Raw genomic sequence first — 72,089 nt, 5'->3', positions numbered from 1 at the left:
TGTCATCAGTAACAGTCGAGTCACTTTCTCTGTCTATTTCTTTGTCATCAGTAACAGTCGAGTCACTTTCTCTGTCTATATATTTGTCATCAGTAACAGTCGAGTCACTTTCTGAATCTATTTCTTTGTCCTCAGTAACAGTAGAGTCACTTTCCCAATCTATTTCTTTGTCGTCAGTAACAGACGAGTCACTTTCCCTGTCTATTACTTTATCATCAGTAACAGACATGTCAATTTCTCTGTCTATTTCTGTATCATCAGTAACAGTCGAGTCACTTTCCCCGTCTCTGTCTTTGTCATGTAACAGTCGAGTCACTTCCCAGTCTATTTCTTTGTCATCAGTAACAGTCGAGTCACTTTCCCAGTCTATTTCTTTGTCATCAGTAACAGTCGAGTCACTTTCCCCGTCTATTTCTTTGTCATCAGTAACAGTCGAGTCACTTTCCCCGTCTATTTCTTTGTCATCACTAACAGTCGAGTCACTTTCCTCGTCTATTTCTGTGTCATCAGTAACAGTCGAGTCACTTTCCCCGTCTATTTCTTTGTCATCAGTAACAGTCGAGTCACTTTCCCTGTCTATTTCTTTGTCATCAGGAACAGTCGAGCCACTTCCCCCGTCTATTTCTTTGTCATCAGTAACAGTCGAGTCACTTTCCCCGTCTATTTCTTTGTCATCAGTTACATTCGAGTCACTTTCCCAGTGTATGTCTTTGTCATCAGTAACAGTCGAGTCACTTTCCCCGTCTATTTCTTTGTCATCAGTAACAGTCGAGTCACTTTTCCAGTCTATTTCTTTGTCATCAGTAACAGTCGAGTCACTTTCCCCGTCTATTTCTTTGTCATCAGTAACAGTCGAGTCACTTTCCCCGTCTATTTCTTTGTCATCAGTAACAGTCGAGTCACTTTCCCAGTCTATTTCTTTGTCATCAGTAACAGTCGAGTCACTTTCCCCGTCTATTTCTTTGTCATCAGTAACAGTCGAGTCACTTTCCCCGTCACTTTCCCATTATCTTTGTCATCAGTAACAGTCGAGTCACTTTCCCCGTCTCTGTCTTTGTCATCAGTAACAGTCGAGTCACTTTTTCTGTCTATTTCTTTGTCATCAGTAACAGTCGAGTCACTTTCCCCATCTATGTCTTTGTCATCAGTAACAGTCGAGTCACTTTCCGAGTCTATTTGTTTGTCATCAGTAACAGTGGAGTCACTTTCCCAGTCTATGTCTTTGTCATCAGTAACAGTCGAGTCACTTTCCCCGTCTATTTCTTTGTCATCAGTAACAGTCGAGTCACTTTCCGAGTGTATTCAGTAACAGTCGAGTCACTTTCCCTGTCTATTTCTGTGTCATCAGTAACAGTCGAGTCACTTTCCCCGTCTCTGTCTTTGTCATCAGTAACAGTCGAGTCACTTTCCCAGTCTATGTCTTTGTCTTCAGTAACAGTCGAGTCACTTTCCCCGTCTATTTCTTTGTCATCAGTAACAGTCGAGTCAATTTCCCTGTCTATTTCTGTTTCATCAGTAACAGTCGAGTCACTTTCCTTTGTCATCAGTAACAGTCTATTTCTTTGTCATCACTTTCCCCGTAACAGTCGAGTCACTTTCCCTATTTCTTTGTCATCAGTAACAGTCGAGTCTTTGTTACGTCTTTGTCAGGAACAGTCGAGCCACTTTCTCTGTCTATATTTTTGTCATCAGGAACAGTCGAGTCAGTTTCCCCGTCTATTTCATTGTCATCAGTAACAGTCGAGTCACTTTCTCCGTCTATATCTTTGTCATCAGTAACAGTCTAGTCACTTTCCCCGTCTATTTCTTTGTCATCAATTACATTCGAGTCACTTTACCAGTCTATGTCTTTTCCATCAATAACAGTCGAGTCACTTTCCTGGTCTTTTTCTATGTCATCAGTAACAGTCGAGTCACTTTCCCCGTCTCTGTCTTTGTCATCAGTAACAGTCGAGTCACTTTCCCAGTCTATTTCTTTGTCATCAGTAACAGTGGAGTCACTTTCCCAGTCTATGTCTTTGTCATCAGTAACAGTCGAGTCACTTTCCTCGTCTATTTCTGTGTCATCAGTAACAGTCGAGTCACTTTCCCAGTCTATTTCTTTGTCATCAGTAACAGTCGAGTCACTTTCCCCGTCTATTTCTTTGTCATCAGAAACAGTCGAGTCACTTTCCCTGTCTATTTCTTTGTCATTGTCATCAGTCAACAGTCGAGTCACTTTCCCAGTAACAGTCTATTTCTTTGTCATCAGTAACAGTCGAGTCACTTTCTCTGTCTATTTCTTTGTCATCAGTAACAGTCGAGTCACTTTCTCTGTCTCTGTCTTTGTCATCAGTAACAGTCGAGTCACTTTCTCTGTCTATTTCTTTGTCATCAGTAACAGTCGAGTCACTTTCCCAGTCTATTTCTTTGTCATCAGTAACAGTCGAGTCACTTTCCCCGTCTATTTCTGTGTCATCAGTAACAGTCGAGTCACTTTCCCCGTCTCTGTCTTTGTCATGTAACAGTCGAGTCACTTTCCCAGTCTATTTCTTTGTCATCACTAACAGTCGAGTCACTTTCCCAGTCTATTTATTTGTCATCAGTAACAATCGAGTCACTTTCTCTGTCTATATCTTTGTCATCAGTAACAGTCGAGTCACTTTCTCTGTCTATTTCATTGTCATCAGTAATAGTCGAGTCACTCTCCCAGTCTATTTCTTTGTCATCAGTTACATTCGAGTCACTTTTCCAGTCTATGTCTTTGTCATCAGTAACAGTCGAGTCACTTTCCCAGTCTATGTCTTTGTCTTCAGTAACAGTCGAGTCACTTTCCCCGTCTATTTATTTGTCATCAGTAATTGTCGAGTCACTTTCTCTGTCTATTTCTTTGTCATCAGTAACAGTCAGTCATTTTCCCTGAGTCACTTTCATCAGTAACAGTCTATTTCTTTGTCATCAGTAACAGTCGAGTCACTTTCTCTGTCTATTTCTTTGTCATCAGTAACAGTCGAGTAATTTCCCCTTCTATTTCTTTGTCATCAGTAACAGACGAGTCACTTTCCCCGTCTATTTCTTTGTCATCAGTAACAGTCGAGTCATTTTCCCTTCTATTTCTTTGTCATTAGTAACAGTCGAGTCACTTTCCCATTTCTTTGTCATCAGTAACAGTCATCAGTAACAGTCGAGTCACTTTCCCAGTCTATTTCTTTGTCATCAGTAACAGTCGAGTCACTTTCCCCGTCTATTTCTTTGTCATCAGTTACATTCGAGTCACTTTCCCTGTCTATGTCTTTGTCATCAGTAACAGTCGAGTCACTTTTTCTGTCTATTTCTTTGTCATCAGTCGAATAATTAAATGTCACTGTGAGTACAATCAGACTACTGCAACACGGTAAGTCAAACCAAAACCCAATGTAGGCCAGACATCAGGGCAATATAGTTCCTCACAAAGATTTGTTAATGATTAGAACAGGTTACTCAAGTCACATCAGAGAACCTGAGCCATTTGATAAGTTAACTGAACACTTGGAAATAAAAAACATCAAATTTTAGCCTAGCTGATTCTTACGCTTACCGGAAGCGGAACAAGTACAAGAGATAGGTCAGAAGTCTCGAAAGGTTGATAATGAATACCCGAAGATCATGTAATACATAACAGGTAAACGCCCGAGGATAACTTACTAAAGTCTCGATGGTAACCAAGTTGAAATTTTCCAGCCTCGCTTTGATAAACAGGAATTAATCTTATCCTAAACGTCTTGTCTTTCTCTTATCTCATCGCATCCTTATTGTCTATGAAATAAATTGCAAACATTTCATCATTCAATATTTGATTTCGAGTCATCAAAATGCCGCGCACTTGATGATTTCAAATGCATGTACAGTTTACAGTGTACCATTAATTGATTGTGTGAGGCGACTAATGTGAATTATCAGGACACGTGGAGAGTGTTAATTAATTTTCCATTAAATTGACTTTCCCATTTACTACTCCTTTTCCGCTCCACGTGTTTTTTGCTTCGAACTTTTGCTTCATGTTTGATACCACGTGACTCTGTGTGACCTTAATTAGATTGACGGATTGTTAAGACTTAATCATATAAATTATCTATGCAGATTTGAAAGTGTCGTGCTGAGATCTCTAAAGGTTTTACAATATCATACACCTACATTAGTAATGATGTTATGAAATATGAAATTAATGAAAATTTTTCTCAAAGTTTTACAGTTTGGATTTTGTCAAATATCTCATAAAACCGTCAAACGCCAAAAAAATTCTTCCATTTATTGAACTTTTATCACGGGATCATTAAAATGAGAAAACGTTAAAAACATCTCTGTCAATTTAGATTTGTAAATTTTGTTAAACTTTTAAAAAAACTATTTTCTTCATCACTGAGTAAATTAGTCATCAATGTATTGTGTTTGTGCGAGTTTTCGTGTTTCTGTGTAATACTCGCACAATTAATGTCTGAACATCCCAGCTACGTTTCAAAATTCATTCTGAGTCATTGATGAAAAGGCAGAACATTCAGTCAAAACACATGTTAAGGCTTCCAACTAGATACATTTTCTACGTAGAAACATTGATAAAACCGGTTTTTACACTTAGATATTATATTTCACGAAAAGTACAAAAACTGCACTTCCATATAAGGTTATATGAAAACCGACACATTTTTATGGGTTGACTGTAATACATATATACGTTGCTGACATAATTTATACATTCCTGTTTTTTTATAAAACCTAAAATCAAATCTGCATCAAAGAATTGCAATCTGACATCCTACTGAGGCAATGGACACTGAGTCTGGGTGTAGTTTACAGGGAAAATGACCGCTCAGATGTGTATATATTGATGTCACTAAGAAGTGATCCCAATTAGAAAGGAGACGGCTCATTTCACAGCTAAATATCATTTATAGTGGCGCGCTGTACATATAACATATCTCGTTTTCAAAACATGTCAAATTTAATGAATGAATGACTATATATACCTATATTTGAACATGAATGAGATGGTTTTGCATGTTAACTACCTTATGTATCTGTGCTAATGGCTATGTATGACATATGTGGCTTTTGTGACATGTAGATAAATTGATCAGTTATTAAAGGTTCAATACCTACGATATATGTTGATAGAAAGACAACTGTCCATCATTTTTGATTCGGAATATGTAAATCCGGAAGCCTGCACCTGTGTCACCTTTCTAGTTTAGATTTCGCTGGGCACAGTAGTCATTACGGAGGCTCTTCAGAATATATTTGTTGTACATTCCAAGCCTCATGGCCACTACACTGCAAATGAAGATGCCATGTTCGGTACACAGGCTTGACTTGTAGAAGGACTTGTATTTTCGAATCGCTGTAAAATCGGACTTTTGTTTTTTGTGGATATGTTTTCGTTGATTTAGTGTTCATTTTTTATCTAGGAATTTATTCGTCCACAAAACGATACATAGATACAAGGTGACATGAATTTTAAGTACTAGTGACTATTGTGATCAAGATTTATCTACGAAATCAAGCGCCAATTATATTTTAGCAACCTTGAATTTACAGTATTGCCGAGTTAAGATTTCCAGGATAATTTAAGACTTGACCTGATGACACCCAGACAGAAGTGTGCGTGCAAATTGTAATTTCTGACTGACCAACTCACTTATTTATTTCTACATGAAAAGTGTTACACCGGTATTTTGACATTGTCTGCTTACGTCGCCTTGTTTGAACGATCTGTCTTGTTGAGAAAGCAAATAACCTATTTGATAAGCACGACTTTATACTACGTAAGATATTGTGACAGTTAAGCCTAATGATGTACCTTGTTGTAAGATGGAGACATTTCGAATGTGTGCTAGCCGAATGTAATGTATTTTGGGATTAAAATAATGTATGCTAATTTCCTACGATTCGGGAAGTTAATTAAAGCTGTGTCCTATTTTAAGCTTTGAAACCTATCTTCATAAAGTATTATGAATATCTTTTTGAGATTCCTTGTTTTCTCACCGCCGGAAGACTTGTTTTGTATTTGTTTTGATTTGTTGAGCAGACTGTCTTCAGTTATGTTTGACTTAAAGCAAATAAAAACCATTTTAGGTTGTTTTTTATGCATTTTTGCCGTGTTTACCTGTGAACAGCCAGGATAATTTTGAAACGAGACGACTGAACCTGGGATCTATATATTTCCTCTTTTCTTAAAGTCCTTTATCCTATCTAATATATCCCTGGTACTATCTCAATTTTGACCGGATGGAGTGTTTCGCTGGAGGCCTCCGGCTATATACTTCAGTGTGATAGCACTTTAAAGTCAGCTTCAATTTCTTACCTAGCATACAAAGATAATTCGTCCGTAAGCTCTTGGTATGACCTTAAACGTTTACAAAATTAAAAAAAACAGACCCTTTATATAAAGTAGTATCTACTCTACTGACTACCGAACAACAGTAATATGATTCAAATTCCCTGTCTAAGGACACAATCCTGACACGACAGACCCATCCGTGTCTCAGCCTCCGGAGAAGGAGTCTAACTATACACGTGCGATCTCCCACTGAGGCTGCGCAGTCCGATGTTACTGTGCTACAGTGCATAACAACCCAAGGTAACAATTTCATCTTAAATCATGCCGTAAGTCGACGCCAACAGAATGTGGTTTTCTTTACTTTGCTGAAATTCTGAATTTTGTCATTGAATTGTGTACGACAATGTTGTCATAAGTATATCTTGACCACAAACATTGTTCTGTAGATTATCAAGCCCAGATATATTTCACATATGTTAATTGACTGGTCTAGATAAACAGTAAATAATAGAGTACAGTGATAGTTTAGAAGAAAAAGAGGTCAAGGATGTTGTTAGTATTCCAAGCAGGTATCAGTCCCCTGTTTATCTGTATAATTCATATATCTAACTATATACATCGTAATTGTGGGATACGGACAGGCTATTTATAACCGAATTTATTTTTATGATATACTGAAATGTGATCAATGCAGCAAAGAAACGGAATGTCAGATAAAAGAATATGTCAGATTACACGGAGTAACCGGCTGTTTCGGATAAACGAGGGATCAAATTACACGGCAACGATGTACTGTCAGTTCAGCAAAGATGTCGGATTACTTATGTTTAATAAGTACCACTAGTGCACTTGAAATTGTTATCCAGAACATCCATTGTAGTACAAACGTTAATGCAATGTGTATATACGTGGTGGAGCAGGTGCGCTCTCACCTTTTCAGGTATTCGCTCACCCTTTCAAGTGCTATCGGAGAATCGAACCCATGTCGATTATGAGAGACGGGATGGGCTTGAAAAATCTTAACTTAGGAAAGGTTATTCTCCGTCATATGACTATTTCTCATTTAATCACCATTGTTTTTTTTTTTCAAAATAATTTAAGAAATATTTTATTCGAAAATTCATGCTGGTTTCATTAAGACACTTTCCAGACCGGGTCCTGGATCCAGTCTTGTCAATCGTATGCAGTCAAAAATCGACATTTATGTTTTTATTTTGACAGATATAAATATTTTAATCCCTGTTTTCAAAACAAATGTTTCAAACCACGTGTTCATTGCACAATAAATCAATTCCTAATCAGTGTACTGAGTCATAGGTGTCTGGAGGGACTAGATCCCCGAAACACTGGTCGTATACGGGGCTTTAATACAATATCGCGTCATAGCCGAATATCTGCTCCAAGGGAGCAGATTGGAAATTACGAAATCACAAGTTGTATGCTTGATTCTACCATTATTTTAATGTGTAATGATGTTAAGGGTCGCTGATGGCCTTTTATCATTACACGTCAGGACCATTTTTTTGCAAATTTTTGATTAATTTAAAAAGAAGAAGCTAAAATCGATATGATATGCGGCCCACAACAGCCTTCTGTTACTCATTGTGAAAACGTCCCATGTCGGCCCGCTGAAAGGGTATGAATCATCATTCAATATCTATAAACCAAAATTTATATCACTCACTTTTTATCACAAACAAACTAGGATACAAGATGTCAATTTCAGCTTTTTTATAGCGTACTATTATTGAATTTAGTTTAGATTTTAGATACTTATAATGTTTTTATTGCCAGTGCACACTCATAACTACGGTGCAGCAACTTGTTTAAGCACTTAAAATATTTGAAACTGTTTCGAATGACCTACAATTAACATCAAGTTTAAGAAAAGTATTTCTGCATGGTTGATAGATATATCTTTATAATCCCGAGAACTACAGCAATGGCTGAGACGTGATCTTTGTATACCTTCCATAGGGATGATATAGACAAATAAATTTTGACTCAATGTTAAAATCACCGTTTGCTTGAGTAAAACAATTTCATGAGAAAATGATACCTCCATGTTACCTGGCTTTAAAACTGTCACTACTGAATTGTGAGCAGTTCGCACAAGCCTTTAACGACCAAACTGTTTATTTTCACGGGAAATGTCATTTGACAGGCTTTGTGTATTTAAAGAAGTCGCGATAGTTCATCCGGTAATATTACTGGCCTACGTAACCTCGCGCCAAGCTCCGAGGTGCGTGGTTCGACACTCCCTACCCTTCTTGTGTTTCTTAGATAGCTGGGAAACGAACCGGTCTGTGCTGACGTGGTTGTGTCTTTAGACAAGACGTTTTACCTAAGTTGTCCTGAATCCAATTCGACGGACCTTCCGTATGTTATACAGTTAGGTAACCACCAGCTACTACAAGGAGACCCCGGCTCAAAACGACACTTGCTGTTGACGGCGCGATAAACCAAGCAAACAAACACTCTACACTGTTATGGATACACACTATCTGTATCCATAACTACACACCACGAAGGGCCTGTTTTTATTCGACAGCGAATCTCTATCCGTAACTACACACCACGAAGGGCCTGTTTTTATTCGACAGCGAATCTCTATCCGTATCTACACACCACGAAGGGCCTGTTTTTATTCGACAGCGAATCTCTATCCGTAACTACACACCACGAAGGGCCTGTTTTTATTCGACAGCGAATCTCTATCCGTAACTACACACCACGAAGGGCCTGTTTTTATTCGACAGCGAATCTCTATCCGTAACTACACACCACGAAGGGCCTGTTTTTATTCGACAGCGAATCTCTATCCGTAACTACACACCACGAAGGGCCTGTTTTTATTCGACAGCGAATCTCTATCCGTAACTACACACCACGAAGGGCCTGTTTTTATTCGACAGCGAATCTCTATCCGTAACTACACACCACGAAGGGCCTGTTTTTATTCGACAGCGAATCTCTATCCGTAACTACACACCACGAAGGGCCTGTTTTTATTCGACAGCGAATCTCTATCCGTAACTACACACCACGAAGGGCCTGTTTTTATTCGACAGCGAATCTCTGTCCGTAACTACACACCACGAAGGGCCTGTTTTTATTCGACAGCGAATCTCTGTCCGTAACTACACACCACGAAGGGCCTGTTTTTATTCGACAGCGAATCTCTATCCGTAACTACACACCACGAGGGGCCTGTTTTTATTCGACAGCGAATCTCTATCCGTATCTACACACCACGAAGGTATACATGTTTTATTCGACAGCGAATCTGTATCCGTATCTACACACCATGAAGGTATACATGTTTTATTCGCTCAGTTGAGAGTCATAAAAATTCTCATTACAGGATTTTGATGTAAACATTTCTCATAAATGTATGTCATGTCATACACAGGTATGAGCGAGAAATTGTAGTGTCATCATTTGCCCGGTGTAGATGTCCTTGCCATCCTTATTTAGACACCGTAAGTACATAAGTATGTAGACGAACGTAGGAGTGTGCTGATTATGGTACTGACCACTCTAAATATAGCACCTCACATTCTCAAACGACCTCCTGCTGGACATCTGAGACGCCAATGGTCCGCCGGGGATAAGTGTTTATTAGAAATTGCAAAAGCGACGTCACAGCTATTCGTGTATCACGTTAATTGAAATGTGTTAGAATAGAAGTTGGGGAACATATTTCTGAGATTCCTGTTTAATTGGTTCATACTGTTACTTCTTTGTTATCGTGACAATATAGACTACTTAAAACCTAAAACGAAGTTCCAGTATTAGGATAATCACATCCCTATTTCCGGCAGTGCAGATATACTGCGATAGATAAACACTATTTGATGTCTATAGTATCAGTAATGAGGCATGGAATCTTCCATACAAATCAGAAACGGCATGTTACCGCTGTTGTGTCCTTTTAGGACTTGTCATTAGTGCTTACACCAGTATGAAACCACTGTATTGTACTGTATGAACCGGCTGTATGGTGGTACTGTATGAAACATCGGTATAGTGGTACGGTATGAAACATCTGTATAGTGGTACTGTGTGAAACAGCTGTATAGTGGTACTGTATGAAACAGCTGTATAGTGGTACTGTATGAAACAGCCGTATAGTGGTATATATGAAACAGTTGTATAGTGGTACTGTATGAAACATCTGTATAGTTTTAGTGTATGAAACAGCTGTATAGCGGTACTGTATGAAAAAGCTGTATAGTTGTACTGTATGAAACAGCTGTATAGTGGTACTGTATGAAACAGCTGTATAGTGGTACTGTAGGAAACAGCTGTATAGTTGTACTGTATGAAACAGCTGTATAGTGGTACTGTATGAAACAGCTGTATAGTGGTACTGTATGAAACAGCTGTATAGCGGTACTGTATGAAACAGCCGTATAGTGGTACTGTATGAAACAGCTGTATAGCGGTACTGTATGAAACAGCCGTATAGTGGTATATATGAAACAGTTGTATAGTGGTACTGTATGAAAAAGCTGTAAAGCGGTACAGTATGAAAAAGTTGTATAGTGGTACTTTATGAAAAAGCTGTATAGTTGTACTGTATGAAACAGCTGTATAGTGGTACGGTATGAAACAGCTGTATAGTGGTACTGTATGAAAAAGCTGTAGAGTGGTACTGTATGAAACAGCTGTATAGTGGTACTGTATGAAACAGATGTATAGTGGTACTGTATGAAACAGATGTATAGTGGTACTGTATGAAACAGCTGTAAAGCGGTACAGTATGAAACAGCTGTATAGTGGTACTTTATGAAAAAGCTGTATAGTGGTACTGTATGAAACAGCTGTAGAGTGGTACTGTATGAAACAGCTGTATGGTGGTACGGTATGAAACAGCTGTATAGTGGTACTGTATGAAACAGCTGTATAGTGGTACAGTATGAAACAGCTGTATAGTGGTACAGTATGAAACAGCTGTATAGTGGTACTGTAGGAAACAGCTGTATAGTGGTACTGTATGAAACAGCTGTATGGTGGTACTTTATGAAACAGCTGTATAGTTGTACTGTATGAAACAGCTGTATAGTGGTACAGTATGAAACAGTTGTATAGTGGTACTGTATGAAAAAGCTGTAAAGCGGTACAGTATGAAAAAGCTGTATAGTGGTACTGTATGAAACAGCTGTATAGTGGTACTGTATGAAACAGATGTATAGCGGTACTGTATGAAACAGCTGTATAGTGGTACTGTATGAAAAAGCTGTAAAGCGGTACAGTATGAAACAGCTGTATAGTCGTTCTTTATGAAAAAGCTGTATAGTTGTACTGTATGAAACAGATGTATAGCGGTACTTTATGAAACAGCTGTATAGTGGTACTGTATGAAAATGCTGTAAAGCGGTACAGTATGAAACAGCTGTATAGTGGTTCTGTAGGAAACAGCTGTATAGTTGTACTGTATTAAACAGCTGTATAGTGGTACTGTATGAAACAGCTGTATAGTTATACTGTATGAAACAGCTGTATAGTAGTACAGTATGAAAAAGCTGTATAGTGGTACTGTATGAAACAGCTGTATAGCGGTACTGTATCAAACAGCTGTATAGTTGTACTGTATGAAACAGATGTATAGTGGTACTGTATGAAACAGATGTATAGTGGTACTGTATGAAATAGCTGTAAAGCGGTACAGTATGAAACAGTTGTATAGTGGTACTTGATGAAAAAGCTGTATAGTGGTACTGTATGAAACAGCTGTAGAGTGGTACTGTATGAAACAGCTGTATGGTGGTACGGTATGAAACAGCTGTATAGGGTACTGTATGAAACAGCTGTATAGTGGTTCTGTAGGAAACAGCTGTATAGTTGTACTGTATTAAACAGCTGTATAGTGGTACTGTATGAAACAGCTGTATAGTTATACTGTATGAAACAGCTGTATAGTAGTACAGTATGAAAAAGCTGTATAGTGGTACTGTATGAAACAGCTGTATAGCGGTACTGTATCAAACAGCTGTATAGTGGTACAGTATGAAACAGCTGTATAGTGGTACTGTATGAAACAGCTGTATAGTGGTACTGTATGAAACAGCTGTATGGTGGTACTTTATGAAACAGCTGTATAGTTGTACTGTATGAAACAGCTGTATAGCGGTACTGTATCAAACAGCTGTATAGTGGTACAGTATGAAACAGCTGTATAGTGGTACTGTATGAAACAGCTGTATAGTGGTACTGTAGGAAACAGCTGTATAGTGGTACTGTATGAAACAGCTTTATGGTGGTACTTTATGAAATAGCTGTATAGTGGTACAGTATGAAAAAGCTGTATAGTGGTACTGTATGAAAAAGCTGTAAAGCGGTACAGTATGAAAAAGCTGTATAGTGGTACTGTAGGAAACAGCTGTATAGTGGTACTGTATGAAACAGCTGTATAGCGGTACTGTATCAAACAGCTGTATAGTGGTACAGTATGAAACAGCTGTATAGTGGTACTGTATGAAACAGCTGTATAGTGGTACTGTATGAAACAGCTGTATGGTGGTACTTTATGAAACAGCTGTATAGTGGTACTGTATGAAACAGCTGTATAGCGGTACTGTATCAAACAGCTGTATAGTGGTACAGTATGAAACAGCTGTATAGTGGTACTGTATGAAACAGCTGTATAGTGGTACTGTAGGAAACAGCTGTATAGTGGTACTGTATGAAACAGCTGTATGGTGGTACTTTATGAAACAGCTGTATAGTGGTACAGTATGAAAAAGCTGTATAGTGGTACTGTATGAAAAAGCTGTAAAGCGGTACAGTATGAAAAAGCTGTATAGTGGTACTGTATGAAACAGCTGTATAGTGGTACTGTATGAAACAGGTGTATAGCGGTACTGTATGAAACAGCTGTATAGTGGTACTGTATGAAAATGCTGTAAAGCGGTACAGTATGAAACAGCTGTATAGTCGTTCTTTATGAAAAAGCTGTATAGTTGTACTGTATGAAACAGATGTATAGCGGTACTGTATGAAACAGCTGTATAGTGGTACTGTATGAAACAGCTGTATAGTGGTACTGTAGGAAACAGCTGTATAGTGGTACTGTATGAAACAGCTGTATAGTGGTACTGTATGAAAAAGCTGTAAAGCGGTACAGTATGAAACAGCTGTATAATCGTTCTTTATGAAAAAGCTGTATAGTTGTACTGTATGAAACAGCTGTATAGCGGTACTGTACTGTATAGCGGTACTGTATGAAACAGCTGTATAGCGGTACTGTATGAAACAGCTGTATAGTGGTACTGTATGAAACAGCGGTATAGTGGTACTGTATGAAACAGCTGTATAGTGGTACTGTATGAAACATCTGTATAGTGGTACTGTATGAAACAGCTGTAGAGTGGTACTGTATGAAACAGCTGTATAGTGGTCTTGATACTGACCTACACCTACTCACTTTTATACTCTTAAAATTAAAATAAAATCCGGATAAAAAATTCTATGTAACAAAATAAAACATACTTCCAATGGGATCAGTCATTTGTAATGGATGACGAAGGTTTGGAAGGAAATCAAGGAGGGGATATATAGCCTTGTCAATGTTTCATCTGCTACTGTAGACACTAGAGACAAGAAATTGTATGATTGTTATGTTTTTGATTGTACTATAGTAGAGAAATCAGCGATGGTTTTATATATAAAGTGATAATACAGCAAGCCAAGAAATATGAATATCATCTCCCAGGATCCTTATCATATCAACACCGATATACAGGATGTTGTAGTGGACCTGAGGTTAATGTAGGGTGATGAAATAGACACCTCACTTGTATATATATCCCGTCACTTTATTGGTTTGCCAGTGATACCCGTAATACCAAAATTTACCCTGTCAGACGTCCTGTTATAGGAACATCCGTAATACTTTGACACTTTAGCATTAACTATTTCCGGTATACAAACAAACGGCTCAAGTCTCTGTATTCACACTCTCTCCTATCAAGAGTCCCTATTTCAGACACCGCTGGCCGCTTCACGGCCTACAGTGAAATAGTTATTTTAATTACGGTGTCCCTAATATATTTTTTTTTTGTTTACATTTTGACACACAAATGAAGTTCAGTATATAAACTATAAAATATAGGTATTTTCTCGAGACTTATTGCTTGGTCGGCGTCGTAAACCACTTCGCAAAGGCTATTCAAGAACTATTCACAAGGCAAACGTGAAAAAAACCCGTTCCTAGCAACACATCTTTAAAATGCACGTTGATAAAAGTAAAAGGAATTTTATGGTCGCTATGAAGCTAAGGGTGGTCGGGTGGCGCAGTGGTAACGCACTCGCCTTTCACATAGCCTTCCGGGGTTAGACTCCTTGAACGGACGTGAAAAGGTAAGGGTCACCTGCCCGACCACGTGCGTTTTCCCCAGGTACTTCGGTTTCCTCCTACAATAAGACCCCTCGCGCGCTTACATCCGGGCCAACAAGAGTGATTAGTATAAGCTGACATAACGTGTTTCGTAATTGTTTTAAAATAAATAAAGTGTATAGTTTATATATCAAGCTTAGCTATCATTTGGAATAATTCCATTTCAATTTGCGAAATGAGATTAAATAATTTTGATACTCTTTTGAAGGTCTCATGTTTGCGTTTCTAGGAACTTGATTATCATTTGAGAACGTTACATTACTCGAATAAGTTTTGATTTACAAGACGCATAACCTTCCGGATCATCTTGTTTTATCGTCCTTGTATTTTCTCTGTGTCTCCGTGTAAATATTTCCTTTGTTTGTAATTTGTTCGTAATCGATACCAACTCAACCCCGTTTATTTCCTTGGTATAAGGGTGGATGCCAATAATGTATTCTCATTGGTGTAGATGATTTTCATTTTAATACTTCTTTTGCCATGGCGTTTGAAAAATCATAAAATATCTTAACTGTACTACTCAAATTACGCTCGATATACATTGTATAAGATATGCCTTAAACGTACTGTAGAAATAGTGATTATTCGTTGAACTGTTTTAGATAATCTGCGGTTGGTAGTCTGTAAATAAAGTTGTCCCCCAATACACTTACTTGTATTAAAGTTATCTTTTACAATAAATTAAATACTTTGATTATGTACTATACACAGTGATGTAATTTACTGTGCCGTTCTGTTTGATGATGAAAACAAAGCTAAACTTTTCCCCAAACATTGCCTATAATTGTGTTAAATCACGTGGTCTACCTACGCTTTATTTAAAGAGCAACATAGAATGAAAGTTTCAACTAAATTGTATGTATAGTGTTTTCTTCACAAAGCTCAATTTAAGCATAGTATTTTGCATGTGTATGCAAATTCTTTTTAGTTTGTCGCACGGAAAGAAAAGAATTAAGAAATATGCTTAAATGATTTTCTGCTCGTGAAAACTCTTCTGTCACGTGATGCGGAGATTTGTCGTCTAAAACGCTGACCGAGACATATATTTTTTGTTACATGTAGCTATATAGCCGTTGTTTATAAGTAAGGTTACTATACGACAACGCCCTTCGCTCAACAGTCCAATCAACCAAGCATCCAACCGGTAGCTTGTGTAAGGTTTTAACAGTCCTTAAAGACGAGCAAGTATTCGGTATTACATCAGACAGAATCAACTGTCCAAATACTGGAACATTTATCGTAGACTGGGTCATCCCGAATATTTTGATTAACTGTTTGCATGTCTTGTTGTTAGTTTATCAAGAAATGCAATTTGCACTGATATTTGATAATGTGACGAACATAATACAAAAAGGCAAAACTCCATGATTCTGTATAGATCTGTCGTAAAAAACAGTTTGCACAAAAAGTTATAAAGTTGTTGTCGAAATATTAGAATTATCAAACGATTATTTGACCTTTGATACGAGCTGGTCAGAAATGCCCTAATCAAGAGGCTTACTAAAACAATAGATTCCCATATTCCTTGCACATCTGCGATTGATCCCGCCAAATGCTTTTGTTGTGTTTTGCTATTTTTAGTTGGATTTCTAACAATCTAAATCGGATTATATAAAATAAATTGACTCATTGGTTCATGCAGATTTTTGTACCTTTTGGTTTATGACAAAGATATTGTTTCCAGAGGGAGTGAATGCCATTCTTGCTCTGACATTCAATAAAGAAGATCAACTGTGTAAAGAGAACTTTAATCCTTTTTGTTTCATTTTGTTATTTTTTGGTTTATCATTCCCTTTTTGGGCTTTTTTATTTTCTCCCATCACTTTTTTTCTGACATATTGCTTTTATAAATCTTTAGCTGAATCATATTGAAGAAAACGCTATTCAGTTATGTGTGTTATCTCCTATTTCTGAAAAACTTGATAAACATAATCTATGAAATCATTATACAAGCCGACTTATAGGGTAAACGGACATGAGCTCACAACCATTCCGTTATGGTACTGACTATAATTCATTGTAATAGGGTCGCCATAGTGTTGCGCGTTATACAGGAGGACGGACCGTTGTCGGCTTAAAATCATTAAACAGGGTTTATACTAATAACCCGCGGTAAACACGTTCCACTAAAACTACCAAGTCATGCTGACCAGGAAAACCGGCTGCACACGGGTGTTTGTAATGACCAAAGAAAAGACTGGACAATGTCCGGAGAACGAGACACACGACCACTGTCAGTAGACTTTGTCTGTTCTGACCACCACTGCTGAGCTACAAGTAGTTTTTTCTTTCATCATGGCATTTTAAGCCGCCAGTGACGTAGTTTTGTTTCGCGGACATAGTATTGTCAATTGTTCAACAACACTTTACAAGTTTACCGTTATGATAAAGGCTTCTACATTTTATACCAGTTACCTATAATTCAAAATAAATGCACCTTCTATTGTTTTGTGGTCTATAAGTATCAAAACGTCATAATTCAAACCTTAATATATTTGTATGTATTCTTCGTCAGATTCGTCAAGTTTGTATCAAAATATTTTTTTAACTTAAGACATATATGTATTAACGTTCAACACATAAAGACATTTTATCCAATTTCATTAACTTCTATAGGATGTTGTCAGTATAAATACACAATATTCCTCATTGTTCTCTATCACCGCTTTCACCATTAACGGATAATGCTGCTTTATAATAGAAATAGTCAAAGAAATCAAAACAGTATTGCATTAATTGATTGTGATAAAGTATTTTTGTATATGAAGTTATATACAACCTCAAAAATGTAAAAAAATAGTCCAAAAACGCTATGTTTTAATGAACGTCATCTAGAGAGGCGAGTCTTTTAACGGAAGGTTTAGCAGTGCGTTAGAGTAAACAGCTGTTGTTTATTTCGTTTGTACATGTTATTATTTTTATAACAGAATAATTGTTGCTTTTTAACTACTCAACATTTATTTCAGTAATATCTTCGTTCGTAATTATGAAAAACACTGCCGAACTCGTTAACACACTAATTAAGTTCTCTCGTACAAGATTGTTTTAAAGAGAGGTAGCATGAGTGAAATACTTTTCACTACGCAGATTTGTTTTTGCTCTTGTATAACCATCCTCGATACTCAAGGGGTTACGATCACTTCATCCTCGATACACCTGGGGTTACGATCACTACATCCTCGATACTTCAGGGGTTATGATCACTACATCCTCGATACACCTGGGGTTACGATCACTACATCCTCGATACTTCAGGGGTTACGATCACTACATCCTCGATTCTCTAGGGGTTACGATCACTACATCCTCGATTCTCTAGGGGTTACGATCACTACATCCTCGATTCTCTAGGGGTTACGATCACTTTCGATCTCTGCACCCCTGGAACAAGTCATGGGAAAATTAAAGATTCCATGTGCGACACATTGTGGACAAGACGAAAAGACTGGTTCGATCCTTTGATGTATATCAAAAGAATCTCGAGGTCGCCTAACGGTATTCTGTGATGGCTTTGAAGTTGGATGTCGCTCCTTTGTAATCTTGAAAAGGAGCGTATCAGTCTATGATTGGCAATTTTTTCCCTTGAACCTATATAATTACTTCGCTTGTGCCTTCATTTTTGCCATAACATGTTCCAGGGTTGCAGAGAGCGAAATTGATCGTAATTCCTTAATGATCGAGGATGTAGTGATCATAACCCCTGGAATTTAGATGATGGTGAATATATGTTGATATAGCTCTGGACGTTTTTAGTACAATACATGATAAACAAATGGAAGACTGTGTTGGTGTGCTTTAATCCTCGAGGTTTGACTCAGACGTAAGAACATGACGAAATAAACTGATTTCAGCACCGAGTGCACCTCCCGTCTAGGTTTCGACTTTTCTTCCCCCGACCTATTTAGATTTTCTTTAGTCGCTTCTTATATTTCAAACTTTAAGCTCTTAGCATCACTGACGAGTCCTAGAAGGACGAAACAGTTGTATGATGTAGCATCACTGACGAGTCCTAGAAGGACGAAACAGTTGTGTGATGCAGCATCACTGACGAGTCCTAGAAGGACGAAACAGCTGTGTGATGCAGCATCACTGACGAGTCCTAGAAGGACGAAACAGCTGTGTGATGCAGCATCACTGACGAGTCCTAGAAGGACGAAACAGTTGTGTGATGCAGCATCACTGACGAGTCCTAGAAGGACGAAACAGCTGTATGATGCAGCATCACTGACGTGTCCTAGAAGGACGAAACAGCTGTATGATGTAGCATCACTGACGAGTCCTAGAAGGACGAAACAGCTGTATGATGCAGCATCACTGACGAGTCCTAGAAGGACGAAACATCTGTGTGATGCAGCATCACTGACGAGTCCTAGAAGGACGAAACAGCTGTGTGATGCAGCATCACTGACGAGTCCTAGAAGGACGAAACAGCTGTGTGATGTAGCATCACTGACGAGTCCTAGAAGGACGAAACAGCTGTGTGATGCAGCATCACTGACGAGTCCTAGAAGGACGAAACAGCTGTGTGATGCAGCATCACTGACGAGTCCTAGAAGGACGAAACATCTGTATGATGCAGCATCACTGACGAGTCCTAGAAGGACGAAACAGCTGTATGATGCAGCATCACTGACGAGTCCTAGAAGGACGAAACATCTGTATGATGCAGCATCACTGACGAGTCCTAGAAGGACGAAACAGCTGTGTGATGCAGCATCACTGACGAGTCCTAGAAGGACGAAACAGCTGTGTGATGCAGCATCACTGACGAGTCCTAGAAGGACGAAACAGCTGTGTGATGCAGCATCACTGACGAGTCCTAGAAGGACGAAACAGCTGTGTGATGCAGCATCACTGACGAGTCCTAGAAGGACGAAACAGCTGTGTGATGCAGCATCACTGACGAGTCCTAGAAGGACGAAACAGCTGTGTGATGTAGCATCACCGACGAGTCCTAGAAGGACGAAACAGCTGTGTGATGTAGCATCACTGACGAGTCCTAGAAGGACGAAACAGCTGTATGATGTAGCATCACTGACGAGTCCTAGAAGGACGAAACATCTGTATGATGCAGCATCACTGACGAGTCCTAGAAGGACGAAACAGCTGTATGATGCAGCATCACTGACGAGTCCTAGAAGGACGAAACCTCTGTATGATGTAGCATCACTGACGAGTCCTAGAAGGACGAAACAGCTGTATGATGCAGCATCACTGACGAGTCCTAGAAGGACGAAACAGCTGTATGATGCAGCATCACTGACGAGTCCTAGAAGGACGAAACATCTGTATGATGCAGTTTAAATTCATCTTTTGGCTCGACTGTATTTTTCCCAATTGCATAAAATGGCGCTATTAATTAGTGTACCTGCATGCAATTTCTACAACATGCAATACTAAAAATGGAAACATTTCTTTATTTATTTAGGAGGTTAGTGCACCTGTCCCTCTGACAATTATTTGTCCAATAATTATACTTTAAATCAATAATCACTCGTAAATGTATGGTTAATTTTAACGAGAACATCATTATTCGCCTTCGTTCTGATATGTGTGTGTGATCAAAAGAGCTTGCTATTGACAATAATATCCTATCTCCTTTACAACTGGATGAGTCGACAGCAGACTGACATAGTAACAGGTTGTTCATTTTGTTCACAGCAATTTGTTTATTTTAATTGGATATTTTATATGCAATGTAAAAACGCACATTTCTACGTTCGTATTTACAAAGGAAGTAGGTATATCAGTAAATTCTTTCTGGAATACGTAAGAGAGTTTAACTGTTAACAGACACATGACCTTCTGTACGTGTAAACATGCAATATCGTCATTTGTGAGCTATCTATACAAGTAAAATCCGCGTCATTACATCGTCTCCTCCTTAACAGATGTGTGCTCAATCTCTCTGCCCCCGCAGTTAATGTTGAACAAGTTCGGGATTTGTATGTCCGCATTCCGTGTCGAATTCTATGTTTTTCTATTAAACGATATATTTAACATCCCCCAACGCCCATTAGAGTACGCGGAAACTATCAAACGTTGAATGCTAATGTTCTTATATCACTTCAAGAACAAACATGTTCCCCTCTAAATCATGTCACATACATTGATCATGACCTTGCCTAATTGTGACCAAATTTCTCTGAATTGCTATACAATTTCTGCTTTTAGGGAAAGTACACAGGGAAGGAAGTGTTGCAATAGACACTGGTGGTAAGCTTAATTCCAAGAAATTAACCCAGCAAGCCACATTACATGTTTTTGTTTTCTTGACGTTCACCAATTTGACGTTAACTTTGCCCTGTCAGTTGTTGCGACTGTTGGGTCCTTGCAGGACCATGCATTCTGCAGTTTTACTTTGTTGTGCGGCTAATCTTATCTAATTACAATAGTTTAACGTTCGGCATGGTGATCTCATTGAAAAATATTCTATTTATTGCGATATAGCGCCGGGCATTTCGCTGCTCAATAATTTACGTATTGGTTCCGTTATTGTAAAGTTTGTTCTTAACATAACATTACTTGCTTGGATTGGCCGAGACTTATATTGCGGGTGTCGCCAACAGGACGGAAAACTGGTACTGTTCAAGAGTCTCCGTGTAAATGTTTCTTTTAATCATATCTTGCCCTGGGTTTATTGATTTAAGTTTGAATAATGCTTTTGCTCTCATGTTGATATTTTTGGACGTAAAGACGATATTTACTGGTATGACAGAGAGCCACCTCGAAGTTTCTGCTGTGACTTTGTATGGTGTTCAAGCTATTCTTCCTATCTTAATTGCTGTTGTCAGTGCCTAAAGCGGCTTGCTGTTGTAGATTATATGTTACATCTTTTACCAGTTGCTTTATGTCCCGCTGTGATACTACTGTTTTCAGTTCTTGTATGTCCCGCTGTGATACTACTGTTTTCAGTTTTTGTATGTCCCGCTGTGATACTACTGTTTTCAGTTCTTGTATGTCCCGCTGTGATACTACTGTTTTCAGTTTTTGTATGTCCCGCTGTGATACTACTGTTTTCAGTTTTTGTATGTCCCGCTGTGATACTACTGTTTTCAGTTCTCTGTTTTCAGTTTTTGTATGTCCCGCTGTGATACTAATGTTTTCAGTTTTTGTATGTCCCGCTGTGATACTACTGTTTTCAGTTTTTGTATGTCCCGCTGTGATACTACTGTTTTCAGTTCTCTGTTTTCAGTTTTTGTATGTCCCGCTGTGATACTACTGTTTTCAGTTTTTGTATGTCCCGCTGTGATACTACTGTTTTTAGTTCTCTGTTTTCAGTTTTTGTATGTCCCGCTGTGATACTACTGTTTTTAGTTCTCTGTTTTCAGTTTTTGTATGTCCCGCTGTGATACTACCGTTTTCAGTTCTCTTTTATGTTCCGCTGTGATAATACTGTTTTCAGTTCTCTGTTATGTCCCGCTGTGATACTACTGTTTTCAGTTTTTGTATGTCCCGCTGTGATACTACTGTTTTCAGTTTTGTATGTCCCGCTGTGATACTACTGTTTTCAGTTCTTGTATGTCCCGCTGTGAAACTACTTTTTTCAGTTCTTGTATGTCCCGCTGTGATACTACTGTTTTCAGTTCTTGTATGTCCCGCTGTGATACTACTGTTTTCAGTTTTTGTATATCCCGCTGTGATACTACTGTTTTCAGTTCTCTGTTTTCAGTTTTTGTATGTCCCGCTGTGATACTACTGTTTTCAGTTCTTGTATGTCCCGCTGTGATACTACTGTTTTTAGTTCTCTGTTTTCAGTTTTTGTATGTCCCGCTGTGATACTACTGTTTTTAGTTCTCTGTTTTCAGTTTTTGTATGTCCCGCTGTGATACTACTGTTTTCAGTTGTTTTCAGTTCTCTTTTATGTTCCGCTGTGATAATACTGTTTTCAGTTCTCTGTTATGTCCCGCTGTGATACTACTGTTTTCAGTTTTTGTATGTCCCGTTGTGATACTACTGTTTTCAGTTTTTGTATGTCCCGCTGTGATACTACTGTTTTCAGTTCTTGTATGTCCCGCTGTGATACTACTGTTTTCAGTTCTTGTATGTCCCGCTGTGATACTACTGTTTTCAGTTCTCTGTTATGTCCCGCTGTGAAACTACTTTTTTCAGTTCTTGTATGTCCCGCAGTGATACTACTGTTTTCAGTTCTTGTATGTCCCGCTGTGATACTACTGTTTTCAGTTCTCTGTTATGTCCCGCTGTGATACTACTGTTTTCAGTTTTTGTATGTCCCGCTGTGATACTACTGTTTTCAGTTTTTGTATGTCCCGCTGTGATACTACTGTTTTCAGTTCTCTGTTTTCAGTTTTTGTATGTCCCGCTGTGATACTACTGTTTTCAGTTTTTGTGTGTCCCGCTGTGATACTACTGTTTTCAGTTTTTGTATGTCCCGCTGTGATACTACTGTTTTCAGTTTTTGTATGTCCCGCTGTGATACTACTGTTTTCAGTTTTTGTATGTCCCGCTGTGATACTACTGTTTTCAGTTATCTGTTTTCAGTTTTTGTATGTCCCGCTGTGATACTAATGTTTTCAGTTTTTGTATGTCCCGCTGTGATACTACTGTTTTTAGTTCTCTGTTTTCAGTTTTTGTATGTCCCGCTGTGATACTACTGTATTCGGTTTTTGTATGTCCCGCTGTGATACTACTGTTTTCAGTTTTTGTATGTCCCGTTGTGATACTACTGTTTTCAGTTTTCTATATCTAAACATGATGCTGATGCGTTTTCAGCTCATATTTTTATATATGAAAATGACGCCTGATTTGTCGTTTTTCAGTTATTTTTTCTCTTTGTTTTTTTTTTCGCTGTTTGCTGCACTTAGTTTCTGTAGTTGCCTATATGCGTGAGTGCTGAGTTACTATTGTGCCTGTGGTATCCAAATTATGGTATTTTTTCTCATTCGCTAATATTTTCATCAGACATTTTGTATATGCATCACTAGAATACGGGTATGAAAATAATGTGTATCCTCGTCACAGAGCCTACATACATTAAAGTTAATGTGTGTGTCGGCATACCGTGTCGTACTGGCCATAAAGTATTCACATCTCTCGTCCATTACGCCCACGACGGAGTGTGGACACTTGAAAACATGAGGCTTTTTATCATGATCTTCGGTCCACTCCCACAAAATACGATTTTCTTAAATATTTAAGGTTGTTCCTGTCCACCCGGTCCTCTCCGAACTCATTCGTTGAGAAATCACGCTCAGGACACAAAAATATTGAATGTCAAACCCCTAAGACGATTTTCTCCACAAAGACTGACAATGTCCTAATGCTACGGTCAAATCTTGTAAATCTGCATTGAAATTACATCATTTAAAACAATTTTGTAAGCCACTTTCTAACAGGCCTCTGATTTCTAGCAGTTCAGTGTCAATTAACAACTATACAGAAAATTTCTAAATTCAATTTCCTAAAAAGGGAACATCAAGTTTGTTCCTTGTTTCATTTATAGAAAAAAACCGAATTAGTAGTTCCCAGTTGATTACACGCGGTTTTTTGTATGTACGGTGATAGATCTGTGATCCAAGCTCTAATGTTTATAGTATATCATTTCTAGAACAGTGTCTTCTCTCTGTGGTTGCTATGTTTTGGAACTGTGTTTATTGTATGTCATGTAAGAACCAATGATGAACCCTTAATGAACATACCAATCATATTAAAGTAAATGATCTAAGATGTTTTTCCTACATTTGCTGAATTTTTCCCGTAATTGTTATATTCTTGGAGGTTATCCGTTGTTCATACAGTAAGATACTGTTATAAGGACTTATATATCGAAACAGAAAAATTCAGAACATATCTGACTTCTGTTAACTGATGAGATCGTGATTTGATTGGGGCCAATACATCACTTCATATCAATCGCACGTTTCAATATCTCCGCATAATTGACGGGTCCTAGAATGACGAAATAGTTGTAGGACGTGGTTTTTATTCCAAATTTGTATACCATTGGGTGTTTCATATATGTTTCTTTTGAAAAATTCTTTTGGTGCTCGACTGGTAGAAAGGAATGGAAATCCTGTTGGTACAACCACACACCTCCACTCTCCAAACGGCAATCATGGTACCAACTGGAAATGCCAATGATAAGAATTCCAGTTGTTGTGTATGGATATTACATCTTACATTAACATATGAAAGTTTTAATAAAATGATAAACAGAAGCAGAATGTTTATAAATGAATAAAGTACGATTATGTTTAACGTTTTCATCACAAACATCACACGGTGAGTTGTTGAGCAATTACGGCGGGTGTAGCCTTTAGGACAGATAGTTAACATGTAAAATATCTGTTATTGTCGTAGTCCGGTAATATATCAAACTATGTAGCTATCAAATTTAAATCTAAAGGGTAACAGCCGTGGAAATAAGATCCAACTAGGGTCAACAGTTATCGTTTAAGAAAAACTATACTCAGTATCATTAACATCATTTAAATAATGTTATTGTTACGATTGAATAAAAAACTAACAGCCATCTTATTGTGTTTTCGTATAGAATGAACTCATTATCATATCATGTTACTGTGTTGTTCTGATAATGAGGTTCACAAATTTCCTTCGCGACTCATTACGTTTCAAATTTACATGAATAGAAAAAGTTGAGGATATTCTATAAAATCTTTACAACTTAATTAATTTCTTTATGTTATGGGAAGTACATCGAGGATAGGACGTATGTTATGGGAAGTACATCAGTGATAGGAAGTATGTTATGGGAAGTACAGCTATGATAGGAAGTATGTTATGGGAAGTACATCAATGATAGAAGTATGTTATGGGAAGTACAGCTATGATAGGAAGTATGTTATGGGAAGTACATCAGTGATAGGAAGTATGTTATGGGAAGTACATCAGTGATAGGAAGTATGTTATGGGAAGTACAGCTATAATAGGAAGTATATTATGGGAAGTACATCGAGGATAGGAAGTATGTTATGGGAAGTACATCAGTGATAGGAAGTATGCTGTGGGAAGTACATGAATGATAGGAAGTATGTTATGGGAAGTACATCAGTGATAGGAAGTATGTTATGGGAAGTACATCAGTGATAGAAGTATGTTATGGGAAGTACATCAATGAAGTAGTTATGGGAAGTACATCAGTATGTTATGGGAAGTACATCAATGATAGGAAGTATGTTATGGGAAGTACATCAATGATAGGAAGTATGTTATGGGAAGTACATCAATGAGAGGAAGTATGTTATGGGAAGTACATCAATGAGAGGAAGTATGTTATGGGAAGTACATCAATGATAGGAAGTATGTTATGGGAAGTACATCAATGATAGGAAGTATGTTATGGGAAGTACATGAATGATAGAAGTATGTTATGGGAAGTACATCAGTGATAGGAAGTATGTTATGGGAAGTACATCAATGATAGGAAGTATGTTATGGGAAGTACATCAGTGATAGAAGTATGTTATGGGAAGTACATCAATGATAGAAGTATGTTATGGGAAGTACATCAATGATAGGAAGTATGTTATGGGAAGTACATCAGTGATAGGAAGTATGTTATGAGAAGTACATCAATGATAGGAAGTATGTTATGGGAAGTACAGCTATGATAGAAAGTATGTTATGGGAAGTACATCAATGATAGAAGTATGTTATGGGAGGTACATCAATGATAGAAGTATGTTATGGGAAGTACATCAGTGATAGAAGTATGTTATGGGAAGTACAGCTGTGATAGAAGTATGTTATGGGAAGTACATCAATGATAGAAGTATGTTATGGGAATTACATCAATGATAGGAAGTATGTTATGGGAAGTACATGAATGATAGGAAGTATGTTATTGGAAGTACACGTCAGTGTTATGGGAAGTACATGAATGATATGAAGTATGTTATGGGAAGTACATCAATGATAGAAGTATGTTATGGGAAGTACATCAGTGATAGGAAGTATGTTATGGGAAGTACATCAGTGATAGAAGTATGTTTTGGGAAATACATCAATGATAGGAAGTATGTTATGGGAAGTACAGCAAGGATAGGAAGTATGTTATGGGAAGTACACCAATGATAGAAGTATGTTATGGGAAGTACATCAGTGATAGAAGTATGTTTTGGGAAGTACAGCTATGATAGAAGTATGTTATGGGAAGTACATCAATGATAGAAGTATGTTATGGGAAGTACATCAATGATAGGAAGTATGTTATGGGAAGTACATCAGTGATAGAAGTATGTTATGGGAAGTACAGCTATGATAGAAGTATGTTATGGGAAGTACATCAGTGATAGAAGTATGTTATGGGAAGTACATGAATGATAGAAGTATGTTATTGGAAGTACATCAGTGATAGGAATTATGTTATGGGAAGTACATCAATGATAGGAAGTATGTTATGGGAAGTACATCAATGATAGGAAGTATGTTATGGGAAGTACATCAGTGATAGAAAGTATGTTATGGGAAGTACATCAATGATAGAAGTATGTTATGGGAGGTACATCAATGATAGAAGTATGTTATGGGAAGTACAGCTATGATAGGAAGTATGTTATGGGAAGTACAGCTATGATAGAAGTATGTTATGGGAAGTACATCAATGATAGGAAGTGTGTTATTGGAAGTACATCAGTGATAGGAATTATGTTATGGGAAGTACATCAATGATATGAAGTATGTTATGGGAAGTACAGCTATGATAGAAGTATGTTATGGGAAGTACATGAATGATAGAAGTGATAGAAGTATGTGATAGAAGTATGTTATGGAGTGATAGGAATGTTATGGGAATATCAATGATATATATGTTATGGGAACAAAAAATTATTATTAGAAAGATGAAAATATTCACATCCACGGACTATTATAACGTTATACTATTATAACAGTAAAGATCCTTTGCATCCTCGACGACACCTGCTATCTATGTCAATCCAAGAAATATCACGTTCTCAAATGGGGTATTGGTGAACTGAAACGAAACTAGGTACATTTACGAGATATCTCTAGTATATTGTGAACAAGAAAAGTATTATTAGATATAATTATGACAATAACAATACCATTTTTTCGTATTTAATCTAAAATTATTGAAAAGGCCATAAAAATGCAAATAAATACACGAATGGACGGAAAAAACGTAGAAACAGCAACTCTAAATAGAATACATCATGAATCGTTATCAAGATCATATGGACGCTTGGATTGGGATAAGGATAGTGATTTAGTGGTAGAGACTTTCCCTTACAGAGTCCTCATTACACATTTACACGGCGGGGCCGCTGAAGCAGAAGATGCTTATTCTGCCGGAACACTTGTTCTTATTCCCGTGGTACTTTTTCAGGGAACTCCGTGTATGAAACTTTCTTTTGTTGATATTTTGCCCTGTTTTCATATATTTAGTAACTGAATTATGGTTCCTTTAACAAATTTATGAAGGATGAAAACTGTTTCAATGATTGTGTTTCCGGTTGATGATATATTTCTACTTTATGGTAAACGACTTTTGACTTGGCCATCAACATCAAAAGCTACACGTGAACCTCTCTTGGTTGGTTGACTTATTTTTTAATCTATACCAGGTAAAATATATACTATTTCTTGATATGAAGCTGGACGTGTTTGATGCTCGTTAGTTTGTCTATTGGTTCCGTTGTACTATATGAAGCTGGACGTGTTTGATGCTCGTTAGTTTGTCTGTTGGTTCCGTTGTACGATATGAAGCTGGACGTGTTTGATGCTCGTTAGTTTGTCTGTTGGTTCCGTTGTACGATATGAAGCTGGATGTGTTTGGTGCTCGTTAGTTTGCCTGATGGTTCCGTTGTACGATATGAAGCTGGACGTGTTTGATGCTCGTTAGTTTGCCTGTTGGTTCCGTTGTACGATATGAAGCTGGACGTGTTTGATGCTTGTTAATTTATCTGGTGGTTCCGTTGTACGATATGAAGCTGGACGTGTTTGATGCTCGTTAGTTTGTCTGTTGGTTCCGTTGTACGATATGAAGCTGGACGTATTTGATGCTCGTTAGTTTGTCTGTTGGTTCCGTTGTACGATATGAAGCTGGGAGAGTTTGATGCTCGTTAGTTTGTCTGTTGGTTCCGTTGTACGATATGAAGCTGGAAGTATTTGATGCTCGTTAGTTTGTCTGTTGGTTCCGTTGTACGATATGAAGCTGGACGTGTTTGATGCTCGTTAGTTTGTCTGTTGGTTCCGTTGTACGATATGAAGCTGGACGTGTTTGATGCTCGTTAGTTTGCCTTTTGTTTCGTTGTACGATATGAAGCTGGACGTATTTGATGCTCGTTAGTTTGTCTGTTGGTTCCGTTGTGTGATATGAAGCTGGACGTGTTTGATGCTCGTTAGTTTGTCTGTTGGTTCCGTTGTACAATATGAAGCTGGACGTGTTTGATGCTCGTCAGTTTGTCTGTTAGTTCCATTGTACAATATGAAGCTGGACGTGTTTGATGCTCGTTAGTTTGTCTGTTGGTTCCGTTGTACGATATGAAGCTGGACGTATTTGATGCTCGTTAGTTTGTATGTTGGTTCCATTGTGTGATATGAAGCTGGACGTGTTTGATGCTCGTTAGTTTGTCTGTTGGTTCCGTTGTACGATATGAAGCTGGACGTGTTTGATGCTCGTTAGTTTGTCTGTTGGTTCCGTTGTACAATATGAAGCTGGACGTGTTTGATGCTCGTTAGTTTGTCTGTTGGTTCCGTTGTACGATATGAAGCTGGACGTATTTGATGCTCGTTAGTTTGTCTGTTGGTTCCGTTGTACGATATAAAGCTGGACGTGTTTGATGCTCGTTAGTTTGCCTGTTGGTTCCGTTGTACAATATCAAGCTGGACGTATTTGATGCTCGTTAGTTTACCTGTTGGTTCCGTTGTACGATATCAAGCTGGACGTGTTTGATGCTCGTTAGTTTACCTGTTGGTTCCGTTGTACGATATAAAGCTGGACGTATTTGATGCTCGTTAGTTTGTCTGTTGGTTCCGTTGTACGATATGAAGGTGGACGTGTTTGATGCTCGTTAGTTTGTCTGTTGGTTCCGTTGTACGATATGAAGCTGGACGTGTTTGATGCTCGTTAGTTTGTCTGTTGGTTCCGTTGTACGATATAAAGCTGGACGTGTTTGATGCTCGTTAGTTTGTCTTTTGTTTCGTTGTACGATATAAAGCTGGACGTGTTTGATGCTCGTTAGTATGTCTGTTGGTTCCGTTGTACGATATGAAGCTGGACGTGTTTGATGCTCGTTAGTTTGTCTGTTGGTTCCGTTGTACGATATGAAGCTGGGCGTATTTGATGCTCGTTAGTTTGTCTGTTGGTTTCGTTGTACGATATGAAGCTGGGCGTATTTGATGCTCGTTAGTTTGTCTGTTGGTTTCGTTGTACGATATGAAGCTGGGCGTATTTGATGCTCGTTAGTTTGTCTGTTGGTTCCGTTGTACGATATGAAGCTGGGCGTATTTGATGCTCGTTAGTTTGTCTGTTGGTTTCGTTGTACGATATGAAGCTGGACGTGTTTGATGCTCGTTAGTTTGTCTTTTGTTTCGTGGTTGTATATTTTGTTCTCATTTGAGAACGTCATTCTTACTCAGATTGACCAAAGTTTACATGGCGGGTGTCGTCGATGAAGCAGAAGACGCTTGCTTGCTCTTTCACATTGGTATTATTTTACTCGTATTTATTATGTTTTAGTTTTCCGTGTAAATCTTTCTTTTGTTTAAGTTAAGGTTTCTGACGAAAATCAAGTTCGGATTATGATTATGTTCCCTTGATTTTTTTAACAGGGAGCGTTTCATAACAGATGACAAAGACAAGTCCAGTCGTTCAATTTCATTTTGACATTATGTTGATGAACTGTTGTCTATATTATCATTACTTTTCTAACCATATCCATCTGCCTACCAGAAATGATAATATAGCTTTTCCACTACACCTACTTACTTATATCTTTTATATGGCGGATGTCGTCGATGGAACAGGGGGCGCTTACTCTGCCGGACCTCCTGGTCTTATTCGCCTTTTTCAGGACTGTCTATTAAGATGTTTTGGTCTAGATTTAATGAATTTGAGTTTGGATTATAACTATGTTGATATGTTGTTATATTTTTGTTTTTGCAACTAGCAGGATACATTTCCACCAAGTTGTAATATAAGTGTGGTGATTTCGGTTTCCCTCTTCGGAATTTGGTCCCATTTCTAGATAGGCAAAACCATGTTTCATCTTCTTCATAAGTCTACGTTGGTGATGTATTTGGGTGTATGTAAAATCATTTTCCCTAGTATTATCATTTCTCTCAATAACACATTTCGACAGCTGACAGATAACACTACAGCATAGGGTTTCGGATGATGAATGTTGATGAAACCTGTCAGGATGTTCAAACTTTGCCATCAGGAACTCGTTAGGAAATATAATATTGTCTGCAAGACGTTAAAACTTAATTCTCAAATGAAAACGCGACATTTATTTTAATAGACCTCGATTTCAGCTAGTCTTGTCCACGGAACAGAAGACGAGACTCCTTCCAAAACGCATACCTTTTTCTCCATGTCCTTTTCTACTGTCTTCGTGTAAATGCGCGCTTTTATTTTGCCTTCGTCTCATGCGTTCTTTTGTTGAAATTGAAGGAAACTAGCTTGGCGGTCTTCATAACTCAGTATATAGTTGTTTTAGCTGTTTTCAGAATTTCTCTCCTTGTGAGATTTTATTTTGGAGTAATGTACATGTATTAAGATATTAAGAAATATATTTAATAGAAGTGTTTTCAAAACGAGCTATAACATGCATCAATGGTCTTTCCGGTGCCTCTTTACATGAGATCTTCTTGCCTTTCCCAATTTATGATAAAGTGTCATTATTATGAAAATGTACAGTAACTTCAACTAAAGCTAAGTCGGTTATATCTCATAGATTCAGTATTTCGCCGGTCAAAATGTAACATGTCAGTAGAAAATGGTTTGTATAGAATGGAATACGATATTCTGTAAAACAACAACGCATGGACATTTCATCGGTTCGAATTAATTTTTCATCAAAAACATTGGAAATTTTTGCCCAAGAAAAGAATTACATCTCTTTAAAAATGTCGCATTTTACGTTAAACGGGCGTAGTAATCAGGATGTAGTTAGATCTCATGGTGCAAAAAGTGTGCTGATTTAAGTTCACTTTTTCAAGGGGTTTTCTCGGAAGGTTAATTAGTGATTTGTAGAAATGTTCGAGACCAGCGCCTCTGGGTACAACCGCCATTAAGCGGCACAGAGCGACAGGTGCTGAAGTGGCTGTTCAATTGGGCGTAAAATTATAACTTAGGCCATGTGTGTTCCCATTAAACAGATAATATCTCCTCCCTTTGTTGGTAAGAAGATTCACGGATCGTATAGAGACAGGGTATCGGTTCCTCAGGCTCTGTTGTCGCTGAGGCAATAGACTGTGGGCTTCACTGACGTTTTAATAACAACTCCTCGAAAATACAATGGAATCAGTTAGGCTGTGCTTTTGCAAGAAATAAAGATGCATTCGTAAGGGGTAAAATAATGCGGTCCTTTGTTTTTTGTACAGATTGTATTTCCGAATAGTGTTACTGTGAGGTAATATGATGAACTGAACCATATGTTACATAAAATTTAATTATCTGTTATCAGGTCGAGAGGAAATGTCGAGTTTCCAGTGAATAATGTAATCTTATAAATCTTTAAGTGAGCACATCTGCAAAGTTCCTAAATGTGTTGGTAAGAATATGGAGACGTATACTGCTTTGTGCAGGCCAAAGATGTGCTGTAATATAATTGTGTTTACAGAATGTAAACCATGGTTGTGCTGACGTATATGTCTTCAAACTGTTCCAAATGGTTTAAGAAACATATGATTATATATCAGTGCGATATTCAAATATTTTTTCTGCATTCACTCCGAACTTGCGGTACGCAGGGACCTCAGTACAAACTACAAACAAATAACAATGATTCAATTTTCATAGAATTATGTTTTTTGTTTATTGTGTCTATCTGTACTCGCATTGTATGAGAAACAATGCGTCACATAGCTATTCACAATGATGTCATCATATGTGCACAAATATCAATGACGTCATAAGAGATGTACACAATTTTCAATGACGTTAAGATACACTCACAAATATCGATGCGTATTATTTTGGTTTTTACACATGAAATACAAGCCAACATCAAATGAAAATACGACGGTGTTGACGTTAATCGGGCTGCAGTGGTTCTAATGGTGTAGAATACACGTTTAAAACATATATCACATTCATTGTATTTCAATAAGGTTACACCACAGTCAATCATGACAATACTAATGGTCAAAGAATAAAGTTAATGAAGTTTCGTTATATCAACATGAAATGATTTTTGAAATTGAATAAAAATTCGACTTGAATGGAATGCTGTCAATACAGAACCCTGTTTGTACTGCAGTCTTTAGAACTGCCGTTTCTAATGTAAAAAGAAAATCTTTTGGTGATTGATTTTAAAAGAAATAACAGAAATTATCATTGTATCTTAGTACTTATAGCCGGAGAGGCAGTTATAATCTTCATTGGGAGGATTACCGAATTCCGGAGATTTCAAGTATAATCATACTTAGGAGTGAACATGAACCTCAAAAAACCTAATAGTTACTAGAGTGGTTGTAATATAACATTCCAAGTAGCAATGGTTATTAAGGGTCGACTGGCCTTGTAGACTTAGGATACTAATACTTGAAATGGTAAATCGTGTTGTTTGTGATATAAGTGATAACATATCTATACACGTAAGCAAGGAAAACTAATAATTCGACGAGAACGAGACAGAACATTGGTTGAGACATTGGTTTTGATTTTTATTTAATGGGAATGCCTTACAAATCCTTCTGGTTTAGTTTTGAAGTTAAGCATTCGCTATGTATCGAGTTCTGTATAGTTTTTCATTGTTTCAGAATCTTATAAATTGAATGTTTAATCTTCACTACTTTGTTCCCTTTACTCTTGAGAATAACTCTCTTATTGTCGCTAACGTGATATTACAACACTGATGTTTAAAGAAAATATGTCTTTACATGCATAGAGACGGGGGGAAGTCATCCATTAGGATTATGAAACAAAAATCGCTCTGATCGACAATATTTATAGTTTGATAATTTGCTAACAACCTCTAACACAGAGACACAATATTTACTGCGTCCAAATATGCTAATTCTAACAGCAAGTGACTTATTCTGAAATGCAAATTTCATTACCATTTTACTTTTTATGCCTCTCTACACTAGACACCATAGCAAGTGACTTATTCTGAAATGCAAATTTCATTACCATTTTACTTTTAATGCCTCTCTACACTAGACACCATTTAAATATACTTTGACGTCATAATTGTGGGAGACGACGGTACAAATTTCAAATGTTGTGACGTCAATACATTTAATGCTATATTGTGTATGGTTCGACGTCACGGATACGTGCATGCAAATAGTAATAAGTTGAATATTCTATACTTAAGTGGAATTTTGTAATTGATTCCAAATTTTAGTTGTACATACATATGTGTTTATCACTCTTAGGCTTAAATTATTTGTTAACAGTTGCGTCCTTAATTTTGTTTTCAAAAGCATATCAATGATGAAGGAGGAATGTTAAATTTGATAGATTAAATAACCAATCTGTCCCTTTGAATATGCTTTAACATAAACCATGATAATTGATAAGAAATACTAAAAAACAATAATTTTCGCGATACATATGTTCACAATTTAAATGATGTGACTGATTCGTAATTGAATATGTTGTCCATCGATTTTATATTGAACAAATAGTACATATATTTGAAAAGAAATCAAATATTAAGTGGTTCGGATTTCACGCGTGGACCTAAGTATATGCGAAAATTATATGAATTTTAATGATAAGGAGGTGATGTTACTGGTCACATTAAGTAGCGTGATCTTGATGGGTTACCAATACATAAGGATATGACCATATTCCACAAATAGTTCATACAAACAGTTTGTTCAGTTTAAGTACCTTTCTTCTGGTTTGATAGGCATACCGACAATTGAAATCATACGCTTCTAAATGTGGAGAAGGGACAAACAGAATATAACTCTAATTAATATGTCCTTTCCAAAGATAAATTACCGAGGGTTTTAATGCATTGAGTCGAACAAAATGAAACATTTAAGATATATGACGAACATCAACATGATGAAATGGGATTCATAACAAACGAGTCTCAAAATAAACAATGTTAAAAAGACAATGTTGATCACAGATATCGGGGGAAAACTTATGCACCTTTCTGGAATTTTCCAATTCCACAGGCCTACAGTTAATAAATGCAACTATCTTGTCATTTTATAGGCCAGGACACGCGGATCTCGTTCTCCAGAAATGGAGAGGCGATTGTCGTTCGTTGAATGCACCACAGGAAACGTAAATTCTGAACACTGCACATGCTTGGGAATGTTTTTGCTGTCGCTTCCCATTCGTCAATAGATATGACATACGTAAAGAGGACTATATCGAACAATGTATTTACATGTACAAAAGAACGTGTTGTTCCTAAGTCGTTATAGTTTCCCCATAAGTATTTAGTAACTCGTAAACACATATATGGTCGTGCAATTTCGTAAAACTCTGGGGTCCGGAAGGTCGTCGACCAATACACACAAAATGATCTGGGAGACTTTGGTGCGCGCGCGCTCAACAAATCCAGTACTATTATTAGCCATTAAACAACGATTGACGACACGACAAGTGTTTCCTATAAATATAATTCTATAAATAGAAGTTCCTCCTAGAGTGCACACAAATTGTTCATAACTCCGGACTATTACTCTTCAAATATTTTTTATTGTTTTTATTTTTCCTTCTTTCTCCTCTTCTCTTCTTTGATCGGTGCCGTCGCCGTTTCCGACGTGTCCCCTTTGTCCGAGATTTTGATTCATTGTCTTGTTTTGAATATGGTACACAGCTACAATTTTTCACTACTTTAATTCTATAAGTTCGATACGTGTCAGGTGGGCACAGTAACATAACTCTCTGTCGCCGCGTTTTGGTCGCCTTACACTTCCAGTGTTTTACATACTGGGAATGCCAGTACTTTAGATATTCGCCCCACCAAGGTCGATTGTCTTGTCTTGCGGGGTGGCATCGCCCCGCACACACTCTCTCTATCAAAGGTTCTTTAGATGTGCACTTCCCGTCATACAATAATCGCTTCGACGTCAACATCTTGCATTTGATTGTGACCTCATCTGAAAAGACAGAAAGTTATTTAAAACGATAATCCAACTTTAAATAATGATTTGTAAAACAGTAAGAAGGAATCACACAATTCAAATCGAAATCATTTAGACATTGAAGGAACAATGTCGAAAAACAATATCAAGGGTGTTGCAAACCGTCAATAGAATATCAGTGTCTAGAATGCGTTGAAATGTTATGTAGCGATGCAACAAATGAGTCCACACAGGGACGATAACTGTTTAGCATTACAAGGACTAGTATAATAAAATCATAGTGATGAAAAGCTTACTCGCTGTTAATCATAAAAGCTTCTGCAACAGAACATTATTATTCTCAATAAAGTTACATCTACCCTACATTGCCCTTAAAGCGTACAAGCATTGCCTTAACAAGTACACGGTCACATACATAACGTCACACTGCTGGAAACAACAAATGAGTCATATCTAGAGATTTGGGCAACACTCCATATCTCTCTTCAATATATTATACAATATAGCTCATCTCCGGGAACAGAATGCACGCAACTTGTTTTATGAAGTGTTTAAATGAACGTTCAAAATATATATCTATTACATAAGTATGGCCATTGTTTTTTAACTAAATATACACACAAATGTAGGTCATAGAGAAGTGTTATCGGTTGGTGCTCTAATGGCGGCTCAGGTAAGAACACAAAAACTGAAAAAAAGAAAAGTGCTGAATTGACATATACGTCTCTGTCAAAGACCAAACAGCTCACCTTACGATTTCGTCTATATAAACACAAGCGTCCTTGTCAATACAACCAAGTCTTAAGATCCGTACTAGAAAATATACGTAACGAAAGAAGAAACATTTATCGGGTCACTGATTTCAATTGACCCACGTCACATATCAAAACACTTCAAAAATACATGCCTAAAAAATAAAAAGGCTGTATTTCATGAATGACTTTTTGAAGATAAGAGAAGGCAGTATAGGACTTTTATGTCTGGATTTTAATCTAAAGTGAGCCAAGGCGACTTATTTTATTGAGTTAAAGTTTATATTGCTATAAACATACGAAGGTGTAGTAGCACATTTATAAACAGCGATTGTCACAGGTGATTTACCATCCGTCCCGTTCCAGATATCTCAGATGGTTTGAGTATTTGTTAATATTCTTGTGTTAAAACCATTGTATAAGGCATATTCTTTGTCCCTAAAATGTTTTAAGAACATCGAGATAATGAGAAAGCTTATTATACATTGTAGTTATGGACATTATATAGTGTGCAATTCTATTTACAAGTTTGACAGTTGCAAAGATTAGATGCAAGGATTTTCTAGTAACAAGGATAAGGGTCAACAGTTCAAACATGTCCAAGTAAGGTAAGGAAACTTGATCGGTATCGTAACAAAAATATTTAAGCTTAAGTTTGAGGGCAAAATGCACTAAACCAACAATTGAACTTCAAATTGAAAAAGTGAAGATCCAGGAAGTAGCCTTTTTGCAAAACATACGAAATTCTATCGCGTCACTTGACCTTTTTTGCGCAAATTATCACAGGTAATTTTTTAAAATATCTTTTTTTGCATTTAACTACTGACTTTTTCGATTCAATATTTTTATGTTTACCATCTGTAATACATCAAATTATCTTCATGAACGTTTACAGCTATACTCAAAATGTTTCTACGGACAAGTTTGGAGATGGAAGGTAACGTTTTAAAACACTGAATTTGTAGTCTACTGTCACATACACCTCCTTAACACAGGAGATATGTTTTATGACTTGATAATATAACCCTAATGGAAGCAACTTAGATTTAATTGGTCATTAGCTATAGCCCTTAACATAATATTTTAAAAAGTTCATGTTGAGGAAAATTATACGGAAGTGTCATGGCCGTCAGAATGGTCTCAGTGGGAAATTTTCTATTTCTTTGAGTGATTTGAAGTTGAACATGTTTGATTATTAGTTTGCGTGCTTCATCCATTGTTATATACATTGTTCTTATTTGATAACGTGACGTTACTTGCTTGGATTGACCAAGGTTTGCATGCCGGGTGTTGACGATAAAGCAGAAGACGCGAACTTTTCCAGAACACCTGGTCTATTTTCAAGAATCTTCATGTACATCTTTCTTTTGTTCATATTTTGTCCTAGTGTTATTGAATTTAAGTTTGCATTATGATAGTGTTGACATGTTTTACTGTCGTGTTGTATAAACACTTTCATAACTATTACTACATGTAAAATGCTTATTTACAGCCCCAAACGCACCCCTCTGTAGCCCCAGAAGTACCTTTCCGATATGTTACATACGTATGTTAATCACGCAACAGTGACCATAGTCCGTAATGGCGAACTCTTTTGATGGAATCGACTTTACAACCGCTCCGCGTGTTAGCGTAAAAAATTAATGTACCATGTCCCTCGCCAAACGTTGAACTCCTCATTCATAAAATGAAGGCATGTGTATATATATTATGGGGGCATTTATAACGTTGTCCAAATGTTTCATTCATGTGAACGACACTGTATAAAGGATGACACGGGGCCTGGAAACAGGCGTAATTAAGCTAAAAACTGTATCCAATATCTTCATTTTTTGTCGAATAAAATATCAAACGGGAAGAAAAATAGACACAGAAATAAATCGTATTGAGGCAAAGAATAAATCTAACACGAATTTCTGTTTCATTGGCACTTTGCCAATTTGACTTTTTCTATTAGATTTTTTTTCGAAGATTTTGACGAATGGGCTAATAAATGGAAATACAATGATCAGATGCCGTTATCAGCCTTCAAAACTAACTCCATTATTACTTCCAAATTTGAGAAATCTCCTTCTAGTGTAGATGCTTATAAAGTTGAACGCTAGTACTCATGCCCTATCGTACCAGTTTAAATTCGTTATATTACATAACATTTAAGTTTATTGTTTATATAATGCTACTGACATGCATTACAACTGACGTTATCGCCAATCCTCGCTCAATTTGGTATTTAAACAAAGGTGATCTTGTTTTTTTTCTTTCCGAGTCTTTCGATTTTTTAACATTAAATCTCCATTAATAAGCCTTATCGACACATTAAATAGAATCCTAATTAATGCTATCAGTAAATATGTGTTTTAATGTGGTTATTTGAAGCTCTCACAATAATGTAAATAATAAATATTGTGTTTTTATTGCAAAATGAAATTAGATATTTTATTACACGTCTAGAACTTCCGTCAATATTTCACCTATTTAAATGTACGTAAGTTCAGGTTAAATAGATTGATCGTTTTGGTAATGAATAATTCAAATTGCAAATATAAAAACAAATTAACCTAGATATCATAACGTGCAGATTCCTGTAAGATACAAACTGAACGTGCGTCTACATGTTGACGACGGTCTGATGTATTCACTCTATATATATTTTTGTTAATTGGTCTCAGTGAACCAAAATGTTGGAGGTAATTGAAGTATGATAATGAAAGCTCATTCGTTATTGATGAAGAGGATGGAAAAAACATTTAAAAATGTCAAATATCATAAAAATCTAGTAATTATGATTTTATCCATTACGTTAGTAGATTATAAAGTAGTTACATAATAATGTTATCAGAGAGACATTGCAGACAAAAAGATACCTTCCTCAACGGTTGTCAGTTAAGTGGCAACCATACATATTAAAAACTAATAAAATATATGGTCTTTATGATCAAGGTATAATAATAGAGGGCTCGAAATCAATGAAGTGTTAGGAGCGGAAGATTCAAGCTCCTCAGTGATGATACAAACGTGTAAATCATCAAACAGGCAATTCAGAAGGTCTGAAGTACGTTAGCAGCAAAACGAAATGTTTGTCGTTACCAACGAGGAAAGAGGCAACTCAGAAGGTCTAAATCACCAAAAAGGCAACAAGGAATAACGATATTACTCCAGTGGCGATACAGAAGGTGTTAATTATAACATAATAGTTAGATGTCCTCCACCAGATTCCTAATGATAGCTCAGGAAGTGTAAACATGTATTTCAATTAACGAGAACAATACCAATATAATTCATTCGTGCTTTTATCAGAAACGTTTGAATAAAGAATATAGTGACGATAAATTGGAAAGAGATCCATGCACGAGCAGACTTTAACTTTAGGAAATGTTTAGAAACAAGCCCGAATCGCTTTTATCGTTACTTACATTCGGGAACACATTGTTTTCTAGTTAGACGCCAAACTAAGATTGATTGACAGTGTCTTACAGAAACAGAAACTGCTCTCAATTAGATTCAAACAAAGTCGTTAAAACAAATGATGATAACAGAAATGTTAATTCACAACTGTACGACAGTGATAACTAATAGGATCTGAAGTGTTACTTCAGTAAATCTTTAAATTAGGTCAAATTGATATCATTTGTATATAACTAGGGCGTCCGCTTCAGAAAACAACACAAGTGTTTATACAGACCCACAATAAAACTACCTGGTTTCCACTCAGGCTACCCTAGATTACCTTGTGTATTTACGGACGCAGAGATAAAAACAAACTACAAGATCCCAATCTTGTCGCGTACATGTTTTAAAACGATGACGTCATCCATCCTTATCTGAGACAGAAATTTAGGAGACACCTGTCACAGGTGCGGATCCACGTGGACACAGCGAACCGCTTTCTGGTTATTTTTGGAAGACATTTTATAGCTTAAATAATTTATTATTTAACTGTAGTAAGATATTTAAAATTACCAAATCGTTTTAAAAACTCTATTTGATTTTGTGTCCAGAACACGACACTCACTCATCCATATAGGATTGTGTCGGGCACGCCTCCCAGTGAGTGAGACTGCGTGTATTTGTACCGAGTGGTAAACACAGATTTATGAATGGGGTTTGTAAGTTGGGATTTGTACGTACATATATATATATATACAGTTAAACATCGGTGTGTTGACACGATGTTAGACAGATTTCCTCCCCACCTTACAGGTCTTTTACCTGGGACAGGTAAGGAAACCATTCAGGTACAAATCTGCTTTTTCTTTGCTTTATGACGCATCGCAGTGATACTCGAATCAAACACTCTCTAATTATTAAAATGTATAAAAATAATCAGAAATAAAAACCTATTACCAGATTTATGTTAAAAACTAAAAGACATATTAATCATTATAATAATCTTAATCAATTTCTAAGCTAAATTAAATTTCATTGGTTTAGTTTTCAACATTTCAAAGTACATGCGCTTTTGGTAATACACAATACTTTATTACATGATAAATAAGCTATTTATATGTTCGAAATTATCTGAAGACAAGCTTGATAGGACGTCAGTTAGGAAGCCATAAGTTTTGTCAGCACTAAGATACAGAGATATGAGTGAAACTTGATACCAAAAGACAACAACAGAAAAAATCAGATGGAAATGGGGTTGAAATATGGAGACAGCTTTCTGAAACAGTTAATCCATCATCAACTGTATCAGTATGAACAATTCTCAGAGCTAGTTTTGTTGAAATGAGAAAGAGAACCTGCGAGAAATAAGATGAGGTCACAACACTTCCTCTAATGCTTTCCGAGCATGTCATACTTATGTATCAAATTAAGTTGAATAGCTCCAAACCAGTAAATAACCACGGATACGAGATACGAATTTATTGGGCCCTGGCATCACTGACAAGTCCTAAAAAGGATTTCATTGTTAGACTATACTGTATCTCATTTCAATGTTGTAGTGAACGGTGTCTTTTGCACAATCTTTTCCAGATATGGACCTTACATGATGACGGATACCTAAGAATACAAGAAAGCAATGTCTGCTTTACTTAAATCTCGTATCCAATTCTCTCTTCACCAAGCGATACAAGGCAAACTCTGGTTATGAAGTGATTTAGTCGACACAGCAGGACATGTATGTTTCGTGATATCAGAAATCTGCAAAGGTTTGAGTTTTACACGGGGAATACAGCATAAGCTGTTTCATATTTTATAATGTAATCAATATCGTTTACCGGTACACAATGTCATGGAAAGAGGACAAAGCCTGAATCTTAGTTCAAGAACGACAAGAAACACAAGGAAAAAACCAGTATAATCATAATTCAAACTCAAATCAATAACAGTTGGGTAAAATATGAACCAAAGAAAGATTTTCACGGAGACTCATGAAAAAGGTCAAGGAGACCAGGTGTCCCGGAAAAGCAAGCATCTTCTGCTTCAACAACACACGCGATGTAATCATTGGTCAATTCCAGTAATTAATGTCACGTTCTCAAGATATACAAGAGAACTTACGGGCAAACTAACGAGCATCAAACACGTCCAACATCACATTAAGAAATATACTTGTTCTCTAGGAAACCACTACGACAACCATAAACCATAAACCATAAAGACAAAGATTCAAAGTCACACCGACATTAACAGATGGTATAGGTCCTTTCAGTCGCTTCAAATGGACAACAACACTCAACTCGTGATCTGGGTTTGGATATTCCCATGAACTTCAGAGAAAGTTTAACATACTTTTTAGGACATTAAAACAAAACATGTTTCCCTAACCTGTTTTTCATATATACTTAGTAAGATGTTGGTCAGTTTGACCCACGGGTACTGACCACGAAGTCAAATACTCCGAGGTGGCTATCGAGTCCGTTGATATTTACATTTGTCTATTTAATCTGCAAACACATTGTTCTAGATCTACAACGGGTGCCGTCACAAATCTCCCGGTCAGCTTACAATTCGTTTCAAATTGGCGTCGATATCAATCTTATATCCAGCAGATAATTCAAGGAAAAGTCAACTTCCTTATTCTTCGTTATACATTGTAAGTAAATGATTACAAGAAAATAATGTTTGGAAGTCTACAGTCGAGATGAATTGATTTTACAAACTTCATCCAGGTTGATATGTCTAGAGACGTCAGCATGCTTTGATTGACAGCAGATATTAGCCTATGTGCCGCTATCGCTCCCGTTATCCGCTTTCTTAGGGACTTATCACACATGAGATCCGGGCTATCATTCCGCGGCTCAGTACACATATCGCCGTTGGTGTATATTATGAACACGTGGGGCAACGCAAATTTGACAACTAATTAACTGTCAACTATCCGATCCATTCATGACCAGATTAGCACTTCGCTCACCTGAATGCTGGCGTAACACACTGGCTAGTCTCAGGGATGGAGCAGTCAATTCGCATTGAATATGTTATCACTTCATGACCTTATAACGAATAACAGATACGAACTGACACCATTCATACCCCTATACACGTTTGAATATGCAAACATATTTATCAAGATTTACAAATGACAGAAAACATTCTCGAAGTATATTTTTTCTATTAACCTGCAATCGAAGCAATCATTACGGTTTAAGCTTTTCTGTTTCCTCTACAAATCCGTTCCAAAATAATCATTCAAGCTTCATGAAAAACACAAGTTTATTAGAATACTCGTGGTTGTCAAAACATCATTGCTTATTCCTATCAAAACGAACTGATGAAATATAGGTATATTCGAATTCTGAACTTGAGGTGCTTACGGTAAATGCTAAGGTGCTTACAGTGAATATTGAGGTGCTTACGGTAAATGCTAAGGTGCTTACAGTGAATATTGAGGTGCTTACGGTAAATGCTAAGGTGCTTACAGTGAATATTGAGGTGCTTACGGTAAATGCTAAGGTGCTTACAGTGAATATTGAGGTGCTTACAGTAAATGCTAAGGTGCTTACAGTGAATATTGAGGTGCTTACGGTAAATGCTAAGGTGCTTACAGTGAATAATGAGGTGCTTACGGTAAATGCTAAGGTGCTTACAGTGAATATTGAGGTGCTTACGGTAAATGCTAAGGTGCTTACAGTGAATATTGAGGTGCTTACAGTAAATGCTAAGGTGCTTACAGTGAATATTGAGGTGCTTACGGTAAATGCTAAGGTGCTTACAGTGAATATTGAGGTGCTTACGGTGAATATTGAGGTGCTTACGGTAAATGCTAAGGTGCTTACAGTGAATATTGAGGTGCTTACGGTGAATGCTAAGGTGCTTACAGTGAATATTGAGGTGCTTACGGTAAATGCTAAGGTGCTTACAGTGAATATTGAGGTGCTTACGGTAAATGCTAAGGTGCTTACAGTGAATATTGAGGTGCTTACGGTAAATGCTAAGGTGCTTACAGTGAATATTGAGGTGCTTACGGTAAATGCTAAGGTGCTTACTGTGAATATTGAGGTGCTTACGGTAAATGCTAAGGTGCTTACAGTGAATATTGAGGTGCTTACGGTAAATGCTAAGGTGCTTACTGTGAATATTGAGGTGCTTACGGTGAATGCTAAGGTGCTTACTGTGAATATTGAGGTACTTACGGTGAATATTGAGGTGCTTACTGTGAATATCGAGGTACTTACCGTGAATATTGAGTTAATTACGGTGAATATTGAGGTACTTACGGTGAACGCTCATGTTTTAGTACAAAACGCTCGTGTGAATTTGAAAACAAAATTGGCCATACATTTGATGATATATTTATATATACTTTTGTGATAAACAAACGCATATAAAAGAGAAATTAACTTATAATTCATTTTAAAAGCAGTTATATGTTACAACAATTGATAGATAGGACTTATATTCGTATATGTAAAAATATTTTTGAACATCTTTCTGTTTTTTTATTATATATCAATTATATTGTAGAGTATCTCAAGTATTCTTTAACCTTAAAAAAACATCTGAAGCAATAAAGAAGCGCATTCAAGGTCATCATATGGAATTTGTTTTCAGATGAACTTAACGGTGTTAACTTTCTTCTCTAAGGGTAGATATTCTTATATCCGAGTAAAGCTCCAGGATTTTTTTATGTTCATTTGAATCAACAATGAACAATTGGTGTATGCAGGTATAACTCATTCAATACACAGAAAAAATCCGACTAATTATCATTTTGATATGCCTTAAATTTGGTCTGGATTAAGTTAGACTATTTTCTATCTTCGGTGGTGTTAGAGGTAGATATTTATTTCCGGTTTATATGAGTTAGAATTCGACCCTTCCTTCCGGTTTGTACAAAAAGCTGTTTGAATTTGGTGTGTATGTCTGATTGTTAGACTTTGTGATATATTTCTGGTAGCTAGAGGCTATCATCCGTTTTCAGATTTCACGTGGTAATACTTTTTTGTGAATTAAGTATCTGGTTGTATCTATTCGTCCTTATAGTATGGTAATACCGCATTAATATACTTGAGGAATTTCATACCACTGGGGCTGACACTTTCGAGTGGTTTTGACACGTGCCAGATTGTGTGTACATTCCACAAGCAATAAACTTGACCACTTCATCCAGATGACCACGTACACTTGACCCTTCGCGACCAAAACCCGTGTCAGATCCAAGTAATCTCAATAAAACTCAACATAAAGTAGCTATTTTGTGGTTTGGATTCTCAGTAATCGAAACTGATAGCTGTTTGTTTATATCGCATACATGTTTTTCGGTTGCACTGTTTTGAATCTTCGTATTATTTAAACGTGTCATATGAAAATATCAAGAAAGAAAAAATCTATAAAATTAGGAAACAAAATGAAAAATAAAATGAAAAATTCTGTAAATATTGCAAAAGTCAAGACACTGATGCTCGAGTTCGAATCCAAAAGAAACGCCACAACATAACGTAACAAACAACAAAGAACTTCTGTGTCTCAGGCTAGTCGAAATTAGAAAAAAATGTGCCGTCATTGTCATTTGAGTTTAATACAGTCGGTTGGTTGAAATGTTTATCTTCTTCCTCTATTCATTTCGGAGTGAATGTAGTATTTTGTCTATAAATACACCAATCTTCGTTATCTCGACATTCATTTGGTTAAGTTTCAAAGGTTGAATAAGTTTAGTTATAAACCCATTTTGAACTCTGTGATCATGATAATATTATTTTGTCTATTTTTCCGTATGTGCGGTTGCGTTTATCGTATCGTGACTGTCCAAGGTCACAAGAGGAGTGGTCCCATTATAGAAACTGATGATAACCTCGTTGTACATTGTCTGGGAGGCCCGTCGCATGAGTTAAAAAATCATCAGAAAAATTAGTCAACTTGTTGAAGGAGTGACCGCGGAAGAAATGTTCTTTTAATCTCAGCTTCCCAAGAACCGTAACCCACAACGCGGAAGGAATGAAATACACTTCGGATGTTCACCCGATAACATATTCGTCACGAACACTAACTAGTGAATTGGGACCGATTATCGCATGCTATAGCGAATTTTATAGTCAATGTCATATTAGGTACAACACAAATCAAATTTGACTTCTCGTAAAAATGATCAAAGTAAATAATGTGTTATCACGAGATATAAAAACAGGTGTAATTTTTGTTACAACAATTGGAGTATTTGTACAGAATTCGGTTTGTGTAGTTTGCGGTTTCAGTGAAACAGCGTGTGGCGACCACAAAAGGGTGAATTCTTGACACCAATCGTCCTTATCATTCTACTCAGGGTGTTTTTGCGGATATATACAGGTAATTACGTCGTTCTCCTGACATTTATAACAGGCTCTGTTATAGATTAATCTTGTGATCTGAACGATCGTATACATGTGGTATTAAACTCCTGGCTTAATCCGAGTTAAAATGAAGAGTTAATGTTGCTAAATTTACAAGTTAAAGAGAAAAGCAAATTCAGGGATATTATGAAAACTCACCTATACAGAAATTGCTAGACTACAGATTGACATAGGGTGAGCTATATCATAAGATATTGCATATTGTAATACTGTGTTGCATATTTATATGCAGAACTAGACAGTTTTGAGTCGGCATAACCACAGGAACATGTTTCAAATTGATACACCACAACAGCTGATATATTTTTAAATGATTTGCTAATGTGAAATCATTACACAGGACTACTGAGAAACCAAACAGGTGTAAACACACAAACAAGACAGTCGATCTAACGAGTACATCACAAAACCACAGTATCGAGACATGTCTGAATGGATATCTTATCAAACATCAGTTTGAAATGCATCGGTAAATACAAATACCATGTATCTATTTTTGGAAATAGTCACTTTTAAACTCTAATTAAAGTCAATTTACGTACTTTATATTACCAACAGAAATTGTTTATGATAAGGCACGGTAGTTGTTATATTTCTCGACCGGGGATGGCCATTGTGGTTATCTATGCCACCATAGATCGGTCTGCCATGGTTTAATGTCAGTGTGGGTGTTGATGAATGTAGCCTTTGTTTATCGACAATTAATATTGGGAGGTTCACAGAAGGGAGTTTAGACAAATATGTAGCATTACTGTAGCAACATTCGGTGGTTTTTTCCTTATAAGGTTTATGATAATAAAAGTATGTCAACTTTGAATAACATTTCTTATTATTGAGAAAATGCACTTGATAACCTTTGTAACTGTGGAGTACACGACGCGAATGAAACATGTTAACGCCCATTACGGTACAGATTGTATGACCTGAACATAGACACTGATGTGACAACACCACTCACTGGGGCGACAAAAACTTAACTCAGTAAAGTTTTATTTAAATATCAAAAGTGCACACATCTTTTTTAAAATTCTGGCTTGTGGGCTAATACATGATTACACAATTTGTTAATGTAACAATCTATTAAAACTGTGGTCAAGTCTATGGTAAACTGATACGCACATTTGTCAAAGTAACAACATAACCAAACCATTGCGAATTTAATGTCAGATTAATTTACATACCTGTCATATTTGAAAATTTCTTAACTTAGGTTAGTTACAAAAAAGCATTTGAATATACATCATGTTAATTATCTTGTTACTTGACTTAAGTTAGCTACAAATAAGAATTTGTTTATAACATGTAAATTATCATTTTTAACACGTATTTGTACCGGTTGGCTTCTGTGAAACAAAATCTTTTAAGACGACAGATGCATAATAATATTGTTTTTCATGATAATACATCAGTCATACTCAACATCGTGCTATTTTAGCTACTGCTGTGTATTGGTAGTGTTAATCGTTTAAAAAAATGATTGGTTCTACAAATGGAAATCATAAAGAAGGAACACCTTTAGTGTATAAGTTAGGAATTCATGAATGTAAAACAATTATCTATATCTAAAAGCAGGGAAAGTATTAATATATTCTGGATTTAGCTGAAATTGAATACTAATATCCATATTTGCAATACTATTTGTTCTAATACAATATTTCTAATGGTAAGATAAAAAGGTTTTGCCTTCGAAATGTACTTAAATGCTGTTACCAACACCGAAATTCAAAATGGTGCTGAATTTGAAGTGTAATATTAACAGAAAAGTCCAACTAGATTCATCATTTCCCGATGCAATCGTCTTGTTTAAATCCTTATAAAACATGTTATGTGAGGCGGTGATATCACATCAACAAGTGACGGGATGTTATGGCGATACAGCAATGTTTGGATGTGAAGTTGCCAGAGAAACACAACACACATTTACACACGTTTATACAAATGTCGTTATTTTAGCATGATCCTGTGTTGTGATAACAGATCTTCACAGAGACCGATAAATAGTTTGGACAAAAGAAAAATCACACGGAGACATTTGCAGTAAGAATTTGCTACCAGTTTTATCCAAGTTCGGTTTTTTTCATTTGCAAGAAAATGAACGAAATGTTCGATTTGCATGAAACATTAACCGGAGGAAACAGTATTTTGGAACATTTTATCCAGGTTGGTAATATCAAAAGAATAGAAGATCTTATAACACAACCAGTAGATAATTAGAGAGTGAAGTTTCGATGACTACGCTTTCGTCAGACAAATGGCCATTGTAGATCGTACTAGCACTCACGTGCTTAGCGTACGCGATGGTAAGGAATGCACCAACTTTTTCGGCTGTACTATAATCATATGTGCACTAAGGTCGAAAATAGTGTGACGAGATGGTAAACAGATTTAGAGCCGAAAAAATACACCAGATGGTCTACGTTTTGTTTGCCAGTTGGTCGTAGTGTAAATAGTATGGACATTTATACGAAGTTTCTTCTGTCCATAAACATAATACTTATCTAACAGCTTTAAACATAGAGAATCAACACGATATTCATCAAACTCTGGTCGAGATGATTAGTTCAGCTGAGATTGCCAAAAGTTTGAAAGTGTGATCATATTCTTTTATCTCTTGTGTCTCCCCAGAGTTAAACAGGGCACCAATTGTGACGCCGTCTGAAAAACGAATCCTCTATCTCGGGAAAATCGAAATCGTATCATTAAGCGGAATGAACTGTGACTGAATTGAAAGTACTTTTTATTACTTGTGATCCTGATTTGTGTAACGGAAGAATCAAGTTTCAAGTTAACTAACAGACTGATTCTATACACAGACATCGCGTACTTTACAAACACAGCTCAGTATGTACTTTCCATCCAGGAAAACGGCGTCATTATTCTTGTAAAACGGGCAGTTGTGAAAGAGTCCAAGTGAATGTTCTGTTGTCTGTTATTAACATGTCTCTAATATTGATATGGAGAACATATTTATGATACACATAGATCGGACAATGTACACTGATACCGTCATATTAAGGTACACATATTTTCCAATTATACATATAAATGACGTCAATCAGAGGATGTTGCTCTCTCGGACTTCATATAAATTTCAGTACTTCGGGTTATTCGCTTTTCTATGGTAGACGCATGAAAAAGATAAGTTTGACAAACTGTTCAGGATCAATAACAGTACAAGAAATATCCAGTCAAATGTTCAAATGATCGAAGTGAGTTAATGAACGCCTAGAAGTAGAATACAGGTTCTTAAAGCACAACCAGTAGATAATTAGAGGGTGACGTTTCGATGACTACACGGTCACCTACATCAGACAAATGACCAGTGTGGAGCGTACTAGTACTGATGTACGTAGTGTACGAGATCTACACGGTCACCTACATCAGACAAATGACCAATGTGGAGCGTACTAGCACTGATGTATGAAGTGTACGAGATCTACACGGTCACCTACATCGGACAAATGACCAGTGTGGAGCGTACTAGCACTGATGTACGAAGTGTACGAGATCTTTACGGTCACCTTCATCAGACAAATGACCAGTGTGGAGCGTACTAGCACTGACGTACATAGTGTGCGAGATCTTTACGGTCACCTTCATCAGACAAATGACCAGTGTGGAGCGTAGTACGTGGGTCACCTTCATCAGACAAATGACCAGGGCGGAGCGTACTAGCACTGACGTACATAGTGTGCGAGATCTACACGGTCACCTTCATCAGACAAATGACCAGTGTGGAGAGTACTAACACTGATGTAGGTAGTGTACGATGTGGTAATGTATCCTCTGTCTGTTCGTTGTGTTGCAATTGTTGCGTCAAAGAGTATAACGACATTTTTCCAGTGACTTCAAGCCAGCTTTTCCTCTACATCGGATGTGTGCTAGTGTACATTAATATATATTACACGTAATGTGTAACGATGAGTATGGTGGATATCTGTGGTGTATTTGATATCATATGAGTATGCATGTTATTATGACGTATACGCTTACAGAAGGATATGTACGTCTTCATCGCTTTCTGTATCATGTTCTCACACAATTTACTGGTCTATTCTAGCAAATGAGTCACAAGTAACTAATTTCAATTTATATTTCATAATCATAACTTATACATTCTTAAACGCTATTACATATACCATTTGTGTGTTATTTATGAAATCTCCACGAAGTATATAAGTCAATTATTCTTTTAATTCGAAATATTAATGTTCCCGTTATGACGAACTTCTCAACTATTCAATTAATGAATATGTTACCTGAATGGAAATGCCTATTTGAAAGCACGTTTTCCTAAATGTGTATTAGCAATTGTGGAAATGATAAGAGAGAGTTGTTTACGTATGATATGTTTTGCAATCAAAACACAGTTTATCATTTTATTTTGTAAAATGCCACATTAATGATGAATATTAATTTTCTGATTGAAAACCCCAAACATATTCCGAAATGACATCGATAAGTTCCAAGTTGACAATGATTAAGTACAAGCCCTACACGCTTGTGTTGTTCATTTACGAAAATCCGAAAAAAATCGTTGATTAACAAATCATTACTAGGGTTGCTCGATTAAACACTTCTATAGAGGAATCGTTATACGTTTTCTAATTGATTCCAAAAGTCCTATACATGTTTATTCAATGACAACAACGCCACCTGGTGGGGTTCAAATGCCCTTTTCGTATCAACGCAATATTTATTCAGGGTATCTTTACAAAAATAATCGGTCGTTCTTTAATTCAAATATATAATCATTTACTCATCAATTCATACAGAGGTATCTATTGATAGTGGGCCACCTGGGGTTCTCCTGACCCTTCTCTATACACTGTTTATTTGTTTATCTGTTTATACACACCTTAGTCCTCGCTATTTTGTATATCTTCTTATCAATCTACAAGTCCTCCTTTCTGGCACATATAACCCAGGATAGACCATATACTCCTATATTTACTTTCTCGGAAGTGTCACTTTTAGTAATCTTTGTATGAGTGACCTTCTTTCAAATCAGTGAGTCAAAGGCAAACTGTTTTATCTTTCAGGTAATATATTTCTCTGAAAACCATAGGATTTCCTACGAGTGATAGCTGTAATTGATTTTCAAAGTAGCGAGTAAACACAGTTTCGAACAGTCTATATGAAATCCTAATAGACAAAAAGCAAATAAGCCCTCTATTGGACATTGGTAATTGATGGTCATGCAAAAGTAAAACCAATAATGAATTTTACAGTTAGCATGGCTTAAATGCATAATAATAAAACCACAAAAGTATCGAGACAAAGAACTATAGGTACAGATTGTCACAAACTAAACCTAAACAAATCACTTTCTCGGCATACCTTTTCATATTGTATAACGATGTGAATAATCGCTAATAAATGGCAGCTACTAGGGCACCAAAGGAAAATGATTTCTAAACATTAGATATATAAGAGAGACACGAGACCAGGGAAACTTATTGCACTAATAACAACATATCACGGTGTCTCAATTCATAGACATTCATAACAATTTATTTAAGTTAAAAAAGTTTAAATCCACATTCACTATACAGCTGCTAAGTCAGCATGCTATTCATTTGTTTAACAATCAAGTTTATACAACAAACAGAAAGAAACAGTCCCGACGAGGACAAGAAGGAGAATGAAATGACATCACTACAAAACCCACATATATAACATGTGAATGTGCCTGTCTCCTCTACAGAAGTAACGCGTTGGATATGTTACATGTCTTCTAATGATCAAACTGATAACTTTTCACTATTAAAATCTTGTATCAGAATTCTACTTCATATCTTCCGTTTGCTTTTGCGCCGACCCGTTTAACCTGGAGTCCGATGTATTCTACTCTGTCTTACAAGCAAACGAAGCCGGGAGACTAAATATCTGACAGGGTTTCGCGAGTTTCAATGTTGTTTGCATTTTATGATTTTTAGCATAGGTAGATTAGGATTTGACTCGGTCGATAATAAATTCGGGACATGTCAGTTCGTCAGGATCAATAAATGGAATCGATGTCCCATAACTATACTATAATCTAGAAAGTCCTGACTAAAAGTGCCCAGTAATACCACGAAAATAATACCTCCGTGTAAATTAATGTTTGTAAAATACGTTTGTCTACTTTCTAGTTCATAATCTATAAAGAGCGGAGTGCGGTATCAAGTTCACCTGAACCATTGTCTAAATGTCCAACTTAGTAGTTGTAAGAACTGCAGAGGGATTTTTTAAAGGATGGAGTAGTTTTACCTAGCTTAATAATATCGAAGACACATCACTTTCCTGCAATTGTAATGAAATATAATATATATTAGCAGACCTGTTTTCCTTCTTTTTTTAACGTACGTGTATGTCTCATTTTTAACCAATGGGGTCAGATTTAAGCTCACCTTGCAGCTTTCATTTGTTAGTAAACATTGTGTGCCGGTACAAAATTCAACACACTCAATAGGATTCAAACAAAGTGGTAGACTAAGGTAAATATATATAAATGGTTTTTCCTTACGTACATCAACCTAAGTGATCAATACATTAAGTATAGTCGGTGAGTAATCTACTAAACCCCTAATGGATTTGAGAATACCTACACAAGTGATATATAAAATTCAATATTTAATACAAGTCATACATCGAATCAGGATCGCAAAGTTAACATATTCTTTGGACATGTGATTATATTGTCGTATAAATAATCTCACAAAAGTGATGTTCATCAAATAGTAAAATAGGCCAAAAGTACATTAGAAATGTGAATCTTAACAATGCAGCGCAGAAGCTTAAAAAGAAGTAAGCCTGCATATTTATCGTCCAAACTTATTGAAGACGAATTAAAACTGATGTTAACATTTCAGATATGTTGTTACATCCGAAATTCGTGACACAAAAAAGGAAAAGGTTAAAAGCCAATAGTATATTCGAAGATTTTGAAAGAGGTATTCTGTATCAACATTTAATATGGTTAACGATAGAGATTGGAGGTACAATAGAAACATTGTACGGATCACATTCCAATTGTCATTCATGTCTGCGCATGACAGTTATGGATATCTACTCCCATCAGTGTGGCATCGTTGTGGTGTAAACTGCCTCAAGAAATGATCCATTTTTAGCTACACCTATATCTACCATATCAATACAATTATAGTCACCTTAAGCTGTAACAACATCAAACTGCACCGCGCTTATTATTTGACTTCAGCCTTTACCTTCACAAGTTTTTACTTCACAAATAAATAAAATCAAGTTACATTTTCCAAATAAATAGCTTTGATGACATTCATCTTCAAGCGTAATTGAAACGAGGTCATTACATATAACTATTGATGACATATATGGACGCAATAAAGTTTTTTTTTACCATTTGAACACGTAACAGCTGTATATTTACATATATGTAGGTTTCATGCAACAATATATGATTTAATAATACACCACTGTAATAATATAAGTTTAAGGTCAATGTCTTTACTGCCTTGGGGAAGCAACTGGCTTTTCGTCATTATATGTTTGATAACTATTCCACTGGGTTCTGAATACATCCTGTGAAATAGGCTACATGTTCCAAACATCTGAAGGATGCACAATGAGTGGTTCATTAATTAAACTACCATAGGTAGGTATATAACATTCCTGGCATACAGGGATGTCACAGCATATGATTGTAATATGTAAGAAAATCGCAGACATATTGGCTTTTGCATAAATTTGCAAACGTTTCGATACCAATTACAACTCGTAGAACTGACATCAGGTCTGGGTGATTCAGTCTAGGTCAGTAAAAATGGTACATGTAAAATTCTCTGCTGATGTGAAAACAACGATCTTCGATAGGATATACTGTATATTTCATGTAGGAGAAATTTCTGATCCACATTGCATGATTCTAAAGGAAAACACCTTCAGTAGAATGGGTTGGAGGCTCTCCCTTAAAATTTTAACATATCACAAATATGCTTGTTCTATGTTCATGACTACGGTGTTCTTTATATAAATATGTCTGTATAAGATATTAACAGGAATGTGGTTAGCTAGGTATAACCTAAAGTCACCGACATCACGTTGTTCAAAGACTCACTATTCAGTGATGTTAGGAGTGATTGTAAAAGTTACGAACAAAATGCAGTTTTATATGTAAAAGTTGACATTTACGAACGAGAACTTATAGGAATAGGAACCGAGACCATACTTATCCCAGGGTGTAAAGTCAGCTGAAGTTTTATATAACAAGTCCGGAAACAGGTGAGGCAAAACAGCTCGTTAGATAGGGCAGATAATAGTTTGTGTCGGGTAGACGTAGCATTGTTAGGTCTTATGGTACCTGTCACCATCACATCATCAAAACACATCTAACATACTGTTTTTAACACGGGACAACATAACATCGATGAATCAGTGTAATGCAGGTAAGTAGAATATAGTACGAGATTTCAAAGAACTATTACAAAACATTAATGATAGATGGATAAAATGAATCACATCAAGCTTGCAATCACTACAGCTTCCTGTGACGTTTGTGCATATTGTAAATTGCTACATTTCCTTTGAAAGAGAAGGTTTTGTGTGGACAAAGAAAATTTATATAAAAACATAATAGTGTATCATAAGGAGTCTTGGCTCAATGTCTTCATTCTGGTCTGAAGTCGTAAAACTAAGGATATGATAGCAGTATTTTTATCAGGTCATATGCAAAAGGCTATTTAGTCTATCATTTGGCGACAAAACATGAAAGAACTGTCTTAATGTGTCTATACGGGGATTTATTCGAGACATTTCATTCTATGGAGCGATGTAGACGGTTTACAATGTTAATTTATGTAGACACGTTATCTTTAACCTTGGTGTAGACGTTTTATAGTGCAAAGCTTTTCTGAAATGTTATTTTCAATATCAGTGTTCCCTTATGTTTTAAGTACTTCTGCAATTTTGGCTTGCACGCCGTTGTCAGAAGTGTATCTTGTTTGTAAAGAAAAAACCAATCCAAACTGGAGGACATACCTGATACTGCATAGAAAATAATTATCTACCACAATACCGTTGACTTACGTCGTGATCGTTAAGACATTACCTCATTTCCAACCTTGTTTTTATTTAAGTTAAAGTTACTTTTTCTTCGTGACATTTTGATTACGGTCTCGATATTTCACTGGTATTATATTTATAACTATTACTGTTTATTGAAACACTAACCTATATTCGGTGTATTCTCCGATATCATTATCAAAATGTACATTCCAATCCATACGCAACATTGACAAAGACAATAATGGTCACGAGACATTTATTTGCCTATTAACCCTGCAAATTGGTAACTTTGAAATAACAAGAACAAAAAGCAAAAAAGGATAACAAGTGACTCGGTTGAAACAAAGTGTATAATTTTGTATATTTACTCTCGAAAGTAGTTTTTTTTTATTTCTATGCTTAAAAGCAGAATATCAAAACTATGTCCATTTTCTGTAATATAAACATATACATCTCCATGTGGACCATTAATGATCCATGCACACATCATAGGACTGTTCTTACAAGATGGTACGATTATTTAGGTAGAGGTATGTGTTGGCGCCAAACTAGGACATTATAGCGCTGTGTTCAGGGGATGGTAGTGTTACAAACAATGCACACGCGAGAAGCGTTTCAGGTAAATCAACTGTCAGTATTACAATAGGCGGGAACAATGGTTCGCTGGCGTTGTTGCTTCAAATTGTGTGTTGTTTTTGTGATTTGTTACACACACTACTCGCACGAAACCCAGCCCGATCTATCTCTCGGCTCCATTAAACGTCCACTCTACCGAATAAACGTCTCATTGAAACACTTGATTCTGTGGTTTTGCCCAACCCTTGCGGACACAAACAGCAAAATATTCAACATTTTTCTGATATAAGACCAACGTAAGATCTTACGTTTGAAATAACTTTTTTATCAATATGATGAATTCAACCACAAGCGATCAACTTTGCGTTAAAAAGTCGATAAAAATATCGACCTAAAAACTTACGTTGTCCATTTGTAAGATATTCAACATAGAGATGTGAAACAAGTATTGGGAAGCTATTACTGTTTCTTATTCAGTGCGGCACAACATGTTCATTTGAATCTAAAGTATTGACTATGACGATCGCATGTTACTAAGATCGGCAAGTATAGGTCTGATTCTCTGTTTCTAGCCAATCAAATAATATCATATTTCCACTCGGGACAGAGCATTAATCCCTCCACATCATTATGAGGATGTCTTAATCGCCATGTTGAAGGATCCCGTATTTTGCTAATGTACTGATTAAATACTCTGATTCTGTCTTTTTTGAAAAAGTGGTGACTGATCTGTTGTTCCTTAAGAAATAAAGATTACAAAACATGGAATTCCCGGAAAGATCCCTTAATCTATGTTTTTGTCTCCCGTCTCCACAAATTGTTGCCAAGAATATGTCTCTCCTCATCACATGTGGTAGCCGGGATTATGTCTGCTCTCCCCACATGTGGTATTTGGGAATATCTCTCGTCTCCGGATGTGGTACCGGAATTAACGGTGCATGGCTACTATCTGGATGTCTCTTGCAACCAGTTATGACAGTCATGTCTCTGTCTCCATTTAAATTCAGTAATAATGAACATAGAATGTTAATTAATTACTTTAAATTCAATACTATAAACCATTATTTTATGCAATTGTTTTCTAAAGCAAAACAACAAAAACAAACAAACAAATAAAAATATCAACAAAATAGCAATCATTAAAACTAGGGCAAAATATGAACAAATGCACGATTTACACAAAACCGCATAAAACATTCGAGAATAATACCAGATGTACTGGAAGAGTAAGTTTCGTCTGTTTTATCGACGACACCCGCCATGTAAACCTTGGTTTATCCAAGTAAGTTATATCACATTCTCATATGAGAACAAGATATACAAGATTAGAACCAAGAACCCAATAACCAAGCATAAAACACAAGGAAATAGAATACTTCTCAATGAGATTTCTATGAAGACCGTACAACTTCTCCATAATTTTCATCAGCCTGACAAGTTTTAAACCTGATAAATTCTGATGATAAATTCTGATAATTGGAACAGGCCTTTGGCTATCGAATCAACCGCGATATGCAGGCATGTTGCTAACCAGAAATGGATACAAAATTACAATAGGGGAACTGCAATCATTACGCTTATCATACAGCTTTGTGTACAGCTGTCCAGGTTGGAGTCGTGGAAAAAGATTGAGATAAGCAGATTATATAGAGGAGCAAAATACACTATATAAGTAGGCTTACGAAAAGTTCATTTTTTTCTGTTTAGAGTGCATTGACATACAACATATTACGATGTGGTATTGTGAACACAATAATTACCTAGCAATGTTTGTACTTCATGCTCTATGAGTGCAGTGAATATCTCTGCACATCAGCAACCTGAGAAATAAGATTTAAAGATCATCATTTAGTTAGTAAATGTAAAAATAGCAGTACTAAATCCTTGATACAGCTGTGTGGTTGCACAAACATTCGACTTGTGCCTTTTATATAGCCCTTAATTATCACATTATTATGATTTAGTAACCGTGATTAAGACAGAAAAACATCTGATGCAGCCTAATAACACTTATATCAACTACATGGCCTACACTTGTGTCAGTCAGAAGAGCTGTTTGCTTGGTATTTATTGGTATACCTAAATCCTAAATCAGTTTTACAAGTTTTATATTTATTGTCAATTTCGGCAGAATGAAACTCAAAAGGTAAATATTTTAGCTATAGGACACTTTAGATTTAACCAGAATTAGCAATTCAAAGTCATATAAAATGTATCCCACATGCAAGCTGAGGAAATAGTAATCGTGAAGGACTAAAATGGCGTTTGTGTTGTCAATAAAATCGGAGAACATTTGTACATCACATCGTGTAGTTTTCCGGCAATGTAAGGATGTATTTTATATAATTACAAAAATGTTTCTTAATTTTTCATAAACAGGATAAACATTTGTATATGACGTAATCTTCTTGATCTCAAAACGTTAATTCACTAGACTTATGACGTGTATTTATAGGAAATAAAAAGGCAGTATCTAAAGCAGAGATAAATTGATTAAAACAGTGATGAACGAGCAGTTCTCAGTACTACATAAATGTCATGGCAGTCAGCGGTGTAGAGAGTACAAATGAATCCATATTATAGAAACATCCATACCGATACTATAACAGTCAGCGAGGCCCTGTTCATTCCGTTCATATATTTCGTATTAAGGCTATGTCCATTTATAAAGACACATATATATGTATACATGTATATCGTTCAATTTATGTATTGACAAGCAGACTCTTGGCAGAGGCCACAATCTAAGTATCGAAAAGGGTCATGTGATCGGTTTAGAGGATATTCGATTGAAAATATAAAATCAAGCAAAATAGGTGATATTACTCAGATGTGAAATATACTTATAAAGCATATCCATTCTGGCTTACCAGGCAGTTCAATATACATACATGTCCTGTTGAGGTGACGTATACAGGTAATACGTATTCACAGGTACACCAAATATCGATACTTAACGTCACGGCTTCTTCACGTCTGCCATAACCCAGATATAAAAAAACTTGAGAAACATAAAACCAGCAACGTATTGTAGATAGTTCCTTATTTAGCCTGAACTTTAATTATACTTTGATAAATTACACGAGCCATGATTTACAATCTGAGTGTGCCAACACATAGACGAATATGGAGGAATTGTATCGAGTAAGTGTGAAATATAACGAACGAAGTACATAATTTACATTGAAGTGTTCGTGTCTTGCAAAACCTGTCAGTTACAAATATAAGTAATGAAACACAAAACATTATATGCTTGTTTTGATCTTGTTCACAACAGAAGTAAGTAAAAATTATATCGCTTCATAATAATAAACAACAGAAACCAAATTGAAGAAACGAAATAGCCGTGAAATTAAAATAAGTATAAGCATGTTAACACTATCTACATATGTATTAGGTTTTCACTATTCAGCATAACCTCACTTCGAATTCCCCCAAACCTATATGGTGGACTGTTATATGGGGTCGTTCTGTAAGAAGACGTCCCTTTAACGTAGTAAAGAGACTGCATTTCTGCTCCCTCTACTAGTCACAGTAAATGGTAAGGTTTATTATATAAACCTAACATGAAACATGTGCAACAGATCAATGGTGTACTGATATAAATGTACAGGTCGGTGGTCCCGTATTGCACGTGGGGTTAGCAGAACCTTTGCTCCCTCCCCCACGTTGAGAGGTCTGTCTGCTTGCTGACTTGCCAGGCCCCCACAGTAATCCAGTCACGGGACATGTAATTGACATGTAAGAAGAAAATATCACCAATTTTTCTACGGAAGCTATACATTACATGGCAGAGGTAGTTTCTCTTTGTATGTATTCCTATCATCAAAAGGTTTCTATTTCAACACAGCATCTGCTCAAATCTGCCATTTAAGCGTGTTGACCTGTGACCTAGCTGCGTTCTCTATAGTGATTTGTTTCTCGTTTTGGCCTCTTAAAGCTTAAAGCGAGTTTAGTGTTTAGAATGATGCTAATTACAGATAGTATTTATCTTGTAAATCAATGATTAGAAGGTAGAACTCTTTGACCTAACTACACATTACTTGTCTTTGTAAATACGACCGATGGTAACCTCTCAAGTCTTCTGTAAAGGGTGTATCTATTTGTGACTGCCTTCATAGAGTCGTGTATAAGGCACAGTACTTATACCTGAATTAAATTTCAAAGTGTCAGTTCGCTCGCATGTGCACAAAAGACTCAGTACAGAATTTGTTGAAATTAAAGAAAAATGAATATTGATGGTGCAATTTTCAATAATACTAAAGCAGGCATGCAATAAGAGACTTTGAGCTGTGTATTGAGGTTAGCTGTACAGCTATATGAAGTAATGAGTATCCAGAAAGCTAGGAGCATGTAACGTTAAGATAAACTTTTCCCGTTTGTGAATATTTCTTAAGCTAGAACATCATGAAACGTTAGGCTTGAATTTATAACATAATACTTACACCATGGGGCTGTCGCATTTAAACCAAATCAAAGGACGGAAATGGCATGCTCGTGCTTTTGTCGTCACCAAATATAAACTATTGAAAGGAACTACTTTATTCACTTCAATACTCTGTTGTAAAACTTGACTCCTGTAAAGATTATTTCAACAAAATTCTGATGGACATCCTTGTTTGCGTTCTGTATTATACTACAATACGCTGAAATGCGACAGAGGACAAGGTTAGCAAAATATAGATGAGTGTGAAAAAGAATTATTTCACGTTAAACATTTGATGTCAGTCCTTTTTATAGTTTATAATAGATTTAACATATATTAACGATCGGTATTGGAAAGAAACATATTTTCAGACTACGTAAATAGTTTTTTACCCCTGTAACGAGCTGAATTACGCCGTAGAACTTAAAAGTCAAAACAGCTTGTATCATTGTATCTTTGTAGGTAATTTATATTTAATCAGATTTAATGACTGCTGGTGTACATTTCAACAATTCGCTTAAACGTTACTAAATAAGGTCTCTATCGAGAAGCCTGATTTAAACGCTCTCTCAGTAAACATAATTTGATACAAATCTAAATACAACTGGTAATAACATAGGAGAACATAATTTTCAGCCAATATAAACATTAGTTTTCAACATGTATTTCTAATTTAAAATGATAATTGAAGAATTATTTGAATTTCGCTATTACATGGTACATAATATTGTATATGGATTTTACAAGTGACCTTGTGACCGTGTTGAACTCGGTGTTTCTCATGAGACAAAACCCTTTCCCATAGCAATGATGTAAAGAAAGATTTAATTAATATAATATTTAGATTAGTCGATAAAATGTCATATTTGTTTTTGGACTTCCTGCACCACTTCTGCTTATTATAGGTCTAGTCGAACTTACATACTGACACAATGACGTATACAGGAAATAGTAATTATACCCTCAGCTAAACTGTGGTAATTAAACTCAATCATTAGCTATAACACTATCACCGATATACTGGCCAGTCGTCAAAATACCGGTTACGTATCGTTAAACATAATTTACATAGAAAATGGATAAGAAATTTGAACCTATCTATATTTAAGGTCATTCATCCATGACAAATGAATTCCCTCACTCTATCAATGTTCCCGGTAAAATGTAACTTACATTTATATGTATTTTGTATGAGTTAATTAATTAAAGCGCCGTTGACTGAATGACATTTTTACTTCATTCATATCGTTTATATAACGTCAGGTGAACGGGATATCTGCAATCTTAATCCATTCGAACTATACGTGTTCCGTAATGATACAACTGAGCCGTGCGGATACTGAATCGATTTTAGAGTGATTGCATACTTTGTGTGGAGTAACAAAATACCCTACTTTGACAGCTAGATATTGTAAAACATTATCCTATATGCCCCAAACTGAAGTATATATAACTTTACGGTGAGAAAGGTTGCAAATAGCAAATAATCTCTGTGTTATGCGTTTCCTGGATTTTAACTAGATACTGACTTACAATGAAAAGGGTAGGAGTGTGTAAAATATATACTTTTTTAGAATCAGCGGCTCGGTAAACTGCCTATACTATTGAAAAGAAGTGATGAGTATGGCTGCATTTCTTAATATCCATGTAGACCAATAAAACTTGAGGATCGGCTGTGTACTCTGAAGGACAAAAGAAACATACTCTTTCTCCACTGGTGTATTAAATGTACCCTGAATTGTTACAAGTATGATCAAAGCTAACCTTGTTTACATTTTTATCTTATTGAATATAAAATATCATCATTTTTACAACCACATTCAATATACCTGTGTTTTTTATTAACACATTCATACCAACATCAGCTGGACTTATTACAGGAGGGAACGGCTTAGCAGGGTGTTCAGACAATTGCCCTCTTATTAAGCTCTAAGTACATCCGTATTTATTTTAAATCCTTGGTATGTTGTGTAACAGCATTTCACTTTATGAATCAAATGAAACTGAAACAAGCAGCTGATAAGTTCAGGACGCTTTAAGTTAAATATTTGTTAAATGTGGTTTCCTATATTCGTAGTGCGTCATAATTATTGATCTCAGACGTTTCACTGTCTTATATATACTGTTTACAATATCCTAATTTACACATGGGAAGGACCTGATTTGCATACCACTGTAAGCTGAAGGATAAAGCCCGGCCACCTGGCTCTGTCCCCATTCATCTGCGCAGTGACACTAAATGTGGGTCATTCAAGTTGAGTACAGCCTTAAATCAGACTACTACTGCGTTCGTCCTATTGGCTATGACAAACACATACTCATCTACACAACATCTTACTCATTCAGTTATTTATACAAATAATTAAACTACAAAGCTCTCGTAATTATCACACTCCCATTGAGCAATTTCTTCAAAAGAGACATATAACCAAAGCCGACAACAAACTGACTCCATACCCCATCAATATATATGTGTACTCTTATCAAGGTAAATTTTCTATCCTTTGAGTGCATCTTTCTATTTATCGTCCTACCCTCCGAATACACTCCCAGCAGTGAATATTGATTGCACCCGTATTATTACGAGTGCAGCGGACGAACATTAGGCAAGCAAACCAAACACGTGGCTATGTGTTCATATACCAACGCTTTATGATGCAAGCTTGAAAAAATGTCTATGCAACTGCTGATAAACGATGATTTAAATTCTGAATTAAAACGTTATTGTGATGAGAAAATATACCTCAATTCTGTATGTTCCAACACATCATTTTAAGCTATGAATTATATGGACCATAAAAATGTTCAACCGACAAACAGCACTATGCCGCCATCCGCTCATACACAAAGCATAAAGACTGAATTGCCCAAATTTGGCAAATATAAGATACACTTGGCATGCTTATAGATATACAGAACATTTACTTTATTTCAGCACATGATCAAGACAACAATGATATTATAATAAATATTTAAATAATGTTTATAGACATGTAGCTCTAGTAAGTGTCCATGCATAAATTACAAGCATCACTTAACTACTTATATAGTACATATAAATATATATATATATATCCACACTTTTATCAACACTCTTACATGTTAAAGCATTGACTTAAATCATTATACATAACAAATGTGATATTTTGCATGAAAATGTCAAAGTTGTAACAATTTATCATTTGGTATAGATAAAAATGGATATTGACCTACCTGGCTTAGGAAACAGATGTTTATTAATGAATCCGGGATTTATTAAGTCAGGTTCTGCTGCCCCTTCATTAACACTATCCGTAAGTGAAGGAGGGGTAAGCACAAGTGCTGCTTCATAAGCACTGAAGAGAGCGAAAACAGTGCAAAGCAAGCTTCTGTCCTTAATCCGACGCATGTTTTAACTCATTAGGCCAAGGTATCATTCACTACTACTCCGGTGAATACATGTGTAATAATTAATATGGAGGATAACTTTCATCTACTGGGCATCACATGTCATTGATGTGGCGAATAATTTTCGTGCATTAGAAAAAGCAACATTATTTGGCCAGAGAATTGAACATACACAGCAATACTCCCAAGTGTGGACAACATGTTTAGTTGTTGTAATCTGGCGCCGGGTCTCGCCGAGTCGACTGACAAGTACCGCCGTATCGTAGTACACAACACTGGGCAACAAAGGGGCGTGGCCTCTATCACCGGAGCATAACGTACAAATGTCAATCAAAGACCATGTAGGTTTGTCAATGAAACTTTCCTGCTGGGTTGTACTCATAGTAAAATGTAATGTACGACGGAGAAGGTACACATATATATACACATGCAAAATCGACTGAAACAAGGGAGAATATAACATTACTGTAAGGACAGGCTGCACTGTGTTATATGAATTTGATTTGTCAGCGATCATGTTCCGCCCTATAAATGTGGAAGCTTTACCGGGTAAAAAATATACTAATTTTTTCACAAGCCTTGACGTTTTATGAAGCGAGTTGTAGAGGTAGGTGACAAGCTAGCGTATTAGGTTGGGTATCAGTGTAACAATGCTCGGACTAGAATCAGAATGGTATTACGCTACTTGCGACTGTATATGAAAAGCATGGTGCTCGTAATAAAGGGTTTTGGTCGGTGTGATAGCGCTGAAGAGTATCTGTGCGATCTCACTATTACTATAGAGCGGGTAAAATTTACATAATTTTTCGTGTGAGTGCTGTATACATGAGTGGCCGACGTAGCAGGCACATGGAGCACCTGTTGGCTGTATTGTCAAGCCACCTGTATATTGAGCCTGTGTTTCCTTGTATATTGAAGATTAAATTTATAAAGGCGGTGAAGTTGTTTTGTCTCTGCTACCTTTAATCAGCCCACCTGCATTACCTGGTAGGGTGGTTCGTGACTTGTCAGCTTACACCCCTGCTACACTGTTCTACCCTTAAGTTTACTGTATGACATTTTGCTTTGTAAATCGATCAGGTGCTCGTCCGCTGTCCCTGTGCTAAACATGATACTTCCAACGCTAGGTTGGTCCATTTTAATTTGAAAATCAGCCCGCACTAAAAGTTGAATGGATGATTTGGAAGACCAGATTCTAAGCATTGTGGTTCCTAACCCACCCTTAAAAACAAGATATAGACTTACGGTCGACTTATCCATTCCGCCATCGTGTATAATGATTCTGTAACAGGCGTTTTGCTCGACCAGACTGCCTTCTAATTGTATAACCATCATACTGCTATTCTAACACGATTCCTATCCATGACAAAGTTATAGGCTAGATAACTACATGAAATATTTAATCAGAAGACCTTAGTTACAGGAGCTCTGAAGGCAATATCGTTAATTAATAAGTCCATTCGCTTCTTCAATAAAACACCTCAAACAACTCCATAAATTAGGACAAGGATATTGCAACCCTGCTCAACGAGTAACATCCCACTCCTCATTAACTTAAACAAATTACATAAACAATCAAAAGTTTACATTCGAAAAAAATTTTCAATTTTATTGGGTCATACTTCAGTTTTTTTGAAACATTGTTTGTGATAGCCTTTTCAATTTCAAATAAAGCATTCAGGATCAATGAAAGAATGCCACAAGCGAAATAATAGAAAGGTTTACACTGTTCAAAACGCACAAGAAGACTAAGACCAGATGTTCCGGAATGTTATACATCTTTTTGCTCCATCGGCGACATCTGCCACGATAATTTTGGGCCTTCCAAGAGAGTGATTCCACGTTTTCCAAATATAACCTATACAAATAAAGACGAAACTGCAATACATCTAATAACAGATTGCAGGACGAAATGGAATATTTCACAACGGGATTGTAATTGTGATCCTTTTTTGGTGTTTATCATCGATGTTCTCCCCAAAAGAACGTGTTGTATTTTCATCCGTCAGATATCGAAACATTCGACGGAAAATGTAATACTAAAATAGACTACTAATTTGATCCCTACATTTGGATGGTCAATATTGAAAAACATACAAGTATATTTTCTAGGCATGGATAATGAAAAGCAGGAAAGGAAAGGATTTTCCTAGCTAGGATGAAAGTTGTGCCTTGTGATTACTTTTCTACTGAAGATCGAGGCGATCAGAGCCAAAACTGAAAAGTGCACCAAACAACATCATACCGCTCTCCTTCTATAACTCGTCAGTAGTGCTTACAGCCTTAATTGTGACTATAAACTTCCTGTTGTTACTCGGGGTAAAAATGATAGAAGAAAAAATCAGTATAATTAGTATATATGATATTTCCAAAGTTATTTAACTAGTATTGCATGATTTTGATACTTAATGAAACATCTGTTGTTAAAACCAAATTATATAGATAGAATTATCCCTATATTATCACGCTTAACTAGTGTTGAAATCTGTGCGTTTTTTCATGTGTTTCTCGTTCGATTGGTTTGATTAATGAGTCACACTCTTCTGTGTTAATAAATTGACTGCACTAGGCCAGCACCACTTGTCTTTAAAACCATGCTCACAATAATCCCATACCTCCGTGAAAGTCTTGTAACTGTAACAATCCATCAGTCCGCTGATAAAATCCGATAGTGGACTACATTAAGACTGTTGAAATATATCCTATTATAATTGTGTTTACCGAATACAGTACATGACCCCTTACTACTCATACGGTCTCATCAATACCTCACCAATATGACACACACCTGGATCAGTTTTTATCGTAAACATATGAATCACCTATACGTTACCTATGCTGTACGTTTTCCGATAATCCATATTTCACTCTGGCTCTACTTACCTTAGTCAGGAAACGTTTTATCTGAAACGTTGAGACAAAATAAAACGAAGAATAGAGAGGGAAGAGCGTTAGACGTTGTTACTGTCAATATGGTTTTTGTTAATTTCACATTACATTACAACATACAATGTTGCAATTTGATGTTAGATTCACGACATTTAAATACACATGTCTGTAAATTCAAGTATGTAGTTGCCGCCAATGGTGAATCTTTACTTATACGTGCTGAGAGGAGAGAGCTACATTCATTTATATCATGTTTTAAACCTTGCGCCGGGGATTTACGAACGTGAAATAACAGAGAAGTTTGAATGCATCATCTCTTTATAATCTGCTGTATGTCATTGCTGCAACACCTGGGACAAAGATAAGGAAACATGCAATAAACACATGTCGATCATCTGCATGGATGACGGTGTTGCTGATACCGGATCTGGACTGATTTCAAGTTTAACATATCGACATAGTGAAATATCACTTACGTTTACTTCACACGCTAATGAAATATATATTAGGTGATTCATACGACAATGACACCGGAATCATTAGCGATTTTCTAGGTTTTACTTTCTTAATCATCAACACCAACAACCATGGTATAGATCGACGACAGACATTAGTCATTTGATGAAGGTCGTAGCACCGTGTTCCACATGTAAACAATGAAGGACCTTTTTTAATGTACTCTTCTAACTTTATTCTTCTGGTGCAGTGAAACACGTTATATTTCATCACTGTGTTAATCCAAGTAAAGAATGTCACAAATTTTACAACGATGGAACCAACAGACGACATAAGGAGCATCAGACAACTTTATATCCCACAATAAAATAGGATATCAAATAATGAGACATACCGAAATAAACAAGTTCAAATGTTTGCATCCGAGGAATAACAAACGGTACTTATACACAAACAGTACACAAACGGTACATATACACAAATGGTACATATATACAAACGGTACATATATACAAACGGCATATAAACGGTACAAATAAACAAACAGTACATATACAAAAACGGTATATATACACAAATGGTACATATACACAAATGGTACACAAACGGTATATATACACAAATGGTACATATACACAAACGGTACATAAACGGTACATATACACAAACGGTGCATCTACACAAAAGGTACACAAACGGTACATATAAACAAATGGTACATATACACAAACGGTACATATACACAAACGGTACATATACACAAACAGTACATATACACTAACGGTACATATACACAAACGGTACATATAGAGAAATAGTACATAGATACAAACAGTACATCTACACAAATGGGACATATAGATAAATTGTACATATATACAAATGGTACACAAACGGTACATATACACAAACGGTACATATAGACAAACGGTACATATACAGAAACGGTATAAAGACACAAGTGATACATATATACAAATGGTATAAAAACACAAACGGTACATATACACAAACGGTACATATATACAAACGGTACATATACACAAACGGTACATATTCACAAATGGTATATATATAAAATGGTATAAAAACACAAACGGTACATATACACAAACGGTACATATACACAAACGGTACATATACACTAACGGTACATAAACACAAACGGTACATATAAAGAATTAGTACATAGATACAAACAGTACATCTACACAAATGGGACATATACATAAATTGTACATATATACAAATGGTACACAAACGGTACATATACACAAACAGTACATATAGACAAACGGAACATATACACAAACGGTACATATACAGAAACGGTACATAGACACAAATGGTACATATATACAAATGGTATATATATATCAAATTGTATAAAAACACAAACGGTACATATACACAAACGGTACATATACACAAATGGTACATATATACAAATGGTACACAAACGGTACATCTACACAAACGGTATATCTACACAAACGGTACATATACAAAAACGGTACATATAGAGAAACGGTACACAAACGGTACATATACACAAATGGTACATATACACAAACAGTACATCTACACAAACGGTACACAAACGGTACATATAGACAAACGGTATATATACACAATCGGTACACAAACGGTACATATACACAAATGGTACATATACAAAAACGGTACACAAACGGTACATATACACAAACGGTACATATACACAAATGGTACATATACAAAAACGGTACACAAACGGTACATATACACAAACGGTACATATCCACAAATGGTACATATACAAAAACGGTACACAAACGGTACATATACACAAACGGTACATATACACAAATGGTACATATACACAAACGGTACACAAACGGAACATGTACACAAACAGTACATCTACACAAACGGTATATCTACACAAACGGTACACCAACGGTACATAAACACAAACGGTACATATACACACATGGTACATATACACAAACGGTACAAATACGTTACATATACACAAACGTTACATCTACACAAACGGTACATATACACAAATGGTACAGATATACAAATGGTACATATACACAAACGGTATATATACACATAAAAATGGTACACAAATCGTACATATAAGAAATGGTACACAAATGGTATATATACACAAACGGTACATCTACAAAAACGGTACACAAACGGTAAATATAGACAAACTGTATATGTACACAATCGGTACACAAACGGTACATATACACAAATGGTATATATACATCAACGGCACATATACACAAATGGTATATATAAAAAATGGTACACAAATGGTACATATACAGAAACGGTACATCTGCAAAAACGATACACAAACGGTAAATATAGACAAACGGTATATATACACAATCGGTACACAAACGGTACATATACACAAATGGTATATATACATAAATGGTACATATACACAAACGGTACATCTACACAAACGGAACATCTACACAAACGTTACACAAACGGTAAATATAGACAAACTGTATATGTACACAATCGGTACACAAACGGTACATATACACAAATGGTATATATACATCAACGGCACATATACACAAATGGTATATATAAAAAATGGTACACAAATGGTACATATACAGAAACGGTACATCTGCAAAAACGATACACAAACGGTAAATATAGACAACCGGTATATAAACACAATCGGTACACAAACGGTACATATACACAAATGGTATATATACATAAATGGTACATATACACAAACGGTACATCTACACAAACGGAACATCTACACAAACGTTACACAAACGGTACATATACAACAACAGTACATATACACAAATTGTACATATAAACAAACGGTACAAAAACGGTACATTTACACAAACGGTACATATACACAAACGATACCTCTACACAAACGGTACACAAACGGTACATATACACAAACGGTACATCTACAAAAACGATACACCAACGGTACATATACACAAACGGTACATATACACATATGGTACATATACACAAACGGTACATATACGTTACATATACACAAACGGTACATCTACAAAAACCGTACATATACACAAAACGGAACATATACATGAACGCTACATATACACACACGGTACATATGCACAAATGGTACATATACACAAACGGTAAACAAATGCTACATATACACAAACGGTCCATACACACACTGTACATATACACATACAGTACATATACACAAATTGTACATATACACAAACGGTATATATACACAAATGGTAAATGTATTCAACGGTACATATACACAAATAATACATATATACAAATGGTACATATACACAAATTGTACATATTCACTAACGTTACATATACATGAATTGTACATATACACAAACGGTACATATACACAAATGGTATATATACACAAATGGTATACAAACGATACATATACATCAATGGTACATATACACAAACGGTACATATACACAAATTGTACATATACACAAACAGTATATATACACAAAGGTTACATGTATTCAAATGGTACATATACACAAACGGTACATCAACACAATTGGTACATATACACAAATAATAAATATACACAAACGGTGCATATACACAAATGGTACATATACACAAACGGTACACAAGCGGTACATATACACAAACGGTACATCTACACAAACCGTATACAAACGGTACATATACACAAATGGTTCAAATACACAAACGGTAAAAAAAACGGTACATATACAAAAACGGTAATATACACAAATGGTACATATACTCAAACTACACATGTACACAAATGGTACATATACACAAACGGTACATGTACACAAAAGGTACATATACACAAAGGGTACATATACACAACCGGTACATATACATAAACGGTACATATACACAAATAGTACATATACAGAAATAGTACATATATACAAACACTACATCTACACAAATGGGACATACATACAAATGAGACATATACACAAACGGTACATATACACAACCGGTACATATACACAAATGGTACATTTACACAAACTGTACACAAACACAAACGGTTCATCTACACAAACGGTACATATACACAAAGAGTACATATATACAAATGGTACATATTCACAAATGGTATGCAAACGGTACATATACAAAAATGGTACATATACACAAACAGTACATATACACAAATGGTACATATACACAAACGGTACACAAACGGTACATATACACAAACTGTACAGATACATAAAGAGTACACTTATACTAACGGTACATATACATAAATGGTACATATACAAAACAAATGATACATCTACACAAATGATACACTGGTGGTCCATATACACAAATGGTACATATACACAAACGGTACACATACACTAATAGTACAAAAACGTTACAGATACGCAAACGGTACATATACACAAATGGTATATATAGAGAAGCGGTATACAAACGGTACATATACACAAACAGCACATATACACAAACGGTACATCAACACAAATGATACATATACATCAATGGTACACAAACGGTACATATACACAAACGGTACATATGCACAAATGGTACATATGCACAAACGGTAAACAAATGGTACATATACACAAATGTTAAATATACACAAACGGTCCATATACACAAACGGTACATATACACAAACAGTGCATATACACAAATTGTACATATACACAAAAGGTACATATACAAAAAGGGTACATATATACAAATGGTACATATACACAAACGATATATAAACACAATCGGTACATATCCACATATAGTACAAATATACAAACGCTACATATACAAAAATGGTATACAAACGGTACATACACACAAATTGTACATATTCACAAAAGGTACATATGCAAAGAGG

General features: G+C 36.2%; 1 protein-coding gene across 1 annotated transcript; it reads right to left on the bottom strand.

The window, feature by feature from the left end:
- Positions 1-35,496: 35,496 nt before the first annotated feature.
- On the bottom strand, positions 35,497-63,889 carry LOC132554629 (sclerostin domain-containing protein 1-like). Its single transcript, XM_060218947.1, has 2 exons — positions 63,686-63,889; positions 35,497-35,936 (listed from the first exon to the last, which is right to left on the bottom strand). Exons 1-2 carry the CDS (start codon positions 63,858-63,860, stop codon positions 35,497-35,499), a joined length of 615 nt encoding a protein of 204 aa, XP_060074930.1. The 5' UTR covers positions 63,861-63,889.
- Between the last annotated feature and the right edge of the window lie 8,200 nt (positions 63,890-72,089).

Source organism: Ylistrum balloti, unplaced genomic scaffold (genome assembly GCF_031769215.1).
Source record: "Ylistrum balloti isolate Yb309-2 unplaced genomic scaffold, AGI_CSIRO_Ybal_v1 Utg370420, whole genome shotgun sequence".
NCBI lineage: Eukaryota > Metazoa > Mollusca > Bivalvia > Pectinida > Pectinidae > Ylistrum > Ylistrum balloti.
Note: the sequence above shows the minus strand (reverse complement) of the source record. Positions and strands in the feature narration are given on the sequence as shown.

Bases quoted from the DNA above. Each gene is read 5' to 3' on its own strand.
- LOC132554629 (XM_060218947.1), bottom strand. From the start codon at position 63,860: ATGCGTCGGATTAAGGACAGAAGCTTGCTTTGCACTGTTTTCGCTCTC. The intron at 35,937-63,685 runs GTAGGTCAATAT...CTGTCTTTTCAG, and splicing joins ACATCTGTTTCCTAAGCCAG to ATGAGGTCACAATCAAATGC.